Below are 72,089 nucleotides of genomic sequence, written 5' to 3'. Positions count from 1 at the left end.
TCTATATTATACCAGGACAGTTCTGGCATTTCAACCTCAGGTAATGTCAGCCACCTTTTGATCCATGTTTCAGCCAACCATCCAAACAAACCATTAATGCCTGTTCTAACCCCTCGAGCTATAACACTGAATGCAGAATCTCTGCTTAGTGGGCCCATATCAATAAATTCAGCCATATATTCCTCCCACCATTATTGAACATCCTTAAAATCCATTGCCACATGTATTCCTCTGATTTTTTTTCTATATAAATTGGAAAACTCATGCAGTTCTATTGGAGCTTAATATACCTCCCCATGGGTGACACTTTGTACCTCACCTTTTGAAGCCTGTTGGGACTTTAGTCTAGTTATTGGTTTGAAAAAAGTGAGGGATGGTGGGGGTGGGTCATGAAAATAACTAGAGGTATCTTCCAAGCCAATTGCTTCAGGGCATTCATTTGCAGTTTCATCTGGTGAAACATGATTAATCATCCTAGGGTTAATCCCTTCAGGTGGAGGTCAGGTGGTCAACTCCTCAGAGCAGGCTGGAGGTAGGACAGCTATATCCTCAGGGCAGACTATTACAGGATTGTCTAGAAAAGACTCAGCATGACATAGGGTTTCAACCTTTCCACCAACATCATTATTATGTTGGATATATGGATATACATGAATGTGGTAGTTAGATTCAGGTGTCAACTTGGCCAGGTGATGGTACCTAGTTCTATTGCTGTGGACATGAGCCAATGGCATGTGAACCTCATCTGTTGCTGATTACATCTGCAGTTCACTAGGGGGCCTGCCTCCTGCAATGAATGATGTTTGATTTAATTGGCTGTTGCGTAAATGAGAGAGCTCAACATAGCACAGCCCAAGCAGCTCAGCATACCTCATCTCAGCACTCGCAGCTCAGCCCAGGCCTTTGGAGATGCAAAAAGGAATCACCCCAGGGAAAGTTGTTGGAACCCAGAGGCCTGGAGAGAAGACCAGCAGAGATTGTTCTGTGTCTTTCCATGTAAGAAAGAACCTCAGTTGAAATTAGCTTCCTTTCCTCTGAAGAACTATACATTAACTAAAAACATCCCCTTTTATTGAAAGTCAATCTTCTCTGGTGTTGCATTCTGGCAGCTAGCAAACTATAACAGTCACCATCCCATTTTTCAGGGTCCCACTCCTTTTCAATCAATGCCCTCACTTTAATGGTAGACACCATGCCAAGATTGAGATTTCAGTTTATGTTGTAAAGTTGCTACTTATTCTAGTTTGCTAGCTGCTGGAATGCAATATACCAGAAACAGATGGCTTTTAAAAAGGGGAATTTAATGAGTTGCTAGTTTACAGTTCTAAGGCCAAGAAAATGTTCCAATTAAAACAAGTCTATAGAAATGTCCAATCAAAAGCATCTAGGGAAAGATACCTGGGTTCAAGAAGGCCGATGAAATTCAGGGTTTCTCTCTCAAGTGAGAAGGCACATGGTGAACACAGTCACAATTTCTCTCTCAGCTGGAAGGGCACATGGCAAATATGGCATCATCTGCTAGCTTTCTCTCCTGGTTTCTGGTTTCATGAAGCTCCCTGGGAGGCATTTTCCTTCTTCATCTCCAAAGGCTCATGGACTCTCTGCTTCATGGTGTTGCAGCATTCTCTGCTCTCTCCAAATCACCCTTTCTCCAAACACTTCCTCTTTTGCAGGACTCCAAAAAACCAATCAAGACCCATCCAAATGGGTGGAGACATGTGGTCATCTAATCCAGTTTAACAACCACTCTTGACTAAGTCACATCATCCAGGGAGATGATCTGATTACAGTTTCAAGCATACAGTATTGAATAGGGATTATTCTACCTTTTTGAAATGGGATTGTGATTAAAACATGGCTTTTCTAGGGGGCATACATCCTTTTAAACTAACACACTATTCAAACAATAAGATTCTGAATCTGATTTTTGGAGATCTCAAGTCTGTGGCTACAAGAAATAAGACTTCAGGACACTTATAGAAGCATTTACATCTGTCAGATGGCATGTAAGCTTCTCATTTGAAGCCTTCAGTTAATCCCTTTCCCTCATTAATGTATACAGCATATCTAACAACAACCAGCCAACATCTTTATACCTCCTATTTCCAAAAACTCTGTAAAGGTGTCAAAAACATTATCTTCCAGAGCCTGGCTTTGTGCAAGTGAGGCATTAGAATAATCCAATGGTGGTAGCATTAGAAGAATTCAATGATGATATTTTGACTATCTCTTTTTTTCAACTCACCACATGGATTTTCAGTGTCATTCTGATTATGGGAAACAAAGCCCCGTTGCCTTTGAATTCAGTCAGAGTAGAAAACCATTCATAAAAATCCATTTTTAAGATTCTGTTTCTTAAGAACTACTCCTGGAAAAAAAAAAGAACCACTCCTGGTACCAAGCTGCACTAGCTAGGGTTCTCTAGAGAAACAGAATCAGCAGGAGCTATCTGTAGCTATAAAATTTATAAAACTGTCTCACTAAACTGTGGGAATATAGAGTCCAAGGTCTGCAGGGATGGCTGCAAGCTGGTAACTATCAAGAAGGTCCTCAATGAACTCTCAGGAGAGGCTGCTGAGAAACTGTGGGAATGTAAGTATTCAAGGTCTATAGGGCAGGCCACAAACTGGTAACTCTGATGAAGTTCCTTAATGAACTCTTAGGAGAGGCTGGATGGACAACTGTGGGAATGGAAAAGTCAAGAATCCATAGGGAAGACTGTGAAGTTGGCAACTCCAATGAAGGGTCTGGATGAACTCCACAGGAGAGACTTGCTGGCTTTATGAGGAAGTGACTGTCTCTTCTGAACCCTCCTTAAAAGCCTCCTGGTGATTAGATTAAGCATAATTCATTACAAAAGACACTCCCCTTTGCTGATTGCAAACACAATAAGCTGTGGATGCAGTTAACATAATCATGATTTAAGTCCATGAAATGTCCTCATAGCAATAGACAGGCCGGTGCCTGCCTGACCAGAAAACCAGGCACCCCCACTTGGCCAAGTTGACACATGAACCTGACCATGACAACTGCCCATGGCAAGGCCTGTGAGTCCTTTACAGGTAGCCTCTTTTTTCCCATATGTGGCCTCTTTCTCTGTAGGCCCAACTATGCAAGGAAAGTCATTGCCCTCCTCCCCTACATGACATTCAGGGGTGAAGGTCTCCCTAGTGGTGTGGATTATGCCTTCTGGGGATGAGTCTGATCATGGCACCAAGGGATTGATCACATCTTCCATGCCAAGGGAAGTAAAAGAGACATTAAAAATATGTCTAATAAATTAAAGCATCAGTGGCAAAGAGAGATTAAGTGGAGTTGAGCGTCTACTTTGGAGGCAACTCTTAATCAAGCTCCAGTTAGATACTGATGATTACCATGGTTTGCTAAATCCCAGCCAGGGTCACACCCATTGATTCTTGAGAACACCTAGGGATCAAACTGACCCTCTATAAAGATTCCATGCACTAAGCTTGCTTTCCTGGGACTTATAATTCCCAGAGGGCTCGTAGATCAGATAAATCCTGAAAATTCCAAGATTATCAATTAATTACACTCCTTATTCTTTAGTGTTTATATCCCTTCTCCACATAAAAAGTTAGAATTGTTGTTGCCCAGGGTTCCATATATATTGGGAGAGAGATCAGTGGAGAAGGAAGAGAGATAAAAGAGAATAGGATTTAACAAGCAAGTATGATTGCTGAATCTTAATATTCCACCTAGTGGCCAGTGTTTAGGAGCAGATAGAATGAAAAATCTGAAATGGTGAAACAGTAGCCCATGACAAATACTGGAATCTGTTCTATAACTACTTGTTGAAGTATGCTTTGAAAATTATTGCTTTTTTCTTTCTTTGCTTTGTATACATGTTGTATTTTACAATAAAAAGTTAAAAAAAGACATTTTATGTAAATGATTACTTTTCTTTGTCTTTCAACTTTTAAAATTAAAAAAAAAGTTTTTAAAAGCACACCTAGACATATATTTAAGCTGCAAAAAATCCAAGATAAGGAGAAAACTTTGAAGACAGTCTGAGGTAAAAAGACACAACACATGCAGAGATACTGTATTACTTAGGGTTCTCTAGAGAAACGTAATCAACAGAGAACACTCGCAAATATAAAATTTATAAAAGTGTCTCATGTGACTGTGGGAATGCAGAGTCCAAAATCCGCAGGGTAGGCTGTGAAGCCGATGACTCCAATGGAGGGTCTGGATGAACTCCACAGGAGAGGCTCGCCAGCTGAAGCAGGAATAGAGCCTGTCTCTTCTGAATCCTCCTTAAAAGGCTTCCTGTGATTAGATTATGCATCACTCATTGCAGAAGACACTCCCCTTTGGCTGATTACAAATGGAATCAGCTGTGGATGCAGCTGATGTGATCATGATCTAATTCTATGAAATGTCCTCATTGCAACAGACAGGTCAGCACTTGTCCAACCAGACAAACAGGTACCACAACTTGGCCAAGCTGACACATGAATCTGACTATGACAGATATAAAAATGGGAATTATAAGACACATCTCATCAGAAAGTATGCAAAGCAGAATAGAATGGAATGCAGAATAAAATTTTTCAACTTAGACTACTACAGTCCACAAGAGTAACATTCAAATATGGAAAAGGACTGAGAGACACAGGAGAGAAGGCCATATGAAGACAGAGACAGAGATTGGAGTGATGCTGTGATAAATCAGGGATCACCTGGAGCCATCAAAACCTGGAAGAGGGAAGAAGGATAATCCCTTATAGCCTTTGGAGGGAGCATGGCCCAGATGAGATCCAAACATTGTTGCTGTTGAACTTCATAAGGACAACTTGACTATGTGAAGGTATCCACAGGAGCCCTTTTTGCTTGCTACTCAATTCTATGGTTCTCATAGTTCACCAAAAGTTTCTATTTTTATGCTTCCCTAAAAACATTTTTTATCAGTAACAGTCCAGAATGTTTTATCTTCAACAAAAACAATTGTCTCAGAGACCCATGTATATGACTATACTGGCTGTGTTCAACTACTCTGACACCCTCAAGACAGACCATTGTACAATAATCAATCTCAATCACATTCAGTCAACAGTTGAGAACTGCAGAAGACAGAGCCCTATTACTCTTGATTCTTCAAAATTAATAAGTACAGTTTAGACTACTTGGATAGAGTTGCCTCATGTCTTTCCTTGCTTAGTTACCTAACCCCATTCACATCAGACAGAAGAATGGTGTTCCAATGACAGTGGGATGTGAAATCCCCAGTACCCTGATGGAATCCTCTAAAAAAGAAAGAATGTAAATACTAAATCTCCAAGAGGCTAAGAGCATCTGAAGACTGATATGCATGATGAGCATCCTCTCTGGGAGAAAGAAGGATTAAAAAAAAGAATTGTTAAATAAATTGACATGGGTCTGGAGGCTACTTATCTGTACAGTCTAAAGCAAAGGCCAACTTGTCTGTACATGATGAAAGTAAAAGGTAACTCTGTTGTACATGTTGAAATTGCTACACAGGCTTTAATCAAGATATCACTGAAAGAAGTCATCTAGGACCCTGCAACCTTGTACAACTGCTAGGATGTTGTACCATTCCTTAAACCTCAGCCTTGATTTCCCTGAAACCAAGAATTTGTCAGGAACTGAGGATGGGGGTGAGGGCAAATAAGTTTCATTAATAGCCTGTTACATTTCATCCATTCCTTCTCATGAGGTTTATTTTCTTTTCTACTACTTATTTTTTTTGCTTAACTATTCATATGTTTTCTTGTGTAACTTCATTCTATTATTATATAAGTTGCCTTTTTCTCAGGAGAAAGAGAGGACATTTGTCTCAGCATTGGGCATTCCTCAATTTGCAAATCATGACTTTGTAATTAATAAATAGTCTCTCTTTTATACATTGTTTTTTTTTTTTAAAAAAAAAAAAGAGGAATAAATGTGTCTTAAGACCAAAAATAAATAAATAAAGCTGAGAGGGTTCATGAACAGCAGACTTGCTGTATATGAAATATTAAAGAAATCTAATCAAACAGAAAGAACATGATACAATGCAGATATTTGAATTCACATACTAAGAAATGAACATTTCTGGAAGTAGCTACACATTTAGTCTACTTTTTTATTAGTAACTGCTCTAAAGATATTTTACTGTTTATGGCAAAATAATATACCAAAAATAAATAAATAAAGCTGAGAGGGTTCATGAACAGCAGACTTGCTGTATATGAAATATTAAAGAAATCTAATCAAACAGAAAGAACATGATACAATGCAGATATTTGAATTTACATACTAAGAAATGAACATTTCTGGAAGTAGCTACACATTTAGTCTACTTTTTTATTAGTAACTGCTCTAAAGATATTTTACTGTTTATGGCAAAATAATATCGATGTATTGAGGTTTTTTTGTTGTTGTGTTTTTTTTTTGTTTTTTTTTTTGTTTTTGGGCTGCATGGTCTGGGAATCAAACCCAGATTTCCTGCATGAAAGTTGGGCATTCTAACCACTGAACTACCCATGCACCCTTGCATTGAGGTTTTATAATGTGTAAAGTAATGTATTTTATATTACAATGTGCTAGTTTGAAAGTGTTGTGTACCCCAGAAAAGCCATGTCCTTTCATTCTGATTCAATATTGTAGGGTGGAAACAATACCCTAACCATCTAATTTGATTAGATTACCTCCATGGAAATGGGGAACTCCCGATTGTGGTTTGGGTTTGATTAGATTTTCTCCACAAAGCTGTGGCTTGTCCAATTGTGGGTATAGCCTTTTGTTTAGATGGAGTGGTGACTCTGCCTATACATGATGGGTCTTGATTCATTTACTGGAGTCCTTTAAAAGAGGAAACATTTTGGAGAAAGAGCAGATGTAGGCACTTGGAGAACAGCTGCTTCAGAACTGGCAAAGTCAACATGCACAGGGCCCATCAGACATCACCTTGTGCCTTCTCATGAGATGTTAGGTAAACCAGAACCCAGAATTGTGTCTCAGGGGAGCTAAGTGAAGGCACACAGATGTCAAGTGAGGGACATGGATATTTGGAGATACTTGGAGCCCAGTAGATGTTGCCATGAGATGCTAAGCAAACCAGAATCTGGAGGAAGCTAAGAGATGAAAGCCAGACCCAGAGAAACAAAATGAGGAACCACCACAAGAGAAGAGGCTGAAAGCAACAGAGCCCAGGAGGAAGAGATCAACAAATGCCAGCCACATGACTTCCTAACTAAAAGAGATGTTACAGACTTGTGGGGCACTCCAAAAGAGAGAACACATAATTCAAAACTGCAAGCCAAGTTGGAGTCTATTAGGCAGCTGGTGACTGCTTCTGAAACCTCCAAGAAGGAAGATTCAGAGAGCAGCTCCTAGAGGTTTTCAAGGTATGCTTAAAAGGCTAAAATTATGTTGTGGTATTGCACTTGCTAGCAAGCAATTGTATCATAAAAGCAGAAAAATGTCATTAGCTGTTGCCAAAACACATCCCGTTCTCTCAGTTTCCTAACATTGGTTATTGTTTAACTCATGGGGACATTCTACCCCAATGTTGTGGGGACTTTCCCTGCTTGGGCCTGATTGATTCCTCCTGCTTAGGCCTGATTGATTGCTCCTGGCCCTCCACAAGACTCCTTGGCCTTTCTTGAATTAAGGTAGCTTTACTTGGATGCCTTAGTTTGGGCATTTTCATAGCATTAGAACTATAAACTTGTAACTTATTCTCTTTTTAAAAGCTGTTCCATTTCTGGGATATTGCATTCTGATAGATTAACAAACTAATACACTCAGGTTCAAATTAGCTTTATATTTGTATGTTTCTGATTTTTTGAGTAACTAACTTTCTATTTGTGTCTGTGCAATATATATTTTCCTACCTCTGGATGTTAGTACCAATTATCTTTGAATTGCTTAAAGATAAATAAATAAATATATGTATAATAAATATATTGTATAAATATTATAAGTTATAATATAAATATATTGTTCTCCTTGCTAATATAATAAAATATATTTGTTCCTCCCCCCCAAAAAAACCTCTGGTAACTAGGGTTCAAAGCTTTAGTTATTTTTATCAATGAAAAAAAATTGGACATTGGAAAGAAATAACCCTTTGAAATTTCCTGAAGGCAGCAAATGTTGCATGGGAAATGGTAGATGCAGATTTAGGCAAAATAGATCTAATACTTGGAAACAATTACAAGAAGGACATGAGAACTCTCATCAACAATAAGGCCACTTTAAGGGTCTTAAATCCCACTACCATCATTTAAAATTTTAAAACCAGTCCTTATTCTTTCCATCTCACCTACCCTGCCCCAAGGCTTCTTAAACCTTGACCAAATATGAATGAACCAGCTAAGGCAGCTATGGGGTGAGGCTTGGGTACATAAAGATGCAGGAGGTAGGCTTGGTTTAGAATTCTTTCTACTGGGCCTAGAGATTAGAAATGGTAGGCACAGAAGAAATGTTGGTGAATAGGCCATGCTTTTTCTGAGAGAATTTCCTAATTAAAAATCTTTTTCTCAGTAATACCTATGCAATGATAACCACAATAACCAAATCATTGTTAAAATATAAATAGCCTTGTGTAGGGGTAATTGGATAAGATCTAATTGCCAAATTTCAGTAGGTAAAAGAAAATGTCCTTGAGACCTATGGAAAATTTCTCTGGATTTATGCTTGAGACAAATTAAACAATTGTGTTATATTTTCCAGAGTTTGAACAATTTGAGGTTGTCCATAATTTTAGAATATTATGAAACACAGAGACTTTTGTAACCTCCAATATAAAAAGACAAATACAGCTGGAAAATGCACTGATGAAGTCTATTCCTTTTCCTGGCCTTATGATATTTTTGAATCAAATACAATTTTATTCTACTTGAATAAATTTGGTTCTTCCTAAGTTTATGCAGGTTTACTTATAAATTAAGCAAACATACTAATAGATATTAAGGTGGTTAAAAATGTAAGTTTGTGTTTAATGAAATTTTTCAGCCCTTAAAAAGACATAAATATGCAAATAAAAGAAGCCCAAGGTATTTAAAATAGAATAAATACCAATAAAACCACTCCAAAACACATACTAATGAGGCTGTCAAATGCTGAAGAGAAGACAAGAGTCCTGAAAGCCACAAGAGAAAAGTGATTCACTACATACAAGTGGAGCCATATAAGACTAAGCTCTGACTACCGATCACGTGCTGTTCTAGTTTGATAGCTGTCAGAATGCAACAAACCAGAAACAGGATGGCTTTTAAAAGGGGCAATTTAATAAGTTGCTAGTTTACAGTTCTAAGGCCGAGAAAATGTCCCAATTAAAACAAATCTATAGAAATGTCCAATCTAAGGCATCCAGGGAAAGATACCTTGGTTCAAGAAGGCTGATGAAGTTCAGGGTTTCTTTCTCAGGTGGAAGGGCACATGGTGAATACAGTCAGAGTTTCTCTATCATCTTGAAGGGCACATGGTGAACACACTGTCATCTGCTACCTTCTTCTCCTGGCTTCCTGTTTCATGAAGCTCCCCAGGAGGCATTTTCCTTCTACATCTCCAAATGTCACTGGCTGGTGGACTCTGCTTCTTATGGCTATGTCATTCTGCTCTGCTCTCTCTGAATTACTCTCATTATCCAAAATGTTCCCTCTTTTATAGGACTCCAGAAGATAATCAAGACCCACCCAAATGTGTGGCAACACATTTCCCCCAATCCAGCTTAACAACCACTCTTGATTGGGTTACAACTCCAGTGAGATCATCTAATTACAGATTCAAACATACAGTATTGAATAGGGATTTTTCTGCCTTTATGAAATGGGATTTAGATTAAAACGTGGGTTTTCTAGGGGACATACATCCTTCTAAACCAGCATATGTGCCATGGAGGAGAGCAGGAAGTAGTATGATACACTTAGTCTTTTAAAAAAGGAGACTTATCAGCTGTGCCTGTTTGAGAGAATTTATGTTTTAATCCTGATCCATTTTGTGGGAGCAACAATTTCTTTTAATCTCTATTCAATAATGTAGGTTGAAAACTTGATTAGGTTAACTCCATGGAGATGTGACACACACAATTGTGGATATTAAACTTTGATAAGAGGGAGATGTGACTCCATCCACCCCATATGGGTCTTTATTAGTTTACTGGAATCCTTTAAAAGAGGAAGCATTTTGGAGAAAACTTCAGGGTAATGGGAGGGCAACAGAGCAGAGTTTTGAGGAAGCAGAGAGCTCATGCTGCCAGAGACCTTTGGAGATGAAAAAGAGAAATGCCTCTGAGGGAACTTCATGAAACAAGAAGCCCAGAGAAACAGCTAGCTGAGGTCACCATGTTCACTATGTGCCTTTCCGGTTGAGAGAGAAACCCTGAACTTCATTGGCCTTTCTTGGGTGAAGGTAACCTTTTGTTCGTGCCTTAATTTGGACATTTTTATAGACTTGCTTTAATTGGGATATTCTCATGGTCTTAGAATTATAAACTAGCAATTTATTAAATTGCCCTTTTAAAAAGCCATTTCATTTCTAGTATATTTCATTCTGGCAGCTAGCAAACTAGAACACCAACCAAGAATTCTTTATGCAGTGAAGCTGACCTTCAAAACTGAGGGAGAGCTTAAAATATTCACAGATAAGCAAAAGTTGAGAAAACTTGTTAAAAATAAACCTGTCCTGGGGGGGGCGGTGCAAGGACAGTTCAGTGGTAGAATTCTTGCCTGCCATGCAGGAGACCTGGGCTTGATTCCAAGTCCATGCACTTTCCCAAAAAGCAAACAAACAAAAAAATTCAATAAATGGTGCTGCAACAACAGGATACACACATGGAAAAATAATGACATGTATGCACCATACAGCATAAAAAATAATAATAATAACAATAAAAAAACCTGCTCTGCAAAAAATACTAAAGGAAGGTCTGCTGTCTGAGAAAGCAAAAAAAATAGGAGAAATGATGGCTATCAGTAAGAATAACTAAAAAGAAAAAGAGAGAAAAATAATAGATCTAGCAAATAAAAGCCAAAGGATAAAATAATCAAATTAAGGATTTTTTTTACCATAAAAACAGAACATTAGTGGGTTAAACTCTCCAAATGAAAGACATAGATTGACAGAATGGATAAGTAAATATATATATATATATATATATATAATCCATTCTTATGCTGTTTACAAGAGAATCATTTCAGACCCAAAGATACAAATAGTTTGAAAATGAAGGGATAAAGAAAGATATTCCTCACAATCAAAAGCCAAAATTAAAAAAAACTAAAGCTGGAGTAGCTTTCTAGTAATATTAGACAAAATAATCTTTAACGAAAAAATGTTGTGAGACAAAGAAAGACATTATATATTAAAAGAGGTCATTCACCAAGCAGAAATGGTTATAATCATAACTATTTATGCATCTAATCAAAATGCTCATAAGTACATGAGGCAAATACTGGCAAAACTGAAGGGAGCAATAGCTATCTGTACAACAATAGCGGGAGACTTCAAACCACACTCTCCTCAATAGATAGAACATCTTAGACAGAAAATATATAAGGAAATACAAACTAAATTTTCTGATAAATGAATTAGAGCTAACAAACATATATAGATCACTGCACCCCAGAACAGCAAAATATATATACTTTTCAAGTGTTCATGGAACATTCCACAGGTTAGACAATATTCTGGAGCACCAAACACATCTTAATAAATTTTTAAAGATTGAAAGTATACAAAGCATTTTGTCTGTTCATAATGGAAGGAAATTAGAAATAAATAACACCAGAGAACCAGAAATTTCACAAATGTATGGAGATAAAACAATATGCTCTTAAACATAATCAGTGGGTCTAAGAAGAAATTTCAAGAGAAGTTATTAAATATGTCTAGATGAATGAAAATGAGGATACACCATATTGAAACTTATAGAATGCAGCGAAAGGGGTACTGAGGGAAATTTATAGCTCTAAATACCTACATTAAAAAGGAAGAAGTAGCTAAAAGCAAAGATCTAATTGACAATTAGAGAAAATAGAGAGTGAGCAGCAAACAAATTCAAAAGCAAGCCAAAGGAAAGAAATAACAGAAATTAAAGTGGAAATAAATTAAATGGAGAACAAAAAAACCAATAGAATCAATTAAATGAAAAGTTGGTTCTTTGAGGAGAATAAGACTGACAAACCATTAGCTAGACTGGCAAAATTAAAAAGAAAGAAGATGTAAATAACTAAAATCAGAAATGAGAAGGAGGTCGTTATACAGACCCTGAAGAAACAGAAAAGATCATAATAGGATATATGAACAACTGCATGCCAACAAACCAGACAACTTAAATGAAATGGACACGTTCCTACAAGAAATGTAGGAAACCCAAGAAGAAATAGAAAACCTTCACAAACCAATCACAAGAGATTAAATCAGCCATCAAAAATCTCCCTACCAAGAGGAGACCAAGAATTTGCATTAGCAAAATTTTATCAAACACTCCAAGAAATAACACTATTTGTATTCAAATTTCAAAAAAAAATTGAAGAAAAGGGAACACTTCTTAACTCATTCTGTGAAGCCAACATCACCTTAATACCAAATAAAGACATGACAAGAAAAAAAAGCCAATCTCCTTAATGAACACAGATGCAAAATTTATCAACAAAATATTTGCAAATCAAATCCAATGGTAAATTTAAAAAGTTGCACACCACGATTAAGTGGGTTTTATTCCAGGTATACAAAGATGGTTTGAAACAAGAAAATTGATAAATTTAATACAAAACATTAACAAATCATAAGGAAAAACCATATGATCATCTCAGTGGAGGCAGAAAAGGCACTCAACAAAATTCAGTATCCTTTCTTGATAAGAAAACACTTCAAAAGTAGGGATAGAAGGAAACCTCCTCAACAGGATAATGGGCTCATATAAAATACCCACAGGTTACATCATACTCAATTGATGAGAGACTGAAAGCCTTCATTCTAAGATCAGAATGAGGCAAGGATATCCACTGTCACCATTGTTATTCAGCATTTTGCTGTAAGTTCCAACTAGAGCAATTAGGCAAGAGAAAGAAATAGAAAGCATCCAAACTGGAAAGGAAGATGTAAAATTCATTATTTGCAGATGATGTGATCATATCTGGAAAATCTGAAAGAAACTACAACAAAGCTACTTGAGCTAATAAATTAGTTTAGCAAATGGTGGGATACAGGATCAACACAAAAAATCAGTAGTGCTGTATACACTAGTAATGAGTTATCCAGGAGGCAACTAAGAAAAAAAATTACATTTCCAATAGCAACTAAAAGAATAAAATATCTAGGAATAAACTTAAGAAAGGTTATAAAGATCCTGTACATAGAAAACTACAAAATATTGCTAAAGGAAATCAAAGAAAACCTAAATAAGTAGAAAGATATTCCATGTCATGGATAGGAAGGCTAAAGGCCATTAAGATGTCAGTTCTTCCCAAATTTGTCTACAGACTCATGTAATATCAATAAAAATTCCAACAACCTACTTTACAGAATTGGAAAAGCAAATTATCAATTTTATCTGGAAGGGAAAGGGGTCTCTAATAGCCAAAAACATCCTGGAAAAGGAATGGAGTGGGGCCGAAATGATGGTATAGGGAAGTGTGGGATGTAGTTCATCCTTTATGGCTCTAGGGCAATGAGTAAATAGCCAGAAAGTTTCTTGAAAAACTGTTCAGGGGATTCTGTGACCAGATGCACATTATAATCATATGCCATTCTGGAATGAATGGAAGGGTCAATATCACAGCACAGAACTGTAAGTGAACTCTTCCATACTGTTGCAGACTGGTGCCCCTCCTCCACTGGCATGGCTGTCTGTCTTGTGGTCTCTTCATGGTAGGAAATAGAAGTCCTTTCTACCAGGAGCAAATGAAGAAGAGCTCAACCAAGCTCCAATTGCAGATGTGATTAACAAATTCGGATAACAAATTGCAGATGTGATTAACAAAGCTCTGAGTACAGATGAAAGTACAAGGCAAACATGAGAGAAACCAAGTTTCTCCCCAAAAGTGAGAAAGCAGGGCTGACAAAACAAGAGAAACTTTTGGAGTTGGCTGAGCACAGAATATTGGAAAAGGGCTGTGTCCCAATAAAAGGAACACATAGAGCTGGGTCTGAACCCCAGCTCCTGCTTAGTGAAACTGGGGGAATAGGGACCAGCCCTGAAAAGAAATTTTTCTCCCCCTCTCTTTCTCTCTCTTTTTTTATGTGGGCAGGCACTGAGAAATGAACCCAAGTCTCTGGTTTGGCAGGCGAGAACTCTGCCACTGAGTCACTTTTGCCCACCCTCTCTCTCTTGTGCAGCCCATTAAGGAAATCAGCAGATATTGGAGTGGTTGTGTAGGCTGCTGGTGGAATTGTTAAGGTTACAAAAATTCTGTTACTATTATATAGGGAAGTTAGTAGCCAGCTAGGACAAGAAGAATCAAGAGTCCAGCATTCAAAACTTATAAGATGTACACAAATTACAAATTTAGAGCTTATACTTAAGCCAACATCCTTCACTTGTTATTAACTACATACTGCTTCTGTGGCCAATCAGAGAAGCTGGATTCAACAGGTTGCTAGCACAGGCACAGTAGCTCCAAAAATGTCCTTAAAGTGACCCATCTTATTAGTATAGTAAAAGACACACACACAGTTGGAGACTTCCAGCCATTTTTAAACTTGCAACATATGAAATAGTATGTAGCCAACAAAGGATTATATAACCCTAGGAATATACTCATTAATTAGTAGTCAACAGATAACTATAGATGCAAATGGTGTCAGCATTATGTAAAACACCTGACCCCAAGCTACACAAGACTATATAAACCAAGGGTAGGATAGCTTGGGGGTTCTGACTTCTGGATGAGGTTTGGACCCTTGCCTCTGCAGATGAAAATAAACTCTTTGAATCACTACTTATGTTGTGGTTCTTCAAACTTAGAGTGGCCACTGTTGATTTTACCAAGCAGTGGTAGTTTCTTAACCTAACAGACATTCTTAGTATTCAGCCCTACCCAAGGGAAAGGTGAACATAAGGAATTCCTCAGAGACAATGTAATCAATAAAGATATAATTCCCTAAAGGGTGTGTCTTCTCCAAGAAAAGGAGGAACTAGCCCCAGTGCAAGTGGCAGCTCTTATTAAGAGAATTAAGACTCCAGGGGCTGGAACATCAGCAGTAGTTCCAACCTACTAAAAGCAGGGACCAGACAGTCTCAAACAAACAAGTTTCAACCTACAAAATTGATACCCAGACTGTTTTAAAAACATGCCTGGCAGGGGAACAAGGGGCCTGCTTAAGAGACCAGTAACTTTTCCAGCTTCCTGGGGACATGGGGTGGAAGAGCAGCTATCCCTCAAAAAAATAGAAGAGGGGGTAAGGCACTGGTGTGACTTTTATTTAGAGAATTTGGACCCCAGGAGCTAGAAAACTGAAATAATTTATATCCACCGTCAGCCTCAGCCTCTGTCTCAACCACACACCTGATATGGACAGGTTATGCTGAGAATTAAAGGCAACATACCACTTCACATCTGTGGGGAGCAGCAGGCTGACAAGAGCCATCTGCAGGGAAAGAGAGAAAAAGCACAGAATTGGTCTTCACAGGAAAGACAGGCACTCTGCTGGGTCTCATCAATCAGGGAATTGAGACTGATTACACCCCCTTCCTGAGTCCTGTGCCAGTTTTGTCTGGGATAATCTGATTGGGGTCAATCCTATCCTGGAAGACCCTCCTCCAAGAACCAGACCTCCAGATAAAAGTTGTTAGAGGTAAATAAATAAGTGTTTAAAGTATATAGAGGCAATATACAAAATAAAACAAAACAAACAGCACATCAACATTCCCTGAGGAGGAAGAGGGAAGAGAGAGCTTTCTACTGGGGGTGAAGAACTGCACACCCCAAAACAGGGCAATCTCAAAGGGCTTCCAAGACAGGGCAAGAACCAGAAAAACAAGAGTTGAAGAATTCTGGTCAGTTAAACAGAAGCTATGCTAGAGGTCTGGGATAATTTGAATTAAATGTCAAAGAACAGATAGAGAGCAAAGTTAAACATCAAGAAAACACCAGACAAAAGGGAGAAAATGACTTCCAGAATAAACTAATCAAAAAATCATATGCCTAGACACCAGTAAGAAATCACAGCTCATGCCAGGAAGCAGGAAGATGTGCCCAAGTGAAAGGAACAAACTAACACTTCAAATGAAATTCAGGAGTTGAAACAACTAATTAAAGATGTTCAAAGACATCTTCTTAGTCAATTGAATGAGTTGAAGGAAAATGTGACAAAAGAGATGAAGAATATAAAGATACTGAGTGACCATACAGAAGAACTTGAAAGCTTGCAGAAACAAATGGCAGAATTTATGTGAATTAAAGTCAAAGTAAAAGAGATGAAAAACACTAATGAGACATACACCAACAGATTTGAAGAAGCAGACAAAAGGGTTAGTGAATTAGAGGACAGGACACTGGAATACTACAAACAAAAGAACAGATAAGGAAAAGAGTAGAAAAATGTGAGCAGGGTCTCAGGGAATTGAATGACATATGATACATGTGAATATACATGTTATGGGTGTGCTAGAAGGAGAAGGGAAAGGGAGCAGGAAGAATAATGGAGGAAATAAACATAAAAAATTTCTCAGCTCTTATGAATGACAAAATTTCTGGTCCAAGAAATGCAGCATACCCCAAATAGAAGAGATCCAAATAGATCTACTCCAAGACACTTAATGATATGATTGTCAAATGCCAAAGACAGGGAGCAAATTCTGAAAGCAGCCAGAGAAAAGTGATTTATCACATACAAGGAAAACTTGATAAGACTAAGTGTGGATTTCTCAGCAGAAATCATGGAGGTGAAAAGGCAGTGAATTGATATAATTAAGATACTGAAAGAGAGAAACAGCCAACCAAGTATTCTATATCCAGCAAAATAGTCCTTCAAAAATGAGGGAGAGTTTAAAATATTTTCAGATAAACAGACACCGAAAGAGTTTGTGACAAGGGATCTGCTCTACATGAAGTACTAAAAGAACTACTACAGATAGTTAGAAAAAGACAGGAGAGAGAGGTTTGGGTAAGAGTGTAGAAATGAACATCAAAAGTAATGGTAAATAAAAGTATAAAAAGGAAGAGAAATAACATATGGCATGTAAAATCCAAAAGACAAAATGGTTGAAGAAGGTACAGCCTTTACAGTAATAACATAAATGTGAATGGATTGAACTCCCCAATCAAAAGACATAGACTGGCAGAATGTATTAAAAAAAAAACAGGATCCATCCACATGCTGTCTACAGGAGACTCACTTTAGGCCTTAAGGACAAAAATAGGTTGAAAGTGAAAGAATGGAGGAAAATATTTCATGCAAACAATAACCAGAAAAGAGTGGGGGCAGCTCTATTCACACCAGGCAAATTCGATTTCAAATGTTACACAATGAAAAGGCATGAAGAAAGATACTATGTATAAATAAAAGGGACAAGTCATCAAAAAGTAATACCAATCTTCTACTTTGAGGAATACATTTCACAGGGGTGGTCCCCAACACTGAGGGCTCGGCCTATTAAATTGGTTGTCCCCAATGCTTATAAGAATATCAGGAATTCTCCCAATTGGAATTTACTATTCCCTCCTTTCTCCTCAGTCCCTCCAGGGGCCTTTGCAAATGCTTTTTTTATTCTCTGCCCATATTAGTCTGGGATGTGTTAGGGCATCACATTGACCTGTAGAAACTAACAAAATCTCACTCCTTATTCAAGATTCCTAAACTGTCCATACAAGTTGTTCTAGTTTGCTAGCTGCCAGAGTGCAATATGCCAGAAACAGAATGACTTTTAAAAAGGGGAACTTAATAAGTTGTTAATTTACAGTTCCAAGGCCGAGAAAATGTCCCAGTTAAAACAAATCTATAGTAATGTCCAAGCTAAGGCATCCAGGGAAAGATACCTTTGTTCAAGAAGGCTGATGAACACGGTCAGGGTTCCTCTCTCATTTGGAAGGGCACATGGCAAACACAGCCAAAATTTCTCTCTCATCTGGAAGGGCACATGGTGAACATGGCATCATCTGCTAGCTTCTTCTCCTGGCTTCCTGTCTCATGAAGCTCCCCGGGAGGCATTTTCCTTCTTCATCTCCAAAGGTCGCTGGCTGGTGGACTCTGTTTCTCATGGCTATATCATTCTGCTTTGCTCTCTGTGAATATCCTTCATTCTCCAAAATGTTTCCTCTTTTGTAGGACTCCAGAAGCTTCTCAAGACCCACTCAAATGGGTGGAGACATGTCATCATCTAATCCAGTTTAATAACTGCTCTTGATTAAATCATATCTCCAGGAGATGATCTGATTACAGTTTCAAACATACAGTACTGAATAAGGATTTTCTGCCTATATGATATGGGATCTAGATTAAAACATGACTTTTCTAGGGGACATACATCCTTTCAAACCAGCACACAAGTTAAATTAGATATTGTGCTACCAAAAATATAAATTTTTCACCAAATAAATGTATCTTCCTTTGGTCTCACAAAGAAGTTGAAGTATTAAAATATAGGCCATATCATGCTTTATCTTGTATTCTGGTTTACCTTGTCCTATCCAGATCAGCTTCATTCATATCTCTAGTTGAAGTCTGATCACTTTTTCAACTTTTCAAATAGTTGCTATATGGGGTAATGCTGACCTTTATAGCTTCATGGCCCTAACTCTGAGTCTCAGATGTCACACAAATACCTGAAGTTCCAGATAATGAACAGGTTATACACAAATAGTGCAGCATCTCAAAATTTAGAAAGAACAACTGCAACTCTGGAATAGATGTGATTGCTATAAGAGCTATAATCTATAAACCTTTACAATAGGCTTTAACCATGCTCTCAGATTCAATTCCCTGAGTTTATATATCATAGTTAGTCTATATGAGTGAGGCATGGTAATATTTGTCTTTTGGTTTCATTCAACATATTGTCCTCAAGACTCATTCACTTAGTTGCATGCCTCACAACTTGATTCCTTCTTGCAGCTGCTCAATAATCTGCTGTATGTATACACCACAGAATCCCCTTCTATTCCTCAGTGAGTATACCCTTAGGCTGTGTCCATCCACTGAAAATCACAAACACTGCCACCCTAAACATCAGTGGGCACATGTATATCCCAGAATAATCTGGAAAGAAGATTTTAAAAAGTATTTGCAAAGTTCTCTTGAGAGACTGGGGAAACAAGTGGAAATATTAAATTTCCTCACTTGGGGAAGACCTGATACTCTTGCAAGCATTGGGAAATGCCAATTTGATGGGCCAGGTCCTCAATCTTGGAGCTTTCCCTTATGAAACTTATTCATGGAAAGGAGATGCTAAGTGTATTGGTTTTTTAAAGCTGCCAGAATACAATATATCAGAAATGGAAAGGCTTTTAAAAAGGGAATTTATTAAGTTGCAAGCTTACAGTTCTAAGGCACTTACTTATAAGCTTGATGGTGCCACAGGGGTCACTCAGGCCCTGTTGACTTTTCTTCATTCTTTCCTTTTTCTACTCCATGTCCTGAATCATGTCAATAGTCTTATCTTTGAGATAATTGATTCTTTATTCTGCCAGCTCCAATCTGCTATTATAAACTTCTAGGGAATTTTTCATTGTAGTTATTATGGAATTCAACTCCAGTAGTTCTGTTTGGTCAATTTTAATAATTACCATCTCTTTATTAGATTCTAATTTTGTTCACTTATCATATTATCACTAGCCTTTAGTTCCTTCTCTATGTTTTCCTTTAGTTCTTTGAGTATATTAAACATCATTTTTAAAAAGAAATTTTTGGAAGTTATATCTTGTTCCTTTGTGCAGTCTTCTCTTGTTTTTTTTGTCTCATATTCTTTTGTTGCACACTGCACATTTTAATATTTTTAAGCGTTGGCCCTGAGATTTAGTCCTGAGCTGTATGTAGTTTGAATGGAGCTAGTGTTATGACAGATTTTTCCTTTATTGACAATTGGTAACAAAAACAAACCAACCAAAGCAAAATATTTTTCAGTCTTTGCAAAGGGCTCTGTGTTGGCTCGTGCTTTCCTTCAGAGATAAGCCCTCCTAATAAATTCATCCCATGGAAAAATTGCAGACCCCTGTCTGTCTTTTCTGAGGATACTTATCTTGTCCTGGGCATGCACACATGGTCTTAGGAATTCCCACCATTTACAGAGACTGGAATGTCCCCTCTCTTCTTATGGAATCGATATTTCCCCCATCCTAGTGTTCTATTTCATATCTTGAAGCTGGTAATATTTGCCCCAAGGCACTCCAATTTGATTGTCTTACAAGTGTCCTCAAGTGGCTTCTGACTACCAGGCAATTTTGAAGGGTTAAGCCAGAGATGAGTGTTGTGATTTTGTCCTTTACGCTGCTACCCATTAGTTTGGCACTGACCTACAGGCACTTCAATATGAATATAGTGGTTCTCTGCCCCCTTCAACACAGGGCTATGAGCCTATGATCAGAACAGAGGCTGGCTCCATACCACACAAGGGGGTGGTAGGTAAGGGCCACAAGGGCACCACAAGCTAATCTTACACTTTGAAGTTGTGTCTTCTTGATTCAGTGTTCATCCAGTGACTGTTTTTCTGGAGGACTTAGGAAGATTTCTCTGCCAGATCTTGCTCATTTTTCAAAGATTCTGTGGGGGAAAGGAATCCTGAAGCATCTTGTGGTTGACCAAAAATAGTCCCCGTTTTATTCTGCAGCTGGAAGATGGCAAAGATTTTCACACGATGGTTGAAGAGATTTGTTCAGATTATATATTTAATACAGTAAATTAGATCTCCAAGAGTATTCTGGTCAACAGGAGCAGTACATTGCATTGCTATGAAAACTCTACTATGGCCCAACTAGTCTAGAATACTAGAAAATATTGCACAATTCTCACCAATATGGATCCAAAAATATCCTGATATAGTATTTTCTCATATATTTTATCACTGATTTATCCTTTTGACATATTTACTTAGTCTTTTTGAGAATAAATAATCACAATCTCATGCATGTTATTCCCTGGTGGGGTTCCTCTCCTACATCAGCTGTATGCAATCTATTCATCAGGTTACACCACCCACTGTTCTAAAATTACAAATATTTTTTATTATAAGTATGTCCCATGCAATTTTTAGAACATAGTTATACAAAATTTTATTTGTTTGTCTGAATTCAAATTTAACTGGGTGTCCTACATTTTTGAAAATCCTAATCTACTCAGAATTGTGCGCTAGACCATGCTGCTCTGACTGAGACATTTAAGGGTTCTGAATCAGTGAAGACATTGATTTGAAAAGGAAGAAAAAATATGAAAATGTCATCTATTCCCAATTTGATTGATGAAGCAGTATAATCTAGAAATTATAAATTGCAAGAAAATCTACCACACGTAGAGTTAGAGAAACAAGCCTATAATTGCTGCCAGGTTATAAGAGTATAGAAGACCTGTTGTTTCGAAGCAGAACCACTATGTGGGGTAAGCAATGGCGGCGCAGTTGCAGAGTTATCGTCTGCCATGCTGAAGACCCCGGTTCAATTCCCGGTGCCTGCCCATGCCAAAAAAAAAAAAAAAAAGAATCACTATGTGCATACTATGTGTCATGGTTAGGTAGGGACAGGTGTCAACTTGGCCAAGTTGTGGTACCTGTTTATCTTATTGGGCAAGTGCTGGCATGTCTGTTGCAATGAGGACATTTCATAGGATTAGGTCATGATCACGTCAGCTACATCCACAGCTGATTCCATTTGTAATCAGCCAAGGGAGAGTGTCTTCTGCAATTAGTGATGCTAAATCTAATCATGGGAAGCCTTTTAAGGGGGACTCAGAGGAGACAGATTCCATTCCTGCTTTGGCTGGTGAGCCTCTCCTGTGGAGTTCATCCAGGCCATCCATCGGAGTCATCAGCTTCACAGCCTGCCCTGTGGATTTTGGACTCTGCGTTCCTATGGTCACGTGAGGCACTTTTATAAATTTTATATTTGCAAGTGTTCCCTATTGATTCTGTCTCTCTAGAGAACTCTAACTAATACACTATGTCAGTGCCAAACCCTGCTTCCAGTGTTGGGGACTTGGAGAAGTAACCACTATATCAAGAAATACTGTGTGCTGTTTTGAAGCTATTATGCACCCTCATAAAAGCCATTTCATTTAATCCTCATTCAATAGTGCTGAGTGGAATCATTTTTATTGTTTTCACGGATATATGACCCGCCCAATTATGGGTGTTAACTTTTGATTAGATGGCTTCCATGGAGATGTGTTTCAATTCATTCTGTGGAGTTACTTACTGGAGCCATTTAAGAGGGAACCATTTTGGAAGGTGTAGAGCCACAGGAACCACCAGAACTGACAGAGCCAACAGCATGTACAGAGCTCCAGGGAAGCTGTAAGAGAAAGCTAGCAGATTTTGCCATGTGCCCTTCCAGCTGAGAGAGAAATCCTGAACATCATTGGCCTTCTTGAACCAAGATATCTTTCCCTGGATGCCTTAGATTGAACATTTTTATAGCATTGCTTTATCTTGGACATTTTCATGGCCTGAGAATTATAAACTTGCAACTTAATAAATTCCTCTTTTTAAAAGCTGTTTAACTTCTGGTGTATTACATTCCAGCAGGTTGCAATCTAACACAGAATTTGATACCAGAGAATTGGAGTGCTGCAGCTTACAAATACCAAACATGTTGGAATTGCTTTTTAAATGGATAAGGGGATGATTCTGGAAGAGTTGTGAGGAGCTTGATAAAGAATGCCTAGAATGCATTGAAGAGATGGTTGGTAGAAATTTAGACTCTAAAATATCTCTGATGAGGACTTAGAAATGATGAATGTGTTGCTCCAAATGCTCCAGAGGCATTCTTTGTAGATGAAGAGCAGAATCTGAGAGTAATGAGCTTGGATATTTAGCAGAAGAAATATTCAAACTAGATGTGGAAAATGCAGTCTGGCTGCTCCTTGATGTTTATAGTAAAATGAAAGGGGAAACAGATAAGTTGAGAACTTAACTCTTGGGTACAAAATAACCAGAAATTGATGTTTTAGAAAACTCTGGGTTTCTAGGAAGGGAGACCCCAGGAAACAGCGCTCCACATGAGGATTTAACCAAATGTGGGATCAGTCAGCCATTTCAGAAATAAAGCCAGAATTGGAGATGGAGTTATCCAGGAAGGATTTGTGGAAACTCCTTTTGTATGATGGGCATGATCCTTGCCTACTATATAAAAAGTCAACAAGAGTGTTGTGGGATCTGCATTAATGGAACTACTGCCAGTCTGGACTAAAAGGTTAAGAAAAGGGAAAAAGTGAAGGTAAACTGTCTTTAGAGGTAGAATCATAGAGGCTAAGGTCTGATGTCAAGAAACCTCAGGCCAGGAGAGTGGTCCCACCCAAGTACTGGGAGAGGATGAGTTTGCCCTGAAGGCAGAGATTGGGCCTTCCACCTCATTGCAGTGGAAGAGTTGTGCTGTCTCAGGCCTTAGAGAGGGTGGAGCACATTTCTTGGGGATTGGGGAGAGTGTGGCTGCCCCCCATTGTATTGGAGAGGTTGAGTGTATGCCCCAGAGATGGCAGAGAGCCCAGGTGCAGCCCTGATGCTTGGAGAGGGTGCAGCTGAGAAAAAGGTGGTCTCCCCAATGTATCCCACAGTTGTATTCAGAGAAAGGCAGGCTGTTACATAGGCCCCTAGAAAGGGTGGGACTCTCACTTTCTAAAGCTCTGCAGATGAATGACTCTCTGATTTTGAAATCTAATGGAGTTTGCCTTGCAGGTTTCCTGAACTGTTTTGGTATGGTGACCCCTTTGTTCTTTCCAATTTCTCTTTATGGAAATGGGAATATGTATCCTATGACTGTTCCTCCTTTGCATGTTGGCAACACATAACTTGCTCTGAGTTTTACAGGTCCAGAGCCAGAGGGGAATTTTGCCTTAGGACAGACCTTGCATGTAGAGGACTTTGATGGGATCTTTGTATTGCATTTGTATTGTTCCTGAAATGGTTTAAGACTTTCTGATATTGTTATGGAATGTATTTTGCACCTGAAAAGAATATGTGTTTTGGAGGTCCAATGGGTGGAGTTTACTGGTTTAAAGCTACTATGTACTTTTTTCTTTTCTTCATGATGCTCTTTTTTTTAACAGTTTTTTAAATTTTTTATTAATTAAAAAAAATTACAAGAAACACAAACATTCCCAACACATACACTCAGCAATTCACAATATCATCACATAGTTGCATATTCATCATCATGATCATTTCCCAGAACATTAGCATCAATTCAGAAAAAGAAATTAAAAGACAACAGAAAAATATAACAAAGAAAAAAAAATTTACAGGCCATATCCCTTACTAATCCTTTTCATTGATCACTAGCATTTCAAACTAAATCTATTTTAACATTCGTTCCCCCTATTATTTATTTTTATTCCATATGTTCCTCTCATCTGTTGACAAGGTAGATAAAAGGAGCATCAGATACAAGGTTTTCACAATCACACAGTCACATTGTGAAAGCTATATCATTATACAATCATCATGAAGAAACATGGCTACTGGAACACAGCTCTACATTTTCAGGCAGTTCCCTCTAGCCTCTCCGTTACATCTTGGATAACAAGGTGATATCTACTTAATGCACAAAATAACCTCCAGGATAACCTCTCAACTCTGTTTGGAATCTCAGCCATTGACACTTTGTCTCATTTCACTCTTCCCCCTTTTGGTCAAGAAGGTTTTCTTAATCCCTTGATGCTTAATCTCAGCTCATTCTGGGATTTCTGTCCCACGCTGCCAGGAAGATCCACACCCCTGGTAGTCATGTTCCATGTAGACAGGGAGAGAGTGGTGAGTCTGCTTGCAGTGTTGGCTGGAGAGAGAGGCCACATCTGAGCAACAAAAGAGGTTCTCTTGGGGGTGACTCTTAGGCTTAATTTTAAGTAAGCTTGACCTATCCCCTGTGAGGTTAAGTTTCATATGAACAAACCCCAAGAATAGGGGCTCAGCCTATAGCTTTGGTTGTCCACACTGCTTGTGAGAATATCAAGAATTCAACTTGGGGAAGTTGAGTTTTCCCCCATTCTCACCATTCCCTGAAGGGGACTTTGCAAATACTTTTCCACTCACTGATCAAATCACTCTGGGATTCATCAGGGCATCACCTGGACAAACCAACAAAATCTCATATCTTATACAAAGTTCAATGTACTTAAGGTGTTCAATCAACTATCTACATAAGTTATATTAGGAGATGCACTAGTCAAAGTATAGATTTGTACCAAATAAACATTTTTTACTTTAGTCTCACACATTAGTTGAAATTTTAAAATATTAAGTACCATCTATTTTCAGCACACTGCAGTAATGACATTCTTTTGTTCTTCCTCATGCAAAAACATTTTTTAAATTTGTACATTTAGTCACTATCATTATACACTCTAGGCATTCCTAGATTACACCATCTCAATCTTTATCATCCATCTTTCTTTGTGCTTTCATTTATGCCCCAGCCCTCCTCCTTCTATCATTCTCATATGCAGCTTCATTCAGTGTTTTTATATAATTGTATTACAGTTAGATAGTACTGTCCTGTCCATTTCTGAGTTTTTATATTCAGTCCTCTTGCACAATCTGTATCTCTTCAGCTCCAATTAACCAATATCTTACCCTATTTCTATGTCCTGATGGTCTGTTACCAAGGAAATATTCCAAGTTTATTCACTAATGTCAGTTCATATCAGTGAGATCATACAATATTTGTCCTTTTGTTTCTGGCTAATCACACTCAGCATAATGTCCTTAAGGTCCATTCATGTTGTTACATACTTCATAACTTTATTCTGTCTTACAGCTGCATAATATTCCATCTTATGTAAATGTCACAGTTTGTTTAGCCAACTGTCTGTTGATGGACATTTTGGATGTTTCCATCTCTTGGTAATTGTTAATAATGCTGCTATAAACATTGGTGCGTAAATATCCATTTGTGCCCTTCGCCTCATGTCCTTTGAGTAGAGACAGCATATGGATGGGCCCTGTTTTTTAATCCGTTCCGCCAGACTATGTCTTTTGATTGGAGAGTTTAATCCATTAACATTCAGTGTTATTACTGCATGGGTAGTACTTTCTTCTACTATTTTGCCTTCTGGATTTTGTATATCATATCTAATTTTTGTTCTTTTTGCCTTTACTCATAGTCTTCCTTTCTACACTCTTCTCCACACCTCTCTCTTCTGTCTTCGTATCTGTCTCTAGTGTTCCCTTTAATATTTCTTGCAGAGCTGGTGTCTTGGTCACAAATTCTCTCAGTGATTTTTTGTCTGAAAATGTTTTAATTTCTCCCTCATTTTTGAAGGACAACTTTGCTGGATATAGAGTTCTTGGCTGGCAGTTTTTCTCTTTTAATAATTTAAATATATTATCCCACTGTCTTCTCACCTCCATGGTTTCTGCTGAGAGATCTGCACATAGTCTTATTGGACTTCCCTTGTATGTGATGGATTGCTTTTTCTCTTGCTGTTTTCAAGATCCTCTCTTTCTCTTTGACCTCTGACATTCTGATTATTAAATGTCTTGGAGTATGTCTATTTGGATCTATTCCCTTTGGTGTATGCTGCACTTCTTGGATCTGTAATTTTAAGTCTTTCTTAAGAGTTGGGAAGTTTTCAGTGATAATTTCCTCCTTTAGTTTTTCTTCTCCTTTTCCCTTCTCTTCTCCTTCTGGGATACCCACAACATGTATATTCATGCGCTTCATATTGTCTTTCAATTCCCTGAGTCCCTGCTCATATTTTTCCATTTTTTCCCTATAGTTTCTGTTTCTTGTCAGATTTCAGATGTTCCTTCCTCCAGTTCAGAAATCCTATGTTCTGTCTCTTGAAATCTACCATTGTAGGTTTCCATTGTTTTTTTCATCTCTTCTACTGTGTCTTTCATTCCCATAAGTTCTGTGATTTGTTTTTTCAGACTTTCAGTTTCTTCTTTTTGCTCTTTTCTTGCCTTCTTTATATCCTCCCTCAATTCATTGATTTGGTTTTTGATGAGGTTTTCCATGTCTGCTCATACATTCTGAATTAATTGTTTCAGCTCCTGTATGTCATTTGAATTGTTGGTTTGTTCCTTTGACTGGGCCATATCTTCAATTTTCCTAGTGTGATTTGTTATTTTTTGCTGGCCTCTAGGCATTTAATTACCTTAATTAGTTTATTCTGAGGATTGCTTTCTCTTCTTTTATCTAGGGTTTTTTTGCTGGATGAATTTGTTGTCTATCTGTTTTTTGACATTCTGTTCAGCTTTATCTGGACCTTTAGCTTAAGTTTTGTTTAACAGAGGAGAATTTTTCAGTTCTTGTTTTCTTGTTTCTTGCCCTGCTTGTATGGTGCCTTACCCCCACACACACTTAGGAGGGTCTACTTAGATATTATTGGCCCCAGCCAGATTTTCCCAGACCAAACTGGCCTCCTATCAGGAGGAAAGAGTCACCTGCATCGGTTTTCCCTGAGGGTGAGACCCAGCAGGTTGAAAGACTTTCCTGTGAAGTCTCTGGACTCTGTTTTTCTTATCCTGCCCCGTATGTGGTGCTTGTCTGACTGCAGGTCCCACCAGCATAAAATGACGCGGTACCTTTAACTTTGGCAGACTCTCCCTGCTGGGGGCATGGTGGAGACAGAGGAGAGGTTGCAGGCCGGTTCCAGTGGCTTCAAATTACCAAGCCCTGGTGTCCGAATTCCTTGATGGAGGATTCCACATGGGTGGGGCTTCACCCCTCCCCTGGGGAAGGCACAAGCTCCAGATAAGCCCCCAAAAGAGCTCACTTCTGCCTGTGCCTGGGGCAGTTGCAGCCTGAAAAGTCCTGCCGCTGTATCCAGAGGCAGTCAAGCCCCTGTAGATACACAGCCACAAAAACCTCTGTTTCCCTCCTTTTTTCCCCCCTTTTTCTGTCAGCCCTGCCCCCTTGGCACCAGGGCAAAAATGTGCAACCTCTGCTTTGATCAGGTTCACCTAAGCTGGGGGCCTATTTTTAGTAGTCAGAATTTGTTAATTAGTTCCACAATTGGCGTTTGATTGTGCCCAGTCCCTGCTGCTGGTAAAGTTCTTTCCTTTCCCCTCTGGGAAGTGGCCTGTGGGGTAGGGGAGCCGGCTGCTGCAGCTTTGGGAACTCATGGTTCTGGGGGGTGCTCGTAGCCAGTCCAGCTGGTCCAGACTGGGGTACACTGTGTCTGGTCACTGACGTGGCCCTAGGAGCCATTCTGTACTGTTTCTGGTTATTTAGTAGTTGTTCTGGAGGATGAACTAAAATGCGCACGTTGTTAAGCCACCATCTTGACCCAGAAGTCCCTATGTACATTTAAAGCCCTATCTTTTAATCCCCATTCAATATTGCTAGATGGAATCTTTTTATATTTTCCATGGATATATGAACCACCCAATTGTGGGTGATAACTTGATTAGATGGTTTCCATGGAGGTGTGTCTCAACCCATTCAAGGTGGAGTTGCTTACTGGAGCCCTTTAAGAAGGAACCATTTTGGGAAAAGCTTTGGAGCAAAAAGAGCCACCAGAACTGACAGAGTAAACAGAATGGACAGAGCGCCACCCCCCCCCCCCCCATTGTTGAAGAGAAAGCTAGCAGATCTTGCCATGTGCCTTTCCAGCTGAGAGAAATCCTGGATGTCATCAGCCTTCTTGAACCAAGATTTCTTTCCCTGGATGCCTTAGATTAGACATTTTTATAGCCTTGCTTTAATTTTGACATTTTCACAACCTTAGAGCTGTAAACTTGCTGCTTAATAAATACCCCCTTTTAAAAGTCATCACATTTCTGGTATATTGCATTCCAGCAACTTGCAAACACACACTGTCAAAATAATTAAGAATGTGACAGATGAGGAAATATGGTTTCTCCAAAGAAAGGTGAGTGGGATGTGCATGAATTAATGAGGGGTTGTTCATGTCAGGGATTTAATTCCTAAGCGGAGGGCGAAGAGTCTCCACACGTGGGCAGTCTGGCACAAGACGTCACAATCAAAGCACATTGAAAAGTGTGTGTAGGCAAGAGAGATGCCTGGTGTAAAGTGCTGGAGCCTGAGTATGGTAAAAAGAGCATCCGTGTGTGAAGGCAACCCAGACCAGAATATCAGAGTCAGAATGGGATGAAGATAGTGTTTTCAAGTGCCAGAGAACAAGAAAGGTGAGGAGGATGTTCATGTGAGGGGGGAGACTGCCACAGGGTATTAAAGCTGAAGTGGAGAAAAAAAAGGACATCTGTGCAGAGGACGATGGTGGTACTGAGGGATGAGTTACATATAAGGGGATCAATCACATAAGTAAATATATGTATTTTTAAGTCAGAGCAAAGATTCTGTCAAAGTTGAGTTAAATACATACAAGGGGAGAACCTATAATGTACCTATGGTTCTTATTAGAACTGGAATTTTGTTATGTTTATTGTTTTCAATATACATAAATAAAAATTTATAGGTGCATGTATGATTGTACACATGCATACTCTCATCCCAGTTCAATTCTGGGATAGAAGAGAATACCTGGGAGTGAAGATTCTCAGAAGTAATGACCATACCTAGTGCCCAGATTTTGGGTAATTTTAATTACCACTCTCTACTAAATAAAAGGAATGCTTAGAAAAAATGACTGATTCTAGGGGTAGGACAGGGAAAGTACAACGCGAGCCTTGCTCATCCTGTTATGCTAGAAAGTAAGGAAATTTTTAAGGAATGTTGTGAACTTGTCTTTGCATACAGAATCCAGCTTGGTGAGGCTCCCAGCAAATATATAATAAAACTGGTCATAACACATTGAATGGAATAGAAATACAGGCACTTATTTTGATATCAACATATAAATAAGATGAAGACCAGCTATTTACACAATTTCAAGTCTTTTTAATTATAAAGGGGCAAAGAGTAATTTTATATTGGGGAGATCTGGCAAACAGCACATTGCTCCAGTAATCAAAGTTAATATCACCATGAATAGGATAATTCAAAATGTGTGCCAGAAGACGGCATCATCACTTATATGATATTCCAGCCAAAGAAACAGAACCTGAATTCAATTTTGAGGAAATACTACACAAGCTTAAATTGAGGATATTTCTCCATACAAAATAACAAAACTAGGACATAATTTTCAAATGTGTCAAGGTCATGAAATTCTGAGGAATCAATTCATACTGAAGAACTAATAGTACATGACAACTAAATGCATTATGGGACCCTGGATTCGGTCACTTTGCTACAAATGACATTAATGGGATTACTGGTGAAACATAAATGGAATCTGTGGATAAAATGATAGTAATGTGTCATATTGCTTTTGATTGACATGCTACAGTTATGTAGGAGAATGTTGATATGTATAGATTATACATACTAAAGCATCCAGGGGGTGATGGGGCATCATGCAATCTTCTTCTCAAATTGGTCAGAAAAAGAAAGTTCTAAGGGTACTCATGATTTTGATTTAAGTCTGACAAAAATGTTTCAAAACGAGTGCTATTTAGGCATAATGAATTACCTTCTTAGGTAATTATGAAACCAGTTGCTACTAAGACCCTTTGTATTGATCAGATAGGAAAATACCAAAACACTGATATGTCAGTGACTTAATGCAATAAAATATATTTCTTGCTTAATTGAATTCCAATAATGGTCAGACAGTCCATCATATTATAGCTACTTAAAAAAGTGGCATCCATGACCCTGTTGAGATAATTAATTTTACGTGTCACCTTTCCAAGGTTATGGTGTCCAATAGTTTGGTCAACCACTGGCCTAGTTACCATGAAGCTATTTCATAAATGGGATTTGCATCTACAAGTGTTTGATTCATCTACAATCAACAAAAAGTGCTCACAGAATAACAATGATTTCTTCATCAAATCAACTGGAAGGATTAAATGTAAGAACAGTGTTTCAGAGGTCAGAAGAATTTCTGCCTCATTCTCAACATTGGCTCTTGCTGGAATTTCCAGTCAGCCACCTTCTGGAGAACTCAGACTAAGGAATTCGACATCACTCTTACCGGAGCTTCCAGTGTAATCCCTGCCATATGAGGTCCAGATTTGCCAGCCCCCGGGTCCCACAGGCCAAGTCCTTATAACAAATATGCAAACATACATACTTATATCCTACTCATTGTTTCTCAGGGGAATCTTAACCAGTATACCTGGTTATAGATTACTGTAGAAGAGCTAGAGAGAGTGGAGAATCACAGGGATATTTCTAAAGGCAAGGCCATAAAGTGGTACTCGTAGCTTCTTAACGCCTCTCCTCTTCCCATTGCTCATAACTCAAGTCACATGGCTCCAATCCAGCTGCATAACCGGCCAGGAAAGTAATCTAATCTTCTCTGAGCCCAGAAAGAGTAAACAATGTGGCAAACATATAGCTGAGTTTTTGTCACACTCTTAAATTATTGCTTCTTTCATGTATGGAGATTAATGAATTTAAAGGCCTCAGCACTGCTTAAAACTCTCACCCCAATCATATTGGCACACTTTGAGTAGTCCCTTGTATAATCTGACTACATTTAGAAGTTACCTATTGTCATGGTCAGGTTCATGCATCAACTTGGCCACGTGGTGGTGCCAGGTTCTCTGGTTGGGCAAGCACTGGCCTGTCTGGTGCTATGAAGACATTTCATGACGCAAATGATGAGCATGCTGGCTGCTTCCACAGCTGATTACAGTTGTAATCAGCTAAGGGGAATGTCTCCTGCAATGAATGATGCTTAACCTAATCACCAGAAGGCTTTTGAGGATTCAAGAGATGGTCACTCTTCCTGCTTCAAGAAGCCAGTCTCTCCTGAGTTTGTTGAGAACCTTCTTCGGAGCTGCCAGCTTGTGGTGCCCTACAAACCCTGGACCCTCATATCCCCATGGTTACCCAGCCAGCCTCTCCTGAGAGTTCACTGAGGACCTTCATTGGAGCAGTCAGCTTGTGGCCTGCCCTACAGACCTTGCAATCTACATTCCCATGGTTACATGAGGCACTTTTATAAATTTTATATTTAGGGATATCTCCTGGTGATTCTGTTTCTCTAGAGAACTCTAGCTAATACACCTATCTTTAATAAATCTGAAGTCTCTGCCCATGACTGAAGCCCTCAGCATACTCAGCTCAATAACAATTACCTTGCTGTATAGATGATATGATAGTAATTTGCATTCTGGCTATAGTCACTGCTACAACCATGATATACACAGATTTTTTCATATGTAGACTTAATGATCAGGAAGACCAGATGTATTGCTCTAAGTTCCCATACATGATACTGATAGGATATATCAGTTCTGTAGGTACATAGATGCCTTCAAAGAGATACTGAGTGACAACTATAGCCCTTCCAGCAGAATCACATTTTGGACTGCACACAAATAACTGGAAATTTTGATGTTTACTGAGACAAGGTGCAAATGAAACCTCCAGAGTACTATTGCCTGTTGTTGATTTTGCAGCATCACTTGTTTATGACTGATTGTTCTAAGTTTCTTGAACAAGAAAAGGCAGGAACAATAAATCTCAGAACCTCCTTACCCATGTAACAGTTGGTCACTAAGAAGGTACTCTATGTGATTTAAAGGTCAGAAGAGAAGGGGAAAGCATTATTTTGTGAAGTCAGTTGTGGGCAGAGACATGGATAGGTATGCACTTTGAAGCCATTTGCAAGTGATGTTCTTGAGAATCACATTTGTGCTGCAGACAGAGTTTGTAGGGATTTTACTACAAAGGAAGAAATCTCCTAGTATCACCCAATTTGCTGAAGGAGACTGAGATTCTTCAGCTTCCTAGCAGCTTCTCATAAAGATCTTGAGAACCCACTTTGGTGCTGCAGGCTGGTGCTGACTTCCCACATCATCATTCCACTAGCCCTTCCAAGAGTTGTGTATCCCTTTAATTGTATATATGAAAAAAGGTTTTTGCTTGGAATAGAGAAGCTATATTCCAAGACTGTTTCACAGTTGAAACCTGACAAGTCATTGGCCATATTTATGGGATTTCTCTCTTGTGCAGGCTTTGATGAGATCTTTCACTGAAACAATAAACACTCCATATGTATATGGTTTTCTCATCTACATGCACCACTGACAACCAAAAATAAATGAATTCCAAAGTTCTTAATATATTTTTTACATTTATGAGGCGTGCCTCTTATGTGGCTTTGAGATGGATATAAATATCCAAAGTCCAAATAAAGCCCTTAGTCCATCCACTCACCACATTCATGGTGTTTCATCCTTATCACATATATTGTACGTGTAGATATCTTTCTCCTGAGACAACTCTGAGTGTGAAAAACTCAAAATATGCAAATCTTTTCCACACATATAATTTAAACAATCTTCTTTGTACACTCTAATGAACATGAAGTTATTTGCTTTGTGAAGTTCTTTACAATCTCACTCACACATCAGGCCTCTCTCTTGAATGCTAACTCCAATGGACTTGTAGAATACAGCTTGAACTGAGGCACTTTCCATACTGACTGCATTTTAGTGTTTCTCTCTAATGTGTGCTTCATGAATATGGTAACCCTGATTATTTCCCTCCCCATACTCCTCTGTACAGAATTTCTTCAGTCATTATCACTGATAAATACAAAGTGACCTAGAACCAAATCTCCATCATGTACATCACACAGTACTTTTCTCCTGTGTGAACTCAATGATGGTTATGAAGACATGAGTTTCTCATTCCACAGGAATGGTGTTAGCAAGGAAGAGTGGAGAGCTGAAATTCCAACCCATCAGGAGAGTGGGGAGCTGAATTTCCACTCATCCTGCCCCCCTCCCTATCTGTGGTAACAGACAGAATGACGAGGACCTAGTCAACACTCCAATTCCTCTACCAGGGTCATGTCATCAGGTTTGACTGGGGAGCTGAACTTCTACTCCTACTCAGCAGCAACAAAGTGGTACCAGTCAGCCCTCTGCTACAAATACTACCCCTCACTTTTTGCTAGAGTCAGTAGACTCCAGCAGGGAAATTAACTTCCATTTCCACACAGCAATAAGGAACAGAACTCTGCTCCTCTGTCTTCCAGCGTCAGTGGGGCCGTCAGATGCTGAATCCTCATGTGGTCCTCATGTTACATGCAAGGTGACTGTATGCTAACAAAAAGGATTAAACAGGACCACAAGTCTCACAATAGAATACCCAAAATGTCCAGGACACAATAAAAAAAATCATTCACCATACCAAGAACCAGAACTGTAAAAACTTGAATGACAAAAGATAGTCAACAGATGTCACGCCAAGAGACTCAGATGCTGGAATTACCTGACAAGGTTTTTAAAGCAGCAATCATGAAAACGTACCTATTTTTCAGGCACTGATTTGAGGTCATGTTAATAGAGCAGTAAATAAAATTTCTGCCCTCATGGAGCTTACATTCTAGTGCACATGAATTTTGTCATGTCCATCATTATACTTTTGCTTAAGTCTTGCATTTACTCATCATTTCTAATCTCTCTACTGTAGACTGTTGAATATGAAACCTTCATTATAGGGTTCCTCTGCTATGTGTTCCCTTGATAATTGTGATGAGAGCTGTTTGAAATATTCTTACAACATGTTTTCAACAGAACTCATGACTAAAAAACTCAACTCATTCTGAATTTTTATAACACTATATTGCAAAATATTCTCTACTGAGTGAATTTTCTGATGAAAATGAGATGTCTAAGTTCTGAAGAACACTTTACGACCCTTACCATACGTACTGGTTTTATCACTTTTATGTACCATCTGATGAATTTGAACACATGAACTCCGACTAAAGCCCTTACCACACACAAAACATTTGTATGGTTTCTCTCCCGTATGGACTCTCTGATGGGTTTGAAGATGTGTAGCCTGAATGAAGCTCTTACCACATATACCACATTTATAGGGTTTCTCTCCCGTGTGGATCCTCTGATGAACATGAAGGTAAGAGTTCAAAATGAAGCCTTTTCCACACTCATCACATTTGTATGGTTTCTCTCCAGTATGGACTCTCTGATGGACCTGAAGTTGTGAACTCCAGCTGAAGCCCTTACCACATGTCTCACATTTGTACGGTTTCTCTCCTGTATGGACTCTCTGATGACCTAGGAGATATGAACTGTAACTAAAGCATTTACCACACGTCACACATTTGTATGGCTTCTCTCCTGTGTGAACTCTCTGATGACGGCGTAGTTTTGAAATCCGATTGAATACCTTACCACATGTCTCACATTTGTAGGGTTTTACTCCTGTATGGACCCTTTGATGATCTTGAAGATATGACCTCTGATTAAAGCCCTTACCACATGCATCACATTTGTATGGTTTCTCTCCTGTGTGAACTCTCTGATGAGCCTGAAGGCTTGAGATCTGTCTAAAGTCTTTACCACATACCTCACATTTGTAGGGTTTCTCTCCTGTGTGGACTCTCTGATGGTCCTGAAGATGTGAACTCCAGCTGAAGCCCTTACCACATGTATCACATTTGTATGGTTTTTCTCCAGTGTGGATTCTTTGATGTGCATGAAGATTTGAATTCTGACTAAAGCCCTTACCACATGTCTCACACTTGTATGGCTTCTCTCCTGTGTGAACTCTCTGATGAGCATGAAGATTTGAAGTCCGATTGAAGTCCTTACCACACGTCTCACATTTATATGGTTTCTCTCCTGCATGGTCTCTCTGATGGGCTTGAAGATATGACCTCCATCTGAAGCCCTTATCACATGTCTTACATTTGTATGGCTTCTCTCCAGTGTGAACTCTCTGATGAGCCTGAAGTCCTGAAATCCGAGTGAAGTCTTTACCACATGTCTCACATTTGTATGGTTTCTCTCCTGTGTGGACACTCTGATGGGCTTGAAGATGGCAATTACGGCTGAAGTTCTTATCACACACATCACATTTGTACGGTTTCTCTCCAGTGTGTATTCTCTGATGGGCTTGAAGATATGAGTCCTTCCTGAAGACCTTAGAACACACCTCACATTGATATGCTTTCTCTCCATTGTAGAGTCTCTGCTGAAGACCATAATTTTGATTAAAAACCCTATCAGTTGTTCCCCATTTGTATGCTTTGTCTCCATTGTTGACTCCCTGATGCTCCTGAATTTGTGATGTCTGACTGAAACCCTTACTATATACATCATATTTATAGGATTTCTCTCCAGAGTCATCCACACTGCAAATGTTAAGATCTAAGCAATGACTGAAGCCCTTCCTACACCTGTCACACTTACATGGCTTTGTTCCTTTGTGAGTAAGCTCATATGTGGGAAGAGAGGAGTTCTGATGGAAACTCTCAGCACATACCTGACATGTGGAGGGTTTCTCTCCTCTGATGACCTTCTGATAAGTTTGCAGATGTGCACTCTGAATAAGGCCCTCACCACCCCCATCATTCCTATCGTATTTCTCTCCTGTATGAACACTGATGCCCTTTCCACACTCAATATATATATGAGGCTTCTCTCCTAAGTGCAATTGCTGATGAAATTCAAGACTAGAGCCAAAGCTGATGGCTTTTTTATTCTCATCAGAAGTTTCCTCTCCTGGGTGGATTATACTGTGCTTGGAGGATTTCAAGTCTTTTCCAAAATTATTATGGCTAAATGCTTTCTCTCTTCTGTGTACTCTAGGACCATCATGGTGATGAGAAACACTTTTCATAACACACTGATCACATTTACACAGCTGATTTCTTACATCCATTTGGCAGTTCTGTGATTCTCTCCAACACATTTTTCTCCAAAAATCCCAGGCGGTCCTATTTGGAAACTCTTTATTTTGACTCCTACTGGAATTCTCACTCTGAAGCTTCATTACATAGTTCTCATCTTCAGAAACCTGAATGGATTTCCCAGCCCACATCTGACAGAGGAAATCACATTGTTTAAGCAATATGGATGTCCTGCTTTGAGGATTTATTGTCACATCTTGATTTCTAGTTAATTTACATGTAAATTGTTCCCACATCTGCCAGCACATATGGCCTTCATGTAAAAGGTATTGTAATGCTACTTCCTGAAGAGTCTCTATCTCATTTTGATTTCTGTGTCCTGGAAAGATAAGGAAAATTCAGATATGTTAAAGGAGACAAATGATTGCTCAGAGAAAACGGTTTCACATTTAGACCACATTGGGAGACCATATTCAACAAATGGGAAGTCCAGCTTGACTTTATTATAGGTTTTCCATGCCTATGGAAACGAAGAAGTAATCACTAGGCTCCTATTCACTAAGAGTATAGTGGGACTCACTCAGAACTGTGCCCTGTCTTATGTATATGGTCAAAGTCATTAAGTCAAATGAGCTATATTTGACAGCACTGACTCTTGATTTCAACGAATTCTTAGTATACACTATTCAACTGGTGAACATAAAAATATGGAAAAAAATCTAGAAATTCATTCCCATAGCTGACACTTACTAAGGGAATGAAACTTTGATAATTTTTGCTACATAATTTTTCTGATTTCTTTTAGATAAACTTGAACAGCTAACATTAACTTCTAGATGTCACAGATATATAACTGTACATATCATAAGATACCATGGTAGCCAGCATATAATATGGTTCACAATGATTCCTCCTCCTAGTCATATCTTTTTAAAATGCCCTCACAGTCTATCAGAATTGGTTTGTGAAATCAATACAGTATACCAGAAATGATGGTATGTCACATCTAAGGCTAAGTCATAAAAGACATGAGGCTTCTGCCTTCTGCTCTTGTGGTTCACTTGCAATGGCAGAAACCAGGTGCCATACCTTGAGAAGACTCAAGGAGCTCTACTGAGGTGGAGACTTAAGCAGCTCTACTGAGAGAATCACTTAGCAAGGATAGGCCTGCTACCAATAACAAGTGAGGAAATGATGCCTCTGGTCACAAATCACGTGAATAACGCCCATCTTTGCAGCACATCCTCCAGGACCGTATGCCTTTAAATGACTGTAGCCCAAGTCAACATCTTGGCTGTAACCTCATAAGATGCTGAACCAGAATAAAATGCTCCTAAATTTCTGACCCTCAGGAATTGTGTAAGATAATAAATATTTGGTGGTGTAAGTTGATAAGATGGGAGTAGTTAGTTTGTTATTTAGCAATAGATAACTAATACAGATTTAGGACTTTCGGTGCCTTTATAACATAAGCCTAAAATTGTAGGAGTGGTTTTGGAACCAGGCAGCAGGTGGAAGCTGGAAAACATTTTAGGAGAGTATCAGTGAAGTGCCTTAAGACTTCTTGTAGAAGTCTGGACTTTGAGAAAGCTGTCAAGAGGGTTTAAAGGAAAGTGAGGAAATATTACTAAAAACTGGAAAAAAGGGGGTGGGAATCCTTTTCATTTAGTAGTAGAAAATTTAGCAACACTGCTGCCTACACTTATGTGGAAAGTAAAAAATGTTTTTATTAAACTAGGTGCTCTAGCCAGCCAGTGTCAAAGGTCCTGCATAGTTTTTTCTTCTTGCTTATAATAAAAGGTGGGAAAAGAAAATTTCCTAAAGGAAATACTGCTGAAGAAAGAAGACTCAATTGTTGGCTTTAAATATCCTGAATCTGACACACTGATGGCAAATGATGCTGTAATTAAGAAAATAGTTCTGAGTAAAGATTAAATTCAGGGCATTCTCATGAACACATGCTGTAAAGAGAAAAGTAACAGCATGACTAAAATTTTCTGTTAATACTTCAGAAAGACCAGAAGTGGTGCCTCAGAGTACTGTTCAGTTAGATATAAGGTCTTCTAAAAAGTTGAAGTGTATGCCTCATAGATCCTCTCAATCAAACAGAGAAGGGCAGGGACGTCATCCCTAAAAAGTGTTCCAATATGGCTGGAAGGAACTAGACAAGGAGCAAAGGATAGGAAATGAATTCAGAGAGTTAGTGGGTGGTGGAGTGAGGTAGGGCCCTTAGAGGCCACCGTAAGGATTCTGGATTTTGCAAAGTGAAATGGAAAGCCATGGGACAATTTTGAGCAAAGGAAAGATAAAATCTGATTTACATTTCAAAGGATTCATCTGAATATACATGTAGAGAATGGACTGTAAGAACGCAAAAGTAGAACCAAGGAAAAACAGAAAGCTACTATAATCAAAACAAGTGTTATGAAAAATGGGGGCTAGGTTGGGGTGGCGATCAAAGAGGTGGTACCTAGATTGTTAATTGCAAGGATTTTGCTACGTAGTTCTCACCTGAATGCTCATCTTGAATTTCTGACTCCATTTTCAAAAGTTTTTCTTCTTTCCCTAAATATAATATTATATCTGGTTTGAAGGGTTGATATCCTGTGAAAAGGAAATGGCACATATATAAGGTGAATAATCAAATGTAAAAATTATTTAAACTTTAATTCTAATTTCATAATTTTCATGTGCTCTGTACTGTGTGGAATGATGGTCCCCCAAAGGTAGCTTTCACCTGCAAGTGTGCCTTTATTTAGGAAAAAGGTCTATGCAGATGTAATTAAGTTATTGAAAGGATATCACCCTGGATTAGGGCGGGCCCTAAATCCAATGCCCAGTCACATTAACAAAAAGAGAGAGGCAGAGGTAGTGAAAGTAACAGACATAGGGGGAAAAAAAAGACCACTCTGAAGATGGACGCAGAGATTAGAGTGATGCTGTCACAAGCCAAGGAATACCAAGAGCTTCAAGAAGCTGGAAGAGGCAAGGAAGGATTCTTTAGGGCCTCTGGATGGTGTGTGGCCCTGCTAAAACCTTAATTTTGGATTTCTAGCCTCTACACTATGAAATAATATACTTATATTATTTAATCCATGCAGTCTGTGGTCATTTGTTAGGGCAGCAGTGGGAAATGAATATAAACTCTAAGGAGTATTTTTAAAAATTTAGATTGGGATGTATTAGAATACTTATTTGTTGTGATCCAGTGCACAGTTACATAAATGAAATCACTGCATCAAATGATCATATAAGGTAAATCTAGCCATTATGTATTTTTATCACATCATCTTCCCTGCTTTTACTCAGAGTTTTTTATACACTCTGTGTAGTTCCTGAGAAGGAACTATGATATTTCTACTCATTCTATTTCATCAACTATGCTCTGGTGGTATGAGAAATGACTCCCAGGGATGAGTCTGGGCCTGGCACTGTGGGATCAACAATGCCATTCTGACCAAAAGGGGGAAAGGAAGCATAATAAATAAGGTGTCACTGGCTGAGAGAGTTCAAATAGAGTCAAGAGGCTGCACTGGAGATCACTCTTATGCAAGGTTCAGTTAGACATTGCTACCTATCGTAACTTGGCAAACCCCAATCAAAACTATTCCAGTCACTCTTAAAGAACACCTATGACAATATAAGATTCCACAAAGGTTTCATGCACTAGAGTAACTTTCCAGAAACCTACAACCTCCAGATGGGTCCCTGGGCCAGATAAGTCCTGAAACTTATACGGGCTACCCTTTCTAGAATATCAGCTAGTTCCATCTCCCTACCCCATATTACTGACAGCCCCTTCTAACATGAAAAAGGTAGAATAGCATAGCCCAAATACACCTAAAGAGTGGGAGAAAGATCAAAGGTGATGGTGGAGTTATACAGAGAAGGCAGTGTTTAACAAACGAGTATGATTGTTGAATCATTATACTGATATTTCTTTTAGTCTCCAGTATCTTAGAGCAGCTAGGAGTAAAAACCTAAAAACCTAAAATTGTGAAATTGTAACCCATACCAAACTCTGAAATATGTTCTACAATAATTGCTGTGCTGTGCTTTGAAATTTATTGCTTTTCTGTATATATATATATATGTTATTTTTCACAAAATAGAAAAAAAAAGTGATGATAAAAAATACATATATTCCTTCTAGCCTCCAATGTTCTGGAGCAGTTAGAAAGAAAAATCTGAGATGATGGTATGTTAACCCATGACAAACTCTGGGATCTGTCCCGTAACTACTAGTTGAAGAGTGCTTTGAAAACTATTGCTTTTTCCTTTCCTTGCTTTGCATATATATTATATTATACAATAAAAAAATTTTTGATATGATAATGATGCAACTCACTAACTGATTTCATAACCCAAAAATATGCCACAACTCCAATTTGTAAAAAACAGACAAGGTATAGACAAATTGTCCCACAGGAATTAGGAAACTCAGAACCCCAAGTTCAGGCAAAAATTCAAGAGTCCCAAAGTCTTAAACATTTGAGGACACAAAGACACTCCAGGTGGCTGACATTTAGTTTCAGAGGGCTCCTCTCCTCACCCACAGAAAGCAGGTTCCTGAAATTCTCCACCATCACATCTTGGTACAATTTCCTCTGGGTGGCATCCAGCAGCCCCAGTTCTTCCTTGGTGAAGACCACAGCTACATCTCTGAACGTCACTGATTCCTACAGTGTCAAGCAAACAATACATTAATCTTAAAACCACCATCCACTGGAAAAATATCCCCACTGACATGATGGAAGATGTGTGAGAAGGTGTTCTGGATTCTGGTAAACCTAAGTCAACTGTAAGTAATTTCCTCCTCTGCACTATTCCACAAATGATTTTTTCACAATCACATCAAAAGTCAGCATTGCTATATACAACAACAGTTAAAGAAACTGAAAAAGAGATCAGGCTTTAGTTAGAGATAAGAACAAAACTGATCTGGTTGGGACTAAGGTAAATCAGAACACAGGGGTAAGGATGACATTGTCTGTCTTTTATAATTTACATATTGTTTGAGAACAAAGGAAGAGAAGTTTATTTTGTCCAAAACCTAAATTATCTTTAGCACATAATCTAAGTCAACCTGCCTGGAAACTCATTTAAACAACCCAGAAACACAGAGCCCAGAATGGGAATGAGGGCTTATAATTCTGTATAGATTAATCCAATACCTGGATACATCCCAGAGTATGTTTGCAGATAATAAAAAATTATTGGGATAGTCCTTTGAGGGACTGGAGAAAAAATATGGAACTATTAAACTTTACCACTGGGGAAATGCCTAATACTGTCTCAAACATTAGGGACTCCAAAGTCAATAGGTCAAGCCCTTGGTCTTGAGGTTTGCTCTTAAGCATTATGAAGCTTATTTCTGAGCAGAGAAGCTAAGCCTACCTATACATATGTCTAAGAGTTACTTCCAGAAAACCTCTTTTGTTGCTCAGATCTCTCTGGAAGCCCAAGTAAAATCATTACCCTTCCCCCACTATGTGGGATATGACAGTCAGGGGTGAAAGTCTGCCTGGCAACGTGGGACATGATCCCCAGGGATGGGCCTGACCCTGGGACTGTAGGATCAATACCTCCCTGACCAAAAGCGGGAAAAGAAATGCAACAAAATAAGGTATCTGTGGCTAAGAGAGTTCAGAGAGTCAAAAGGCTATTCTAGAGGATACTCTTATGCAAGCTTCAACTAGATATTGCTAATTACCAGGATTTACCAAACCCCAACCAAAACCATTTCTGTGAACCCTAAAGAACACCTAGGGCTCTTTCTGAGATTCTACAAAAGTTTCCAACACTAAGATTACTTTCCAGAAACCTACAACCTGCAGATGGAGGGGCCAACTCGCAGGGGCCAGCCTCTTTAAGAACATCAACTAGTTTCATCTCCCTATCCCATATTACTGACACCCCTTTCCAACATGAAAAAGTTAGAATGGGCATAGCCCAAATATTCCTAAAGATTGGGAGAAGGATCAAAGAAGAAAGAGGAATCATAACAGAGAAAAAAGGATTTAACAAATGAGTAAGACTGCTGAATCATTATACTGATAGTTCTTTTAGTCTCCAATGTCTTAGAGCAGCTAAAAGAAAATACTGAAATTGTGGAACTGTAACCCATACCACACTTGAAATCTGTTCTATAACTACTTGTTACAAGGTACTTTGAAATTTATTGCTTTTTTGTATATATTTCACAATAAAAAATGTTTAAAATAAATATATAAAGCTACCACAAAAGAAATGCATGAAAAAAAAGTGTGTGCAATTAAAAAATAATCCCTGTATATTTAATTCATTGTCATGGATGAGTATTTCTACAAAAGTTCCCAATCCTGAACCATGGAATATAAACATTTCACAATTTGATTGTTACTACCAAATTGTCACAGAAATGTTGGGTGAATTTAACTTCCACAGAGTCTAATAATTTTGCATCTTTCCTTTCTCACTCATACATTCGCTAAGCCTTTGTAATGTCACTTGGTTATCATTTGACAAATCAAAAGGCCTTCAGTCACCTTTCTTGGGGAGTTATACAAATCCTCCTCTGTGTTCTCAAGGCACATACCACCTACCTAGGACAACCACCTATGAGAGCATTCAGAGTTGTGAAAACATCACAGTTTTTCGAACCTCAACACCTCAGTTTAAATTCCAAAGCTCTGCCTCTTACCATGTGACCTTACAGAGAACCATTCCTTAAAATCTCAACTTCTTCATCTATATAATGATGCCCACCTCAGAAGATCCCTCTAAAGATGTAATGAATGGATACACATAAAGTTCTTAAAACTGGGCTCTCCAATATGGTAGCCATTAGCTACATGCAGCTATGTATATTTAAATTAATTAAAAGTTAAATAAAATTTACAATTCAGTTTCTTGGTTGTACTAGCCACATTAATCAACACAAATCAGGAATGGCTAAGTTATTATAATCTTACACTTACCATAGCAGCCAGCAACCACACTCCTGGGCATTTATCCCAGAGAAATAAAACATGTCTATACAGAAACATGAATATGACTGTTCATAGCCACTTTATTCAAAATGGCCAAAAACTGGAAAGGCCTTTTAAAGGGTAAATGGCTAAACGGACCATGGTACACCAGAATAATGAATACCATTCAGTAATAAAAAGGAATTAATTAATGATACACACACAACAGGGACAGACTTTATGGACATCATGTTGAGTAAGAAAAGCCAATCTCAACATGTTACATACTGCATAATTCCATTTATGTAAACCATTAAAAATAAAATTTTAGAGAGAGACGACAGATTCATGGTTGCCAGGGATTAGGGAGGGTGGAAGGGGGTGGAATGTGAATGAGAATGTAATGGGAATGCAGAAGATATTTCTGGTAATGGAAGAATTCTGGGTCTTGATTTCAAGTGGCAGTTACACAAATTTATATGTGCTAAAATGATACAGAATTGTACACGCACATTATACCAACATCAATTTCCTGGTTTTCATATTGTACTATAGGTGCTTAAGGTGTAGCCACTGGGGGACATTAGGTGGAGAGCACATGGGACTTCTCTCTACTACCTTTGCACCTTCTCTTGAATCTCTTTTGCAGCTTAGTATTATATGATACACACACATATATATCAGTCTACTGGCATCAACATTTTATGAGTTCGTGGGAAGTATAGGAATCTTACGACCCTTTAATTTACTTTATCCTACTCCACTTATAATTTTCTTAAATACTTCTGTTTAGAGAATTTCCTTTAGCTATTCCAGCAGTGTAGAGAAGATGGCTGAATGGCAAGTAGTGTTATACTGTCATTTTATTCTTATTCCATTTTTGGATATCTATGAATTTTTGCACTAATCCGTATGAAAAGATGACAAAATAAAACAAACCAAAACTACAAATAAAGCAAACAATAGCATGAACATAAAAGGAAGTAAGTAACTAGCACAGAACACAAACCTGCTGTTTTCCTTTATCATTCACAAATAAGAGTAGAAAATGTGTCTAATCTTTGAGAACAGAGATGCTATTTCAAGAGAAAATAATCAAAACTCAACTCACCTGAAACCTGGTCATCTTCTTTTGCTCCTCTAGAGGAGATAAGTGTTCTGGGCAGGCAGAGCTGGGAATGGAGAAAGCAGCCATGAGACACAGGGCTTAGTCCATATGAATTTTTTTTAAATGGGACCCCCTCCTTCAGCACATATAATTGACTTCTGAGCCAGGGACTCTTGAGCAGTGAACAACCTGCCCAACTCTAAGCAGCAAACCTAACATAAGAGCCCCTTGCAGCAACTAGAATGATCTTTCTCATCCTTGGCATCATGGGCAGTGAGAGACGGTGGAATGTACTGGAGACAATAGTGGACACTGGGGCCAGAAAGTCTAGAGTCAAGCCCTGGTACTGCTACTAGCTGACCCTGGTTAAGTTAATTAACCTCCCTGTGCCTCAAGTCTGTCACCTGCAAAATGAGAATAGTGTCTACCACACAGGGTTATTGTGGGGCCCAAAAGTATGGGTAGGAACAAAACACATAACTGACTTCTCTACCACTGCACAGAAGCAGATTGTCGTGAATCCTAACATTGTTCTTGATGATGTCTTTAGTCATCATTTCTTAAAATTGAGGTAAAATACACAAAAGCATAAATTAACCATTTTAAAGCAAATGATTAGGTGCTATTTAGTACACTCACATTGTTGTACAACCACCAACTCCATATAGCCACCAAACATTTTCATTATCCACCCCCCCAAAAAAAACCCCATAGCCATTAAGCACTTGTTCCCCCATTCTCCCTGCTCTACAGTCATTAATCGGCAGGCTACCTCTATGGATTTACCTATTGTGACAGTCACATAAATGGAATCACATACTCTGTAATCTTTAGTCCCTGGCTTCTCTTACTTAGCAATAATGCTTACAAGGTTCATCCAAGTTGTAGCATCTATCATTACTTCAGTTCTTTTTATGGTTGAATAACATTCCACTGCATGGATAGACCACAACTTTTGTCCAGTCACCCATTGATGCTGTTTCCCTTTTTTACTACTGTGAATATGCTGTTAGGAACATTTGCGTACATGTATCTGTTTCAGTACCTGTCTTCAATTCTCTGGAACATACAATCTTGTCATTATTTTTATATAAAGGAGTCTTTCGTGACATCAACATTTTAGTCAATGTCCATTGGTTTGTATTCAGAAATTCAGTGTTCCCTTCCAAAAGTCATTAATTCTGATTGGCTCTATTACTTAAAAATCTATCAACCAGGAGTGATATTTAATTGACATCAGCATCTGACTTCTTGAAAGGTACAGATAGGTGTGCATTTTCTTCATGTAGCCAGAAGTGTCTCAGTGGTTCTTTTCCTCTCCTCCCATGCACACTATGGCAGAAAAAAACTATCTTAAAATACAACTGCTGGATTTTTCATTTTAAATAAGAGTTTGGTGGTCCCTGTCTCACTGTAACTACAGAACCTAACTCCTAGGTCACTTCAGAGATCAAGGAGTTCAGTCAAGCCTTGGCTAGGCAAATCTATAGAGAAAGCAAGGAAACAGGTGGTTTCCCAGGGTTGGTGGAGGAGGAAAGGGGTGGGGGGGAGTGACAGCTAAAGAGAGTGAAGTTTCTTTTTGGGCTGATAAAAATATTCTGGAATTAGATTGTGGTGACAGTTGCAAAATCCAGTGAATATACTAAAAAGCTCTGAATAGTATAATTTAAAAGTGTGCATTTTATAATACATGAATTACATCTCAATTAAATGAACATGGAAAAAATAGTCTGGCACAACACCTCGCACATTATATAAGCTCTCAGTAAGTGATGATATGATGCTTCTGTTTTCATTTAACATATGTAGAAGCTGAAGATTAGTGACATTCATTTATCTGTGTTGGCGAGAAATAACACTGCCTTGGAATACAACTCTGACTACAGAGCCTAGGATCCTAATCCTGTCTCCATTCTGTTTCTAATCACACATTCCAAGAGATGGGAGGAATGCACTTATGTATAAGAGAGAGGGGAATTGGAGACTATGTAGACTCTGGTGAAAATGATCTACTAAGAAAGAATAGAGCCAGCTCTTCAGGATTCTAATACTGACTCTCCTAACATACTAACTTTTGGGGCCTCTTTCCTCTTCTGTGATATGAAGATTAATAATGGTTTCTACCTTAAAGGTTGTTAAATAGGTTGAGTGAATAAATACAAGAAAGCATTCAATACATGACAGTTACTCATGTTTGTGATCTTCCAACTCCCAGCAGAGGTCCTCTAGATAGGAAGAGATGAAAGCAGTCTTTAAGCAGTCTTAAAGCTTGGGAGAGATCAGTCCGTATCTTCCAATTCCTGTTGTTCTGACTCTGCATGCCTGCACCCTCCTGCTCTCCTCAGTAACAGGGTTTTCCAAGGAGATCTGACATTTCACGATATTTAGTAGGAAAAGTAAGTGGAGTTTGGAGTGCCTGGCTCAGTTCTGCACACTACCTGCAGCAAGGACACTTTTCTAGGCCTGAGTTTTCAGACTGGGCTCATTCCTGGACTGTCAAATCCTCTGCCTCTAAAGAGGATGGATTTCCCCTTTCTTCTCCTGGAGAATTTTCACTCATCCTTCAAATCCATCCTCTGAAAGTCTACCATCACCATGTAAGCAAGATGAATTAGGGATTTAAACCCCTGCTTCACCTGTGAGATGATTAACACTTATTCATCTTTTTATCTATGGCACCTAGAATATAGGGAGTGCTCAAAAATGGAATCAAAGAACAAGTGGTGATACCCTCAGTCAGGCATGAAATGTAGTAGACTACTTATCTCCAAGGTTCCGCTGAGCTGTAAATTTCTGAGGCTGCTCCTAATTGGAAGAAAGCAAGCATGGATTTTATCTTTCTATTTCTTCTTATGGGTCTCTTATTTGCCTTGCTTGAGCAACATCAAGGTCATCCTTAGAAGAAGAAAGATTAAAAAATCATCATGGAGTCTAGATAAACCAAATATTTTATTTGTATATTTATTAATTTCTTTATTAATAACTATCATCCTTCCTCATATGTCATCTCCCTCAAGAGTTTTTCCCTGGATATCATTTGTTTAAGTCTCCCATTCCACAGCTTCCCTTCTCCCACTCACCCCCTTTTTATATTAACAACAAAACTCGTTAGCATGTTTTATTTATATACCTTGCTTGCTTATATCTATCACCTTTTTTCGAATGTGAGCCACACTGTTTTATTCATTGCTCTTCCTCCAGTATCTAGATTTCATGGAATGCAGTAGGCACTCCATAGAGATTTTATGGGGAAAAGAAAAAATGAATAGCTGAACCTGAACATGATTAAAATGGGAAATGTTAGGTTGCATATGCTACTAAAATTTTTTTTTTAATCCTTTATATTGAACACCTACCAAAAGCCAGTCAGTCTATATATTAAAGAAAGATTAGCCCGGGTTCGATTCCATAACCCAGCACATTTCCCCACCCCTCCCCCAAAAATGAGATGATGGTATGGTAACTCATAATAAACTCTGGGATCTGTCCTATACCTACTTGTTGAAGAGTGCTTTGAAAACTATAGCGTTTTTCTTTCTTTGCTTTGGATATATGTTATATTATACAATAAAAAAAGTTAAAAAAAATAAAGATTAGTAAATAAACCGAAGTCCCTACACTCATGAAGTTGGATAGCATAGTAGGGTAGGCAGGTAATAAACAAACCATCTGATAAATATACAATATGTCAGCAGGTGACAGAAAGGGGATTTTGTTGTATATGCTTTCACAATAAAAAAGAACAAATAAAAAAACAATGACAATTAAATGCCTTACATGATTCTAGACTGAATCTAATAATGCAGAAGAAAGGGCCCAAAGGGACATTATTGTGAGATATGAAAAACTGGATACAGACTGTAAGATTTAATTCAATGTTAAAGCTTCAATATTAAAGTTCTTAAAGTTGGTAATGGTACTTAAGGAAGTTACATAAATGATCATCCTTGTTCTTAGGAAATGTACATGAAAATATTATGTGTTTAAGGAGCAGCATGATATACAGAATCTCAAATGTTTAGAAAATAGATGATAGATTTATGGATGGGTAGACAAAAAGAATGACAGTAAATGTGGCAAAATGTTAGAAATGATGAATTTGGATATCTGAGAAAAGGGGTATATCGGAGTTCTCTGTCTGGGATTTGTATTATTTTTGCAACTCTCCTGTAAGTTTGAAATTATTTCAAAATAAAGTTGAAGAAGTAAAATAATAACGCAGGACCAAAGGGACAGAGACAAAGAGATGGGGATGTTTTTTTAGATAGGGTGGTAAGTGAAGGCCTTTTTGATAAAAGTGACATTTGATCAGAAGTTTGCATTGTGGGACTGAGCCGTGCACATATCTGAAGGAAGCATGATCTAGAGTGTTTCTGATTCTTGAAAGAGGGAATAAAAAGCGTAAAACCCTTGAGTTCTTCTCTACCATGAGTCCAAAACAACACTCCAGAGTCAGGCAGTCTGAGGACCTAAGGTTCTCCCCTGCTCTTTCTAGCAAACCTCTCATACTGCCAGGCTTCAAGTCTTTTTCCTCAATAGAGTGTGGGTCTAAGGAAAAAGGAAAGAAAGAAGAAAATAGAGGGAAGAGTCTCTTACTCTCAAATGGGATCAGAAGTAAGGAATGTAGCAGCCAGAAGAAATGCAAAGGTCAATCCATGCAACCTGTTCCACTTGGATGCCCAGGACTTAAAACAATAAAAGCAATAAGAGCAGGTGACTGTTAGAGATGCATTACCATGGATAACTCATTGAAACTCTAAATCAATCTTAGAGGTAGAGGCACATTTTACTTTAAGTTGAGGAGGCATGGGGATATTAAGCCACTTGTTCGTGATTATTCATTTAGCCAGAAGAAGAGATGGGATTTTAGCCAGGGTCCACGCTCTTAACCTTTAAGTGGCTCTCAAGCATCAAGCAGATAAATATTACTGGGGAGCTTTTAAAACTTAACATTGCCCAAGAAATAGAAGAGTTGTTCTAATTATCCCAGGATCTTTGTGAATTCAAAAGACAAGCAAAGTAATATTAAATAATGATCATGACAGCAAAAATCCATGTTTGTTCAGATGTACGTTAGAGATAAATTTCAAAGATAGACATGGGTGTGGAGAGAACATTTGTGTATCCCCTACAATCACTGGTTTCCTTTCTCTTGTGCTGGATGTATACTGTATTCCATTATACAGAACTGAAACTGATTCAGCACTCAATGTGTATTAGGCATTATTCCACATATTTTATATACATTCTCTTTTTTAATCCTTACAATAACCATATGAGGTGGATACTCACATGATTCCCACATTACCCGTTAGGAAACCGGGAGGCACAGAGAGGTTAAGTGACCTGCCTGCCCCATGTTACACAACCAGTAGGTGTTAGAGGCAAGTTTCAAGCCTGGGCAGGACAGATCTTGTCCCTGAATCTTCTTTTTAAAAACCTTTTATTTTTAACTAATTTGTAGTACGGAAACGATGCATTTGTCCTGATCTGTTCCTAAGGAAATTCGTTTCTGGGCATGTAAGAATCATCAATAACAATGTAATACATTTTGAATACTCTGCAAAAGCTATGGCTTCTGTATCCAGACAAAAGTGAATAAAATAAAGGGCGAGAGATAGCTCTGGGTATTACTTTTATTCTGTTTTGTCATCTAAAATCTATTTATAGGATCCAAGAAACAATCTCTCAAAGCTGCAGGTGGCCTCCATATCCAGCTGAAAATTGAACAACTGCATCAACCACAACACCAAACTCTCTGCCAACCCTTGTCATAAGTGCTGGGGAGGTTGGAAAGAAAACGACAGTCCCCACAACATAGGAATCATTAGTCAAGGAGAAGAGCCTGATCGGAAACCAAATAAGCAAAAAAATATATCATCTTTCATTACCAAACTGCAATGCTTTTCAATCTCCTAGCTTCTTGAGTAATTATCATCCTTCTGGTAATCACCTGAAAACCCTGGAGTTGTCAATGTTCCTTCTCTTTTAGCCTCCATGTATTTACGATAACTGGTTTTAAGTCCTCTTGACTCAAAGACCGAGCTTTGCGTTAAAATACTCAAGCAAAACATTTTTTAAAAGGTGGGGGAGCAGGTGAGGGAGAAAAGGGAACAAGATTGGCAAAATTTTGACAAAGGTTGAAGGTGGACAAGGGTTGATGGTTATATGAGAAGCCATTAAGTCATCCTCTCCACATTTGTATGTGTTAGGGAATTTTCATGATCATAATTTACCAACTAATAAAAGTACTGCAGAGAGGTCTGGAGGAGGGCACAGAATTAAAGAGTACCATTAAGGGTAATTAAAAAGATAAGAGTGGAATCAAGAAACACCTTTTCATTAATAACTTTGAATGTTAATGGACTAAATTTACCAATTAAAAGATACAAATTGGCAAAATGGATTAAGAAACATAATCTAGCTACATGCTATTTACAAGAGACTCATCTTAGATGCTAGGATAGAAATAGATTGAAAGTGAAAGGATGGAAGAAGATTTTCCAAGCAAGTTGAAACCAAAAGAAAGAGCAGGAGTAGCTATACTAATATTGGACAAAAAGATTTAAAATGTAAGGACAACATAACAGACAAAGGACACTTTATACTAATTAAAGGGTCAATTCACCAAGAAGATGTAATAATCATAAATGTTTATGCTCCCAATAAAGGAGCTCCAAAGTATATGAGACAGACATTGGTAAACAGAAGGGAGCAATATATGTTTCAACAATAAAAGTAGGAGACTTCAATACACCACTCTCCTCTATACACAGAACAACCAGACAGAAGAGCAACAAGGAAATAGGGAAGTTAAATAACTTGATAAATGAATTAGACCTGACAGACATATACAGGTCATTGCACCCCAAAGCACAAGAATATACATTCTTCTCTAGTGTTCACAGGACATTCTTCGGGATAGATCATATGCTGGGGCACAAAACAGGTTACTATAAATTTTAAAATATTGAAATTATTCAAAGCACTTTCTCTGATCACAATGAAGGTGGATCTCAATAACCACCAAAGAACAAGAACATTCACAAATATGTGGAGATTAAATAACACACTCTTAAACAAACAGTGGGTCAAAGAAGAAATTGATAGGGAAATCAGTAGCTATCTAGAGGCAAATGAAAATGAGAATATAACTTACCAGAATGTCTGGGATGCTGCAACGGCTGTGATGAGAGGAAAATTTATTGCCCTAAATGCCTATATGAAAAAACAGGAAAGAGCAAAAATTGAGGATTTAACAGCACACCTGGAGGAACTTGTGAAAGAACAGCAAACTAACCCCAAAGAAGAGGAATAACAAAGATTAAAGCAGAGATAAATGAATGGGAGAACAAAACAAAAATAGAAAGAAACTATAAAACCAAAAGTTGGTTCTTTGAGAAAATCAATAAAATGGATGGGCCACTAGCAAGACAGACAAAAAAAAAGAGAGAGAGAGAGAGAGAGAGGATGCAAATAAACAAAATCAGAAATGATTTTTTTACACAACCTACTGGTTGTGTAACATGGGTGTTTTACCACAGACCCTGAAGAAATAAAAGAAGTCATAAGAGGATACTATGAACAACTATATGCCAACAAACTAAACAACTGAGATGAAACGGTCAAATTCCTGGAGATGCACAAACAAGACTCACGAAGAAATAGAAGATCTCAACAAGCCAATCACAAGTAAAGAGATTCAATCAGTCATCAAAAATCTTCCTACAAAGCAAAGCCCAGGGCCAAATGGCTTCAGAGGGGAATTTTATCAAACATTCCGAAAAGAAATAACACCAATCCTGTTCAAACTTTTCTAAAGAATTGAGGAAAAAGGAATTCTACCTAACTCATCTTATGAAGTTAATATTATTTTAATACCAAAACCTGGTAAAGATGCTATAAGAAACGAAAACTACAGGCAAATCTCCCTAATGAACATAGATGCAAAGACTTTCAATAAAGTATTAGCAAATGGAATCCAACAGCACATTAAAAGAATTATACATCATGATCAAGTGGGGTTTATACCAGGAATGCAAGGATGGTTCAACACAAGAAAATCAATTACTGTAATGCAGCACATTCACAGACTGAAAGGGAAAAATCACAAGATCATCTCAATTGATGCTGAAAAAGCATGTGACAAAATTCAGCATTCTCTTCTGATAAAAACACTTCAAAAGATAGGAATCAAAGGTAACTACCTCAACTGATAAAGGTATATGTGAAAAACCGATAGCCAGCATTGTGTTCAATGAAGAGAGACTGAAATCTTTACCCCTGACATCAGGAACAAGACAAAGATGCACACTGTCACCACTATTATTCAATACTGTGCTAAAAGTTCTAGTTAGTGCAATCAGGTAGGACAAAGAAATAAAAGGAATCCAAATTGGAAAGGAAGAAGTAAAATTTCATTATTTGCAGATGATATTATACTACACTTGGAAGAGCCTGAGAAATCTACAGCAAAGTTACTTCAGCTAATAAACAAATTCAGCAAGGTGGTGGATAAAAAATTAATGTGCAAAAATCAGTAACATATCTATACACAAGCAATGAGCTAGCTGAAGAGTCAGTTAAGGAAAAAATTTCATTCAAAATAGCAACTAAAACAATCAAGTACTTAGGAATGAACTTAACTAGGAACGTAAAGGACTTATACATAGAAAACTACATAACACTGCTAAAAGAAATCAAAGGATATCTAAATAGGTGAAAAGACATTCCCTACTTATGGATAGGAAGGCTAAAATATAGTTAAGATGTCAATTCTCCCCAAATTGATCTACAGATTCAACACAGTACCAATTAAAATTCCAAAAACACACTTTGAAAATTTGGATAAGCTAACTACCAAACTCATCTGGAAGGGAAAGAGACACCAAATAGCTACAAGTATCCTAAAAAAGAACAAAGTGGGAGGATTAACACTCCTGAATTTAAAACTTATATATAAAGCCACAGTGGTCAAAACAGCATGGTACTGGTGCAAAGGTAGACGCATTGACCAATGGAATTGAATCAAGAATGCAGAAACAGACCACCAAGTCTATGGTAAACTGATTTTTGACAAGGCCCCCAAATCCTCTGAACTTGGACAAAATAGTCTTTTCAATAATTGGGCAAGGAAGAACCGGATATTAATAAGCCAAGAGAACAAAAGAGGACCCCTATCTTACACCCTACACAAAAATTAACTCAAAGTAGGTCAAATACCTAAATATAAGAACTAACACCATAAAGCGTCTAGGAGAAAATGTAGAGAAACATCTTCAAGACCTAGTAATAGGAGGTAGCTTCCTAAACTTTATACCCAAAGCACAAGCAACAAAAGAAAAAAACAGATAAATGGGAACTCCTCAAAATCAAATACTTCTGCACTTCAAAAGACTATCAAAAGGTGAAGAGGCAGTCAACTCAATGGGAGAAGATACTTGGAAATCACATATCGGGCAAACATTTGATTTCCTATACATACAAAGAAATCATACAACTCAACAACAAAAGAACAAACAATCCAATCATAAAATGGGCTAAAGATATGAATAGGCATTTTTCTGAAGAGCAAATACAGATGGCTCAAAAGCACAAGAAGAGATGCTCATTTTCATTGACTATAAGGGCAACGCAGATCAAGACCACAATGAGATTCTACCTCACACCTATAAGAATGGCTGCTATTAAACAAACAGGAAATCATAAATGTTGGAGAGGATGTGGAGAAATTGGGACACTTATGCACTGCTGGTGAGAATATATATAATGGTGCAGCCACTATGGAAGACTATTTGGCAGTTCCTTAGGAAACTAAATATCAAGTTGCCCTATGACCTAGCAATAAGCGCTACTTGGTATATACCCAGAAGAGCTGAAAGCAATGACAAAAACAGACATTTGCACACCAATGTTCATAGCAGCATTATTCACAATTGCCAAAAGATGAAAACAAACCAAATGCCCATCAACAGAGAAGTGGATCAACAAATTGTGGTATATACATAGAATGGAATATTATGCAGCAGTGAGACAAAATGACATCCTGAAGCACATGACAAGATGGATGAGCCTGGAGGACATAATGCTGCATGAAATTAGCCAGACACAAAAGGATAGATACTATATTATTCCACTTTCATGCCCAGCAAAAAGGTATATTCAGAGGCTTCTAATACAGAATATAGGGGACTTAGAAATACATAAAAGCTGGAGATGGGTGAACCATTAGCTAATGTTGAACTCCAATGTAAAAGAATAGATAGAAGTGAAGTGGTTCTCTAGAGGGTCTATAAGTAATATTACCATATTGAAGATGAACAAAATTGAAAGGGGTTGTATAGACCTAGTGTCCCACTGATTAACACCAGAAATACGAATTAGTTTTTGCAAAAATTACTTCAAATATATGATTCTTGTTCAAAGAGTGTTCAAGTCCATCATACAGAGAGAAAACTGTTACGGGCGATGTTCAAAAGGAAAACATCAGCACTACCACAGCAACGACAGAGGTAAATAATGGAGGGATGGACGAGATTTAAGAAGAGGCTGTGTCTATTGGTTTCTTTCTTTTCGGAACGACTGAAATTATCCAAAATTGAGAATGTTGATGGACTGTGGACTTTGGGCCCTCTACATGATGCCCAATGAATGCAGGTGGCTGAAGGATAAACTGATGGAGAAGTAAATTGGTGAACAATGGTGTATACTTATGAATAAAGGTTGTCCTGCTCCAAAAAGAAACAAAGTCAGGAGGCATGCAACAATGTGAATGAACATGTGGGACATTTGATGAGACAAAATAAGCCAGAAACAAAAGAACAAGAATGGTATGGTCACCTTCAGAAAATGCTTATAAGAAAACAGGGGCCTAGATTGTAAACTTTTAGTGCTGACACATTAAGTTTGGAGTGATGATTATTATTCCTGCATTCTGGGAGGCTGTTTTATATACATAACCTGATATTTAGAGATAAGAATGAAGCCGTGCAGGTCGGGGTTAATTCAGAACATAGGCGTAAGGAAGACAGTGTCTATATTTTAGAACACATACTCTTTGAGACCATTGGAAGAAAGGTTTACTTGGTCTGGAACTGAAATTTTCTGAGGGCATAATCTAATTCAACCTATCTGCATAGCTTTCATTGAAACACAGGAAGCACAGAATAAGAAAGAGTCCCTTTAATCCTGATTAGATTATTATAATGCCTGGATATATCCTAGAGTATATTAAGCAGATAATCAAAAAGTATTGGCAAAGTCCCCAGAAGGATGGGAGAAACAATATGAAACTATTAAACCTTACCATCAGGGAATCCCCTGATACTGTGTCAAACTTTAGGGACATCCAAATCAATAGGCCATGCTCTCGATCAGGAGGCTTACTCTTGTGAAGTTCACGTAGATAGCAGAGAGGCTTAGACTACCTATAGGTGTGCCTAAGAGTTACTTCTGGAGGGCCTCTTTTGTTGCTCAGATGTGGCCTCAGTCTCTCTAAGCCTAACTCTGCAAGTGAAATCACTGCCTTTGCCCGTACGTGAGACATGACATCCAGGGATGAAAGTCTCCCTGGCAATGTGGGAGATGATTCCCAGGGATGAATCCAGACCTGGCACTGTGGGATCATCAATTCTATCCTGACCAAAAAGGGGAAATGAAGTGTAATTAATAAAGTATCAGTGGCAGAGAGAGTTCAAATAGAATCAAGAGGCTATTCTGGAGGTTGCTCTTACACAAGCTTCAAAAAGACCTTGCTACCCATCATAACCTGCCAACCAGGACCATTCCGGCCAATCCTAAAGAATACCTAGGGTAACATATAAGATTCTACAAGGGCTCCATGAACTAGAGTAACTTTCCAGAAACCTACAACCTCCAGACGGGTCCTGGTCCAGATAAGTCCTGAAACTAGCCCGGCCTCTCCCAAACAACAGATAGTTCCATCTCCTACCCCATATTAGTGACAGACCCTTCTAACATGAAAAATTTAGAATTGCCATAGCCCAAACACCCCTAAAGAGAGGGAAGGAAAGATCAAAGATGATGGTGGCATTATAGAGAAAAGATAAGATGTAACAAATGAATATGGATGTTGAATCATTAAATTATGTCTTTTAGTCTCTAGTATTTTAGAGCAGCTAGAAGTAAAAACCTAAAACTGTGAAATTATAACCCATGTCAAACTCTGAGATGCATACTACAACTAATTGTGGTGCTGTGCTTTGAAATTATAGCTTTTTTGTATATATGTTATTTTTCAAAAAAAAAAATGAGGGAAAAAAGTTGATTGTGATGATAAAAAAAAATTTAAGCCCTCTAGCCTCCTATATTCTAGAGCAGCTATAAGGAAAAATATGAGAGGATTGTATGGCAGCCCACGACAAACTCTGGGATCCGTCCTGTAACTACTTGCTGAAGAGTGCTTTAAAAACTACTGCTTTATTTCTTTGCTTTGTATATATGTTATACTACATAATAAAAAAAGTTAAAAAAATCTCCTAACAATCGGGAAAAGTATAAAACACTACAGACATTTTGGAGGCTCATATGATTGTATATATGGCATCTCTAACTGAGCACATCCTTTGACTTAGTATAAAATTTATAAGTTTATTTATTAGCTAGGTAGATAAAGGTATGGGAAAGGGGAGGGAGATGCATAACTTATGCAAAAAAAATATATATGTAGAACTTTGTCACTGATAGAGCATTGATTAAAACAAAAAGTTTCTAAAAAACAAAGTACTGTAAGTATGAAATGAATTTTTAAAAACAGAGAAAAAGGTATATACACAGAAACATCTAAAGAGGAAAATATTAACATGTTTACAATTATCTCTCCATTCTGGGATAATAAATAATATTTAAATCTCTTCCACAGATATTTCTCAAATTCTCCACTGAACCACACATTAATTCTACAATCAGAATATATCTATAGCGTCATGTAAAATAAGAAGTTAATTAAATGAACATACCCTTAAGGTCCTCTACTTAAAAGTCCCAAATTACCTTCCTAATTTATTAACAAATAACACTCCCTATTTATTATATATATATTATAATTTTATAAATAAAATTCCCATTTTTTAGGGCTGAAATGTGGCCTAAAGGCATGAACCCAGGGAGCCAGCTTTCAAATCCTAATTCCACCTCTTCCTTGCTGTTGGAATCTGAAGAAATAATTTAAGGTCTTTCCACATCATCTGTAAAATGGGGGTAATAATCGAACTATATCACAGGTCTGTTATGAAGATTAACTAATTAATGAGAGTACCTGTCACTCAACATATTACTACTCATTCGTCAACATTTGTTCCATCCAATCATCTACTTATTTTACAAATATTTAAACATCTTCCCAGCAGAAGAATTTGCTAACAGATTTTTTCTACTTGGAGCAGAAATGATACACGGCATTCTAGAAGTCAGGGCCAAGGGCGCATAGGAGGCTGCATATATCACAATTGTGTCTCTGGCCCAGGAAAATCACAATGGGGGAGACCTATTCTTTACTTTTAAAAGAGCGGAGAGGAAAATCGTAAAGAATCCCGGAACAGCACTATATGCTGCAGGAATCGGAGAAAGGCCCCTGGCGCTACAGATGAGCTACGACCCCATCACAGGTTCACAAAAGCTTTCAGGGACCGAGTGCTTCTCCCGGAAGAAATAAGAATGGTGACAACAGACCACTTCTCAGTATGCGCCAGGGTCGGGTCTCATTATTTACTCCTCTATTCACGTAATTCTCCCAAACCCTACCAGATAGGTTACTACTATTAACCCCAATTTACAGAGAAAAAAAACGGAGAAAATAATCCTTCCTAGATAATATCTCCCAGGGTGGCAGGGCGTGTAGAAGGTGCGGGGAGGTGGGACGCGATTGCGAGGCGTCAGGAAGACCCCAAAACCCCGCGGGGCACGACCCGGACTCGCCCCCAACCCGGTGACACGTTAACAGCCCCAAATGCCAGGGGCGCACACTACTGCCCCCGCTACCAGGCTGCGCCCTCCATCGTTGGCCGCGGTTTCTCTTCCAAGAGGGCAAGGACCGAAACTGCGGACTCCACGTCCCAGCAATGAAAGCACAGAGAGGCCCCGAAGGGTGGCACTGACTCACCTTCCGGAGGGGACTGAAAGCATCGTCCTAGCTCCCCAGCAGCGGAAGTGCCTCGGGCCGAACGCAGCGCCAGGACTACAATTCCCAGAACTCCCCGCACTACCACTACCACCGAGAGCGACGACTACAGCTTCGCCCTCCTGCGCGGAAGTGACTGGGATGAGACGCACTTCCAGGCTTGTAATTTCCAGCACCCTCACCCTTGTAGCAGTAGTTGCATTCGATTGCAGCTATTTTTTTTTAATTTAAGCAGGTTTAGTTCACAGTTCACAGATGTAGTTCGCGCCTTGCCTTTCTTTTCTTTTTTCTGGTTTTCTTTTTCTTTTTTCTTCCTTTTTCTCTCCGTCGTCCCCTCCCTCCTAACTTCTTTTCGTTGTTTTTTTTTTCTCTCAGTTTCTGTACTTTAAGTTGATAGGTAAGACTATAAAGTAAATGTAACAATATAAGAGAGAGAAGCGAAACTTTCAATCAGAAAATAAACTCGCATCGTAACAGGGAAGTGATGTCTAAGATAAAAATGGAGACCCTTAAAAGGTCTGGGCTTGCACAGGACGCGGATTTTAAGAAACAGAGCATATGAGATTTGGTTTGCTTCTCTTGCTTTCTTTACATGTGAATAGTTGCTTCTAGAACTCTGATAATAAAACCTGACATCAGTTCACTTCCAAGATGCCACAGACTCTGATCAGGCCACAAAACACACAACAAAAAGTTTCCGGCTTTTATATATTTTAATTGCTTGTTTTGATGATCGGTATTCCGGGAAATAAAAGGCTCTGCACCGGTAGGAAACTGAATGAAATACTGTAATTGGAAAAAAGAACCTGGATATATCTTGAAAATGTTTCTTCCAGCTTCGAACGTCTCATAATCTACGTCCATCCTGCTCTTGAGGTCATAAATACAATCGACTGTCTTCGTTTCCTACAGTCTGAAATCAAGGAGCCAAGGTTATTTAAAAAGTGGAGGTGAGGGCTTCTATGCTGATAACTAATAAATTCAACTCCTGAAAGCTTACAATGGCCATGTTTCTACTGATAAAGAAGATAAAAGCATTTTGAACTCTATTATAAAAAAACGGAAATATAGGAAAATGAACCCCCACACCCTCATCCTTCACTCAACATTTTTAAATATATTGTCACCCTTGATTCATATATGACTCTTTATTAAAAATATTCATGCTTAAATACACAAAATCCTTTTTCCAATTTAACATTTCTAATAATACAATTTAGTGGTATTACTTTTACAGTGTTTTTCTACTATCACCACCTTCCATTAATTTCATCACCTGAAACAGAAACCTTTTACCCATTAAGCAATAACTCCCCATTGCCCTTCTCCCAGCCCCTACTACCCTCCAATATAATTTCTATTATTTTGCTTATTCTAGAAATTTCATATAAGTGGACACATACAATATTTATCCTTTTCTGTCTAGCTTATTTCACTTTGCATAGTTTCCAAAGTCCATCTATATTGTAGGATCTACTAGTACTTCAGTCCTTCTTATAGATGAATCGTTTTCCATTGTATGAATACACCACATTGTCTTTACCCATTAATCTGTGGAAAGGATATTTCAGTTGTTGCCATCTTTTGGCTGTTGAGAAAAATGTTGCTATGAATATTGTATTTGAGAATATATGACTTTTTCTTATTTCTATTTTTGCTACTGTAGTATTCTAAATCATATCCCTGATACCACACCATTTCCCCCTAAGTATTTCCACACGTATCTCTAAAAAGTAAAGACATGTATGGCTTAACCACAAATACTAAATTACACCAAATAAAATTTAAAATAATGTTCATAGTACATAATACCCAGTCCTTATTAAAGTTTCCAGTGATTTTTCTAAAATGCTTATTATAGTCTTAATGTTTATATCAATATTTAAAGGTCTGTTCATCATATTATGTCTGTTGAGTTTCTTTTAGTCTAGAAAAGTCTCACCTTGAACCTTTAACCATGTACTTGACCTCTTGAATAAGCTAGGTCAGTTGTCATGAATTAGACACATTCTAGATTTGTCTAATTTCTCCCCGCTGGCATCATTAAGATTTATCATCATTGAGAGAGGCAATCTGACTTGGCCCTTGCTTTCTGGAACATTCTTGCTATGAATGCCAAATATACAACCGCTCAACCATCTTTGCTTTTTAAGCATTTTATTGTGGTAATATATATCTATATATAACTAAAAATTTCCCCTTTGAACCACTTTCAAGCGCTAAGCTTAGTGGTTTTAATTACATTCATAATGTTGTGCTAACATCAACACCATCTGGTCTGGAAAGTTTTTCATCATCCCAAACAGAAACTATATACCGCATTATCCAACCCAGATCCTTGCCCCAAGTAACCTGCAATACTTTCTGGCTGTATGAATCCATATATTGGCATAGTTATTTCATATAAGTAAAACCATACAATATTTGTCCTGTTGTATCTGGCTTATTTCACCCAACATAACTTCAAGGTTCATCCGTCTTGTAGCATAGATCAGAACTTCATTCCTTTTTATGGATGAATGATCTTTCATTATATTTACATAGCACATTTTGTTTATCCATTCATCTGCTGATGGACATTTCACTCACCTCTATCTTTTAGCTACTGTGAATAATGCTGCTGTGAACATTGGTGGTATACAAGTATTGGTTCGATTCCCTCTTTTCAATTCTTTGGGTCATATACTTAGAAGTGGATTGTCAGGTTATATAATTCTATGTTCAACTTACTGAGGAATCACTGTTTTTGAAAGCAGTTTCACCATTTTACATTCCTACCAACAATGTACAAGAGTCCGAGTTTCTGCTTCTCCTTGCCAACCCTTGTTATTTGCTGTTTTTAAAAACATAGTCATCCTGGTGAGTGTGAAGTGATATCATACTGTGATATTGATATCCATTTCCATGATAACTAATGATGCTGAGTATCATTTCATGTGCATATTGGCCGTTTGTGTATCTTCACTGGAGAAATGTCAATTCAATTCCTCTACCCATTTTTAAATTGGGTTGTTTGTCTTGTTCGGTTGCAGCATTTCTTTATATATTCTGAATATTAAATGCTTATCAGATTCGACTATTTTTTCCTACTCCATAGATTGTCTTTTCATTTTCTTCACAATAATCTTTCTTGTACAACAGTCTTTAATTTTTATTAATTCCATTCTGTTTATTTTTTTCCTTTTGTTGTTCATGTTTTAGATGTCATATTTAAGGGATCACTGCCATATTCAAAGCCATGGAGGTTTCCTTCTGTTTTCTCATTAGAGTTTTATGATTTTATTAATGTTGATATTCTCGATCCACTTTTAGTTAATTTTTGTGTATGGTGTGAGGTAGGATCTGACTTCATGTTTTTTATATTTGGGTATCCAGTCATCCTGACACCATCTGTTGAAGAAACTATTCTTTCCTTATTTAATGTATTTGTTACACTTGACAAAACTCAGTTGGCTGTAGATGAGTGTGTTCATTTCTGCGCAATAATTCTAGTCCATTGGTCTATATGTCTCTATGACAGTACCACAGGTTTTTCACTATTGTGGCCTTGTATTAACTTGTGGTATTGGGAAGTATGTGACCTCCAACTTTGTTCTTCCTTTTCAAGGTTGATTTGGCCATTCTAGGGCCTTTGAAATTCCTTGTGAATTCGATGACCACCTTTTCCATTTCTGCAAAAAAGGCTGCTAGTATTTTGATATGGGTTGTTTTGAATTGTAGATCACATAGAATATTATTGACGTCTTGACAAAATTAAGTCTTCCAATCCGTGAACACAGGGTATCTTTCCATTTATTTAGGTCTTCCTTAATTTCTTTCAGTATTGTTTTATACTTTTCATTGTACAAGTCTTTCACCTAGATATTGTATTGTTTTAGATGTTACTGTAAATGAAATAGTTTGCTTGATTTTCATTTTGGATAGTATATTGGTGTTGTATAGAATTAGAAGTGTTCTTTGCATATTTACATGTACCCCAGAACTTTGCAAAATTTATTTTTTATCTCTAGTAGCAGTCTTGTGTATATTTCAGGGTTTTCCATATAAAGGATCACATCTTCTGTGATTAGTGTGATTTCACTTCTTTTCTGAACTGAATGCCTTTTATTTCATTTTTCTTCACTAACTACTCTGGCTGGAACTTCCAAAACAGTGTTGAATAGCAGTGTTGAAAATGGACATTTGTCTTCTTTAAGCATATTTAGACAGTTGTTTTGAAGTTTTTGTCTAAAAGTCCAAGGTCTGCGCTTGCTTAGCATCAGTTTCTGATAATCACTTTTTATTTTGAATGAGCCATATTTTCCTGTTGTGTGTATACTTAGTGACTTTTTTTGTTGAGAAGTGGACAGTTGCATGTTTAATATGGTAATTATTGAAATAAGATCCCCAAGGACTTGCTATTCATGATTGATGAAAGCTTGCTTACTTGTCTCCAGCTAATGTTTTTCTCTTAAGGCTGTAATTGAAGCTTTTAATTATGGGATATGCATAGCATAATACTGCTATTAAGATATTTTTACACAGTGGCAATAATTATTATGGAATATATATATGGATTATATATTATATATTTTCTATATGGATAACATTTATACAAAGGGATACTTTGGGATTAGTTTAGCCCTTATACGTATGCTAAAACTACCCATATCCAATATACCAGAAATGGGTTGGCTTTCATAATAGGGATTTATTAGTTTACATATTTTCAGATTCTCCTCAGGCTATAGACCTAAGAATCTTAGAGCCTGTAACTTCTTCCAATATATAAAGGTGGAATTGTCATAGGATAAATGTTCCTGTTGCCACAGGGTGAAGTTGGAAGGAAAATGGATCACTAGACAAAAACAGTTCCAAAAACCTGCAGTGCAAATTCCGTTAGATTTTCAGTTCTGAAAATCATGTACAGAAAGACATTTTTCCTTGGGGTTTGAGAGAGTGACAGTCCCACGTTCTCCATGGGCTTATGCAGTGGCCCTTCTCTCTCCAAACAGTGGGGTGAAGGCTCCAATATCATCAAGCACTGGGAAACTACCTTATTCTCCATTGCACCCTCTTCAAGCAACAGGGTGGCACCTGGACTTTATGCCATCTCCAGGGCAAAGGCTCACTCCTCTCTGAACAGTAGGGATCATGGCCAGGCTCTCCCCGATCCAGTGATTTTGCTCCATCCTTTCTGAGGCCTGAGGCAGCAACAGTCTACCTCAACAGTGGGGCAGCCAAGCTACCCTTAATTCCCCAGGCATCTGAGAGCGGTGCGGTAGAGCATGCTTCCTGAACAAAGGGGAAGAAGGCCCACCTTCTGCAAACTCCAGACTAAACTCACCCTATCCATGTGCATAGATAAGTCCACTCTCCTGGCCATGTCTTAGCTACAGACATTGGCTTCCATCTTTCTACCTTTGAAGTTATTTTTCATTCAGTCTGTCCCCTTTCTGTCCCATTTAGTCCAGGTTGGCAGTGGTTCCATTCATATAGATATTGCAAAAAACTTGTCAGTTTAGCATGCAGCATACAGGGGTACCATCAGACAATAGCATTTTCTATCAATCTTTTCTGGATAATTCCATTTCCAATCCTGTCTTGTCCTGAAATGGTTGAATGATTTGAGGTTTTGTCAAACCTCACATAGGAATGTATTCTCTGGGATGCAATTTCCAAAAGCTCAGAATTTTCCAAACTATCAATTTCTGGTTACTTTGTACCCAAGAGTTCAGTTCTCAGATTATCCCTTTCCTCTCACATTTTATTGTAAGCTGCAAGTAGAAGCCAAACTGACTTTTCCACATTTAGTTTGGAAATTTCATCAGCTATGTATTGAACCCTGTCACTTTGGAATTCTCCCTTTCATCTATACATCGATACTCAGCTTTTCCAAATTTTCTTCCACTTTCACACAAGGATTGCCTTTTTTCCAGTTTATGATAACACTTGCATCATTTCTGCCTAAGCCCTCAACAGAACTATCTTTAGAGTCCATATTTCTACCAACAATCTCTTCATATCAATCTAGGCCTTTTCTATCAAGCTCCTCACACTTCTTCCAAAATATTCCATTTACCCAATTTTAAAGCCATTTCAGCATTTGGTATTTGCAGATCACAGCACCCCACTTCCCTGGTACCAAAATTTGTTTTGATTTGCTAAAGCTGCCAAAATGCAATATAATAGAAATGGGTTGGCTTTTATAATGGGGATTTATTAAATAATAAATTCATTTATTAATTTTCAGTTCTAAGGTCATGAACATGCCCCATTTAAGGGATCAATAGGATGATAATTTCCCGAAAGAAAGGCTGATGGTCTCCAGGTTTCCTCTGTTACATGAGAAGCTGTGTGGTTGGTGACCATTGATCCTTCTCTCCTGGCTTCTATTCCTTCTTAGCTTATGACTCCAATAACATTCTCTCTGAGCTTCTGAGGGCTGTGAGGTAGAACACACTTCCTGAACAAAGGGGAAGAAGGCCCACTTTCTGCAAACTCCAGACTAAACTCACCCTATCCATGGATGAGTCCACTCTCCTGGCCCGAGGTGTCTTAGCATCTTCTGGGAACATTTCTCTCTAAACTGTCTCCAAATGACTCAGTCTTTTATCTTCTCATAAAGGACCCCAATAGAGGGATTGAGACCCACTCTGAAAGGGCTGAGTCATATTTCAATTGGAATGAGCAAACCAAAAGTTCCTACCCACAATTAATCTCCCACACAGGGATGGATTAAAGAGTATGTCTTTTCTGAAATACATAACAGCTCCAATCCAGCACACTCCTTAACCTAGATGCCAGTGAAGATTGTCATACACTCATTAAAAGGCGTGTTACACTTCATCCTAGAATTACAATATTGGTTTATTCCGGTTGTACTTCCTTTGGCAGGTGGCTATTCTCTTTTACTTAGTACCATGTTGTGATGCCAACAACCTTGCATTTGCCAAGGAATAATCTTCTGAGATGCAAATGTCTTGAAATGGAATGGTGTAGTCTAATTCAATAAAATCATCATTTCTTTGCACTTGCTTGACAGTTTGAATTTTCACCATGTTATACCATGTACTTTCAGTTGAATTTTGCCATGCTACTTAACCACAGGCAACCCAGGCAAAATGCTGAATTTGCTTCATTTCTAAAGATACATTTCCAAAACTGTCTGAAATAGTTTGTGATTTCAGTAGTTCCTTAGTGTACCTGAGTCATTGATAAAATGTGTTGTCTTCATCTGGATTTTCCACCAATTTCTCCTTTACATGTGAAGTAGACTTTCAGAACAATATACTTCTGGAGGGAAAAGTAAGTCAGCTATGCAGTTCAGAGTAATTTTGTTTTTTGGATAATTCCTTCCAGAGGAAACTTAAGGCAATACTGATGTCTGTTTTCCAGAATATTCACCATCCTGGCTTGTTTGCATCAGAAACATATCATCTATCCTAGAAACACCTTGTGGGGGGAGCTCTGGAAGCTGGGGAGTTGGGCAGGGTGATTGCAACCTTTTGTATTTGATAACTGGGTGACTGATGTACTGCTAAGCTTTAACTCAGGTTTAATTAACTATAGTGGTACTTGTTTTAATTTGCCAAAACTGCCGAATGCAACACACCAGAGATGGATTGGCTTTTAATAAAAGGGGATTTATTTAGTTAAAAAATGTATTGCTCTTCAGAGGAAAGGCAGCTAACTTTTACCTGAGGTTATCTCTTACATGGGAAGGCACAGGGCGATCTCTGCTGGCCTTCTCTCCAGGCTTCTGGGTTCCAACAGCTTTCCCTGGGGTAATACCTTTCTGCATCACCAAAGGCCCGGGCTGAGCTGAGATCAGGTATGCTGAACTGCTTGGGCTATGCTGTGTTGACCTCTCTCATTTAAGCATCCAGCCAATTAAATCAAACATCCTTCATTGCAGCAGGCACTCCCCCTAGCCAACACAGATGTAATCAGCAACAGATGAGCTTCACATGCCATTAGCTCACATCCACAGCAACAGAACTAGGCACCTTCACCTGGCCAAGTTGACATCTGAACCTTACTACCTACAGTACCATTGGGCCATGACCTCCTGCTAGTGTTTGTTCTGAGATTTTCTTGAATGCCAGGAGTTTAAAGAACAAAGCAAAACAAAACAAAAACCCTATCCCAGGCTTTGCAGATGGGCTCTTTGCTGAGGAATTAACATAGTAGCCAAGCTGGTTCCAATTCTGTCTCAGCTCTAACTTCTTGCACTGAGACATGAATCTGCCAGTGGTAAAAGCCTTGGGTCTTCTCAAGTATTATGAGTATGCCTCTTTTCTTGGGTATATGCCTGATTTTCTAAATTCCTTAATAAACTCAAGTGTTTTTTTTTTGTTATGTTGTATGGAAGGGATCACATTTCATTCTTTTTGCATATGAGTATCCCGTTATTGCAGCAGCATTTTTTGAATTTGTTTGCTTATTTTGTTTTGTTTTAGGCAGGGGTGCGGGGGAAGTGCATGGGTCAGGAATAAACTCAAGTGCTTTTGAATGTCTTAATTTCCCATATAAACTCTCACTGGATTTTCCACCTGGGCTTTTAAAAGTGTGTTAGTTTGCAAGCTGGTGGAAAGCAATGTACCAGAACTGCAACTGCTTTTCAAAAGGGGAATTTAATAAGTTACAAGTTAGTAGTTCTAAGAAAGTGAAAGTGTCCAAATTAAGGCACCAACAAGAGGTTACCTTTACTCAAGAAGGGCCAATTATTCTGTAGGCTGGGAAGTCACATGGCTGATATCTGCTGTTCCCTTGCTCCTGGCCTTTGTTGCTTTCAGTCTCTGTCTGTGTGGAGGCTCCTCATTTTACATCTCCAGGGATGGTTTTCATCTCTTGATGAAGAGATGGCTTCCCTTGGCTCTCTCCAGGTTCTGGCTTGCTAAACATTTCATGGTGATATCTGCTAGGCCCCAAGCATCTCCAAACACCATGTCTCTGTTCTCTGAAGCAACTGTTCTCCAGGAATCTACATCTGCTTTCTCTGTTGGCTCTGAGGCTTCTGTTGTTTCTGTAGGTTCTTTGAAAATGCTTCCTCTCTTAAAGGATTCCATTAAACTTATCAAGACCCACCTTTAATGGATGGAGTCACATCTCTATCTAATCAAAGGCCACACCCACAAATGGGTGTTACATCTCTGTGGAGATAATCTATTTAAAGGTTCTTCCCTACAGTGTTGAATCAGGATTTAAAGAAACAGTTGCTCCCACAAGATTGGATCAGGATTAAAACGTGGCTTTTCTAGGGTATGTGATACTTTCAGACTGGCACAAACAGTGTATATCTCAGCCCATAATCTTTTGCCCAAGGCAGCTGCATGTTTTTTTTTATTACCTTACATTGTTTTGGAACAATGCTCACCACTATTCCACCATGAATGGGTCCTGGATGAGGCAAAACAGAGATAAGTGTCTTGTGTCAGTCCTTCAGATAACTCCCAGAAAGTTTAGAACAAACAAATAATTTCAAATTTGGCACTTTCTTCTTCCTCTTGGATCAGAGACCAGGGCCCTAGAATGAGAATGTCCACTATCCTCTTCAAGACTGCTGCCAGGCTGGATAGGGAGAGGGGCAAGGGCAAATAAAAATGCCACAAAGCATTCCTTCCATTTTTAAAGTTGCCTTTTTCTTGATTCCGTGTTCATTTCATCTCTACAGACCTTTTAACTACCTTCTGGTTTTCTGACAGCCTCTAACAATTTCTGGTTGTTTTGTTAATGTTTCTGTTGAGCAATGGGTGTTTGGAGCTGCTTTAATTCATCATATTGCTGTCTGTTGATTTTTCTCCCATTTCTTCTTTTTTTTAACTTCTTCTATTGTACAATACAACATATATACAAAGCAAAGAAAGAGAAAATCAATGATTTTCAGAACACACAACATATACACAAAGCAAAGAGAAAAGCAACAATTTTCAGAGCACACTTCAGCAAGTAGTTACAGGACAGATCCCAGAGTTTTTATGGGCTACCATACCATCTTCTCAGATTTTTCTTTCTAGCTACTCCAAAATATAAGGAAGGAATAGAAGGAATAAATATTTTTTTTATCATCACAATCAACTTTTTTGTGAAAAATAACATATATTTAAAAAGCAATAAATTTCAAACAACAACAATTAGTTGTAGAACTCCATATCAGAGTTTAGTATGGGTTACGATTCCTCAGCTTTGGGTTTTTACCTCTAGCTTCTCCAAGATACTGGAGACTAAATGAAATATCAATTTAAAGATTCAGCAATCAAATTCATTTGTTAAATCCTACCTTCTCTGTATAACTCCACTATCAACTTTGATCTTTCTATCACATTCTTTAGGGGTATTTGGGCTATGGCCATTTAACTTTTTCATATTGGAAGGGGCAGGGAGATGGAACTAGCTGATGGTCTGGAGAGGCTGGACCCTCAGGTTTCAGGACTTATCTGGTCCGGGGACCCATATGGGGTTGTAAGTTTCTGGAAAGTTACCCTAGTGCATGGAACCTTTGTAAATCTTATATATTGCCTTAGGTGTTCTTTAGGATTGGCTGGAATGGTTTTGGTTGGGGTTTGCCAAGTTATGATAGGTAGCAATGCCTAATTGAAGCGTGTGTAAGAGTAACCTCTAGAGTACCCTCTAGACTCTATTTAAACTCTCTCAGCCATTGATACTTTATTAGGTATACTTCTTTTCCCCCTTTTGGTCTAGATGGAATTGTTGATCTCACAGTGCCAGGGCCAGACTTATGCCTGGGAGTTATCTGCATGCTGCCAGGGAGACTTTCACCCCTGATGTCATGTCCCACATAGTGGGGAGGACAATGATTTTCACTTACAAAGTTGAGCTTAGAGAGGGTGAGCCCGCATCTGAGTAACGAAAGAGGTCCTCCAGCAGTAACTCTTAGGCATACCTATAGGTAGTCTAAGCTTCTCCGCTATCTACATAATCTTCCCAAGAGTAAGCCTCAACAGACACATTAAGTCTGGAGTGGTGATTATTATTTCTGGATTTTGAGAGGCTGTTTTATATATATAACCTGATATTTTGAGATAAGAATGAAGCTGAATGGGTTGGGGTTTAAATAATTCAGAGTATAGGGGTAAGGAAGACAGTGTCTATATTTTAGAACCACACATGCTCTTAGAGACCAATGGAAGAAACTTTTATTTGATCTGGAACTGAAATTTTCTGTCTAATTCGACCTATCTGTATCACTCATTTGAACAACTGAAATACAGAGAGCACAGAATGAGAAAGAGGTCCTTTAATCCTGTATAGATTATTGTAATGCCTAAAAACATCCTAGGTGTTGCTGTGGTACTGCTGATTTTATGCTATTAAACATAGCCCATAGCTTATAATAGCAATTTTCTCCCTGTACCCTGGACTTAAACATTCTTTGTACATGAATCACAACTTTGAAGTAATTCTTGCAAGAACTTATTCATATTTCTAGTGTCAATCAGTGGGACACATAGGTCTATACAACCCCGTTCAATCTTGTTCACCTTCAATGTGGTAATATTGCTTACAGACCCACTACAGAACCACTTTCACTTCTATTGCCTTACATTTAAGTTCAACCTCATTAGCTAACCATTCGCCCATCTCTAGTGTTTATGTATCTCTAAGTCCCCTATATTCTGTATTATTAGGCGCTGATTTTTACCTTTACCATGGTCATAAAAGTGGAGTCATGCAGTATCTGTCCTTTTGTGTCTGGCTCATTTCACTCAGCATTATGTCCTCAAGGCTCATCCATCTCGTCATGTGCTTCAGGATGTCATTTTGTCTTACTGCTGCATAATATCCCATTGCATGTATATACCACATTTTGTTAATACACTCGTCTATATATGGGCACTTGGATTGTTTCCATCTTTTGGTGATTACGAATAATGCTGCTGTGCACATTGGTGTGCAAAGGTCTGTTTGTGTCACTGCCTTCAGCTCTTCTGGGTATATACCAAGTAGTGCTATTGCTGGGTCATAGGGCAACTCGATATTTAGTTTCCTAAGGAACAGCTAAACTGTCTTCCATAGCAGCTGTGCCATTATACATTCCCCCAGCAGTGCATGTGTCCCAATTTCTCCACATCCTCTCCAACATTTACAGTTTCCTGTTTGTTTAATAGCAACCATTCTTATAGGTATGAGGTGGTATCTCATTGTAGTCTTGATGTGCATTTCCCTTATAGCTAATGAAAATGAGCATCTCTTTATGTGCTTTTGATCCATCTGTATTTGCTCTTCCGAAAAATGCCTATTCATATCTTTAGCCCATTTTATAATTGGGTTGTTTTCTCTTTTGTTGTTGTGTTCTATGATTTCTTTATATATGCAGGATATCAAACCTTTGTCTGATGTGTGATTTCCAAATATTTTCTCCCATTGAGTTGGCTGCCTCTTCACCTTTTTGACAAAGTCTTTTGAGGCACAAGAGCATTTGGTTTGAGGAGTTCCCACTTATCTATTTTTTTCTTGCTTGTGCTTTGGGTGTAAAGTTTAAGAAGCTATCTGCTACTACTAGGTCTTGAAAATGTATCCCTACATTCTCTTCTAGAAGCTTGATGCTACCAGTTCTTATACTTAGGCGTTTGATCCACTTTGAGTTAATTTTTATATAAAATATGAGGTAAGGGTGCTCTTTTCATTCTTTTGACTATTGATATCCAGTTCTCCCATGCCCATTTATTGTAGAAACTCTTTTTCCCAGTTCAGTGGATTTAGGGGCCTTGTCAAAAATCAGTTGGCCATAGACTTGGAGGTCTGTTTCTGTACTCTCAATTGGATTCCTTTGGTCAATACTTCTATCTTTGTTCCAGTACCATGTTGCTTTGACACCTGTGGCTTTATAAGTTTTAAAATTAGGAAGTGTTAATCCTCCCAAGTCATTCCTCTTTTAAAGGATGCTTTTAGCAATTCGGGGTCTCTTTCCCTTCCAGATGAATTTGGTAGTTAGCCTTCCCAAATCTTCAAAGTAGGTTTTTGGATGTTTAAAATATATATTTTATTAATTTTTAAATTAAAAAAAAGTATTATAAGAAAGAAACACAAACATTCCCAACATATAATCATTCCATTCTACATATATAATCAATTCACAGGACCATCACATAGTTGCATATTCATCATCATGATCATTTCTTAGAACATTTGCATCAATTCAGAAAAAGAAATAAAAAGACAACAGAAAAATAAAACGAAAACAGAA

At 38.2% G+C, this 72,089-nt stretch overlaps 1 protein-coding gene and 1 pseudogene across 7 annotated transcripts; both read right to left on the bottom strand.

Moving 5' to 3' along the window:
* Window positions 1-34,312: 34,312 nt before the first annotated feature.
* Window positions 34,313-59,009, bottom strand: LOC143659025 (uncharacterized). 7 transcript variants are annotated; one of them, XM_077131517.1, is made up of 7 exons: window positions 58,883-59,009; window positions 47,494-47,658; window positions 46,952-46,988; window positions 44,767-44,827; window positions 41,258-41,384; window positions 39,217-39,309; window positions 34,313-37,084 (listed from the first exon to the last, which is right to left on the bottom strand). In XM_077131517.1, the coding sequence occupies exons 4-7, from the start codon at window positions 44,779-44,781 to the stop codon at window positions 34,719-34,721; spliced, it is 2,601 nt and encodes an 866-aa protein (XP_076987632.1). In that variant the 5' UTR covers window positions 44,782-44,827; window positions 46,952-46,988; window positions 47,494-47,658; window positions 58,883-59,009; the 3' UTR covers window positions 34,313-34,718. The 7 variants fall into 7 exon arrangements, with proteins under 7 accessions (XP_076987632.1, XP_076987631.1, XP_076987628.1 ...); XM_077131516.1 differs by lacking the exon at window positions 46,952-46,988; XM_077131513.1 differs by adding an exon at window positions 51,923-51,981 and having other exon boundaries at window positions 44,767-47,658; window positions 58,883-58,930.
* A 6,781-nt stretch (window positions 59,010-65,790) lies between these two features.
* LOC143658329 (latexin pseudogene) lies at window positions 65,791-66,289 on the bottom strand (annotated as a pseudogene).
* Between the last annotated feature and the right edge of the window lie 5,800 nt (window positions 66,290-72,089).

This window comes from Tamandua tetradactyla, chromosome 16, assembly GCF_023851605.1.
Source record: "Tamandua tetradactyla isolate mTamTet1 chromosome 16, mTamTet1.pri, whole genome shotgun sequence".
Taxonomy (NCBI): domain Eukaryota; kingdom Metazoa; phylum Chordata; class Mammalia; order Pilosa; family Myrmecophagidae; genus Tamandua; species Tamandua tetradactyla.
The sequence above is the reverse complement of the archived record's forward strand: the minus strand, read 5'-3'. Positions and strand labels throughout refer to the sequence as shown.

Coding starts and splice junctions, on each gene's coding strand:
- LOC143659025 (XM_077131512.1), bottom strand. CDS start 44,850: ATGGCTGCTTTCTCCATTCCCAGCTCTGCCTGCCCAGAACACTTATCT. Junction 41,385..44,766: donor AGAAGATGACCAGGTTTCAG/GTGAGTTGAGTT, acceptor TTGACACTGTAG/GAATCAGTGACGTTCAGAGA. Junction 37,085..39,216: donor AATTCAAGATGAGCATTCAG/GTGAGAACTACG, acceptor TTATCTTTCCAG/GACACAGAAATCAAAATGAG.